The sequence below is a fragment of the Brachypodium distachyon genome, chromosome 2 (assembly GCF_000005505.3).
Source record: "Brachypodium distachyon strain Bd21 chromosome 2, Brachypodium_distachyon_v3.0, whole genome shotgun sequence".
Lineage (NCBI taxonomy): Eukaryota > Viridiplantae > Streptophyta > Magnoliopsida > Poales > Poaceae > Brachypodium > Brachypodium distachyon.
Genome location: NC_016132.3, coordinates 1,423,736 through 1,484,601, shown reverse-complemented (window position 1 = coordinate 1,484,601; position 60,866 = coordinate 1,423,736). Strand labels below are relative to the sequence as shown.

At 48.5% G+C, this 60,866-nt stretch overlaps 10 protein-coding genes, 1 long non-coding RNA gene and 1 pseudogene across 14 annotated transcripts; 4 read left to right on the top strand and 8 right to left on the bottom strand.

Moving 5' to 3' along the window:
* The first annotated feature begins 6,872 nt into the window (after positions 1-6,872).
* LOC100829780 (translation initiation factor IF-2) lies at positions 6,873-7,919 on the top strand. Its single transcript, XM_003565246.3, has one exon. The coding sequence runs from the start codon at positions 6,932-6,934 to the stop codon at positions 7,688-7,690; it is 759 nt and encodes a 252-aa protein (XP_003565294.1). The 5' UTR covers positions 6,873-6,931; the 3' UTR covers positions 7,691-7,919.
* Positions 7,920-9,373: 1,454 nt separating this feature from the next.
* LOC112268521 (receptor-like protein 9DC1) lies at positions 9,374-11,165 on the bottom strand. Its single transcript, XM_024459925.1, has one exon. The coding sequence runs from the start codon at positions 11,140-11,142 to the stop codon at positions 9,706-9,708; it is 1,437 nt and encodes a 478-aa protein (XP_024315693.1). The 5' UTR covers positions 11,143-11,165; the 3' UTR covers positions 9,374-9,705.
* On the bottom strand, positions 10,658-15,597 carry LOC100829472 (annotated as a pseudogene).
* Positions 15,598-17,214: 1,617 nt separating this feature from the next.
* On the top strand, positions 17,215-17,897 carry LOC100843350 (Bowman-Birk type wound-induced proteinase inhibitor WIP1). Its single transcript, XM_003568004.4, has one exon. It carries the CDS (start codon positions 17,324-17,326, stop codon positions 17,627-17,629), a length of 306 nt encoding a protein of 101 aa, XP_003568052.1. The 5' UTR covers positions 17,215-17,323; the 3' UTR covers positions 17,630-17,897.
* A 7-nt stretch (positions 17,898-17,904) lies between these two features.
* Positions 17,905-18,675, bottom strand: LOC112271032. Its single transcript, XR_002963814.1, has 2 exons — positions 18,638-18,675; positions 17,905-18,298 (listed from the first exon to the last, which is right to left on the bottom strand). It is a non-coding gene; the product is annotated as an uncharacterized LOC112271032 (long non-coding RNA).
* A 6,113-nt stretch (positions 18,676-24,788) lies between these two features.
* On the top strand, positions 24,789-25,946 carry LOC104583008 (basic 7S globulin). Its single transcript, XM_010234651.3, has one exon. It carries the CDS (start codon positions 24,789-24,791, stop codon positions 25,926-25,928), a length of 1,140 nt encoding a protein of 379 aa, XP_010232953.1. The 3' UTR covers positions 25,929-25,946.
* Positions 25,947-28,248: 2,302 nt separating this feature from the next.
* Positions 28,249-30,295, top strand: LOC104583007. The gene is made up of 4 exons (XM_010234650.1): positions 28,249-28,473; positions 28,529-28,888; positions 28,953-29,182; positions 30,289-30,295. The coding sequence occupies exons 1-4, from the start codon at positions 28,249-28,251 to the stop codon at positions 30,293-30,295; spliced, it is 822 nt and encodes a 273-aa protein (XP_010232952.1).
* Positions 30,296-30,519: 224 nt separating this feature from the next.
* LOC100837784 (basic 7S globulin) lies at positions 30,520-32,147 on the bottom strand. The gene has a single exon (XM_010232109.3). It carries the CDS (start codon positions 32,048-32,050, stop codon positions 30,698-30,700), a length of 1,353 nt encoding a protein of 450 aa, XP_010230411.2. The 5' UTR covers positions 32,051-32,147; the 3' UTR covers positions 30,520-30,697.
* A 1,860-nt stretch (positions 32,148-34,007) lies between these two features.
* Positions 34,008-36,841, bottom strand: LOC100840522 (probable signal peptidase complex subunit 3). The gene is made up of 6 exons (XM_003567994.4): positions 36,659-36,841; positions 36,141-36,188; positions 35,405-35,467; positions 34,938-34,991; positions 34,445-34,531; positions 34,008-34,349 (listed from the first exon to the last, which is right to left on the bottom strand). The coding sequence occupies exons 1-6, from the start codon at positions 36,782-36,784 to the stop codon at positions 34,221-34,223; spliced, it is 507 nt and encodes a 168-aa protein (XP_003568042.1). The 5' UTR covers positions 36,785-36,841; the 3' UTR covers positions 34,008-34,220.
* Positions 36,842-42,137: 5,296 nt separating this feature from the next.
* Positions 42,138-44,176, bottom strand: LOC100835711 (dehydration-responsive element-binding protein 2D). The gene is made up of 2 exons (XM_003567978.3): positions 43,909-44,176; positions 42,138-43,736 (listed from the first exon to the last, which is right to left on the bottom strand). Exon 2 carries the CDS (start codon positions 43,506-43,508, stop codon positions 42,498-42,500), a length of 1,011 nt encoding a protein of 336 aa, XP_003568026.1. The 5' UTR covers positions 43,509-43,736; positions 43,909-44,176; the 3' UTR covers positions 42,138-42,497.
* A 6,324-nt stretch (positions 44,177-50,500) lies between these two features.
* LOC100834492 lies at positions 50,501-51,597 on the bottom strand. Its single transcript, XM_003567974.3, has one exon. The coding sequence runs from the start codon at positions 51,380-51,382 to the stop codon at positions 50,795-50,797; it is 588 nt and encodes a 195-aa protein (XP_003568022.1). The 5' UTR covers positions 51,383-51,597; the 3' UTR covers positions 50,501-50,794.
* Positions 51,598-56,282: 4,685 nt separating this feature from the next.
* LOC104582484 lies at positions 56,283-57,713 on the bottom strand. Of its 4 annotated transcripts, none has more exons than XM_024458360.1 (4): positions 57,371-57,713; positions 57,190-57,292; positions 57,011-57,091; positions 56,283-56,901 (listed from the first exon to the last, which is right to left on the bottom strand). In XM_024458360.1, exons 1-4 carry the CDS (start codon positions 57,458-57,460, stop codon positions 56,672-56,674), a joined length of 504 nt encoding a protein of 167 aa, XP_024314128.1. In that variant the 5' UTR covers positions 57,461-57,713; the 3' UTR covers positions 56,283-56,671. The 4 variants fall into 4 exon arrangements, with proteins under 4 accessions (XP_024314128.1, XP_024314126.1, XP_024314127.1 ...); XM_024458358.1 differs by having other exon boundaries at positions 56,283-57,091; positions 57,371-57,490; positions 57,565-57,713; XM_024458359.1 differs by having other exon boundaries at positions 56,283-57,091; positions 57,371-57,490; positions 57,616-57,709.
* Between the last annotated feature and the right edge of the window lie 3,153 nt (positions 57,714-60,866).

Here is a 60,866-nt window from a genome sequence, read left to right as displayed (position 1 = left end):
AAGTATTTGAAAGAGTATATATATACATGCAAGATGTGCCGGCTGAGCTGTCCGGCGTGGTGCTCCCACTTGGTCTCGGTGGCGCACACACGCAACCGTTTTTGCGAACAACACCTGCATTTAACTTCTTTTTTTAGTGGAACACCTGCATTTAACTAGCAGCGTCACATCTCAACACCATCACTGAACTAACCACCTGACTCGTGGGCCCATATAACCGCCGAAGAGCTCTGGGCCCGGCATGTCAGTTTCTGACGCTGGCCTTTCCCGATCGAGAGCACGGGGTCAGGTTGACGGCACGGAAAGGCAGGGGGGGACGCAGAACAGATTACAGTAGCTAGCTGGGTTCCGTCCGCGTGGGCCCAACGGACGTCCAGGCCCCACATGTCAGGATGAGCAGAGGGCCTGCCTGTCTGTCTCGCCCTTCTTCTCCGTCACGTGAGCGAGCGCTCGCCGCCCCGCTGCCATGCGGGACCCGCGATGCAGCCGCCCAGCTGGACAGGGCCATGCAAGTCAAAAGCAGCTTTTCGTCCGATGGGACTAGTGCCTGCTGATTCCGTCCGTCCGTAGGCATTTGCTTGGGCAGAGCCTCGTTCTTGCCCTTGCCACATTGCCAGCATGACCAAGGAACGTGTACCCTTGAGGCCTTGAGTGTCAGGCGGGCAGTGGTTTCTCGAGAAAAATGAACTACGTACACGGGTCAGTCTTCTGTCAGCGGTTCTTCATTCCTTCCTTCCTTCCTTGGAAACGAGGAGTAAAATTCTGCCGTGTTCAACGAAGTGACCAAACAGGAGACCATTTTGTTACAACCTTTCATTTTTTTTCTGCCTCGTAAATTAAAATTCGAAATGAAACTTATGAATCCACGCAACGGTCTTTTTTTACTTCCCTTTTGATCAAAGATCTCAGGGCCGTCGACGAGTCATGCGCAAAGTGCACGACCGTTCAGGGCCACCAAAAACGTCGGGCCTCCAAATCTGCACTAATTAGTTATGGTATATTCGGGGAAAAAGAAGAAGAAAACGCTACTAATTCGCTAATCACGGGGATGGGCGACTCCTGGACTATTCCGTTGCCTCGATCGACTCGCACGAGCCTGCCTCCACCCAATTGCAATTGCCCTGTGTCCCTGGCGACTGACTGCCGCTCGTATCGTTCGATCGCTTGGCTGATCAGCTGATTGCATGATCGTCCGTGAGGCCGTCACAGTCCGTGCTTCTTCCCTTTCCCTAATCCCCTGCCTGCTTGCTAGTACTGCTTGCTTGTAGATTTGCTGGGCTGATCTCCCTGTTAGACGACGCCCTCCGTCAGCGACTCCTTGACGTCCATGGCGTCCGGCCATCGCCTCAGCGCCTAACCAGGTTTTCAGATCAATACTGTAACACTATCCTTGTTGATTCACTAAGCCGATTCAACAGATCTTAATTTTTAGGCCTAACCAATTGGCATGTTTAATTTTTATAACTGCAGTCAGCAGTACACTGTAGCTCGTCGAGCAATTGTCTGAGTCCGAGCGTTTTTGTTCTATTTTTGTTCATAGTTTCTGGTTCGGTCTGATCCTCACTTCTATTTTATGGAAAAACCTACATTTCATAATGTTTGAATTTATTTAGACTATTTTTGTTTGTTTATTAAAGAAGAAGTATGATTTAGTTATATGAAGTTGTTCAAATTTTAGAACAAGCTTTTCAATTTCGCTCCGGGGCCCCCAATTCCTGAAGAGGGCCCTGAATCCACACAACGGTCTTATTTTACCTACGTACACGGGTCGGTCTCCTGTGAGCGGTGGGAGTAAAATTCCGCCGTGTTCAATTTTTTTTTAGGCAATGCTGTGTTCAAAATGAACTTATGTTAACGATGAAACAGTTATATTTTACATCATTTTTTTGCCCTCATAAACTAAAATGAACTTAAATCCATAAACGGTTATCTTTTACCTTCCTTTGACCAACTGGTCTTGTGATGAATTCTGATCCACCCGATGGACCCGAGAAACTCGCACGGATCTCAAAGCGGAGACAGCCAAACGGCCCGGGACCCACCGTCAGTCCGTGTGAACCGGGTCCATTCGAACACGGTCTCGGTTTGCGATAACCGCTCGCGCGCACCATCATCTCCACGTACTCGCTTAAAAAACTTCTCGGTTGAAATTTCAAACAACCGTCTTCCCTCCTCTTCCTCCCCTATATCTCTCTCTCCCCTTCGCTTCGTCCCACGCCAAGAACTCGATCACAACTTCAAAATGGACCAACAAGACGCGCTCGCGGTTCATGATCTCTCCGCGCAGGGCGGCGATGAGGGCTCGATGGGGCCGGGGCGCGTCCTGGAGGTGGAGAGCTCCGTCCATGGCGCCACGTTGGAGAGCGTCAAGAAAGGAAACCACGTTGGCGAATCGTCGGCTCCAGCGCCGGTTACAGGTACGCGCGAGGGGCGTCTCTTCAATGGCATTCTGTTCTTGGGTTCCTCTGATCTGAGGTCTGAGCGGTGTAATTCGTCAGCGTCCGGGTCCGGCACCAAGGTCGCGATGGCGCACGCGTCGCCGCCGGACTCCTATCGCCGCGTGCCGTCACGAAGCAGGAAGCAATACAGTCCGCAGCGCTTCATCGCGACACAACCTGCAGGCAAGTCCTAGCCTTTGATCTTCGTCCAATTTCTTCTTCATCTACTACTGATTCATTCCTCTGATGATCGAGTTCTGGTTTGATTTGATTTGGCCAGCCTTGGACGATGACACGCCTTCTCGAGACAGGAAGCATCCCCGCCCCGAGCACTTCATCCCGGAGGAAGCCGAGGCTTCAGCAGCCGCCAAATCTCGCCGCAGCAACATCGTCGTCGACAGGTTCCTCTCGTCTTCCATCCTCCATGGCTCGCCCACGGAGACGAGTTCGGAGCAAGCCGGGGGCCGTGTCCGCGGGGTGGGGGCCGCGGCCAGCCGGCTCGGACCGGCATGCGTAACTCCCGGACGCGCATCGCCATCGGCGACGGCGGAGCTCAACGGGAGCGCGAGGATCTACATCGTTATCGCCATTCTTGGCGCGTCTCTGGCGCTCAGCGTGGTCTCGTGCTTGCTGTTCTACCTCGTCGGCCGGAGAAGCGGGAGCGAGCCTGGTCCTCCGCCCGGAGAGAAGTTCTGAATCCTGAACCATTCTGGTGTGCAGTTTTTTGGTGTGTTTGTTTCTGTTCTTCAGTGACAGTCAGCGATCTGAAAGGTCCAGCGGTTCAGCAATTCTCTGAAACTGCACTATCATGTTGTGGTTTTTGAACTGTGATGTCATGGTGTGTGGCTGGAATTCAGAAAATGAACTCTAGTCAGCTTGGAGTTTTTTAAGAACTGAATGTTCCGTCTGCTTAGACTTTTTTTTTGCCGAGAAAGGCAGGAGCTCTGCCATGCAATATTAGGAGAAAGAAGAAATTATATGTACAAGAGACCGATGTCTCAACACAAGGCAAAACCAAAAACGAAAAAGAAACCGCCGCCCCATCGGAACAAGCGCAGTTGACCGATAGGGCAGAGAAAACACCGAACCGACCCAACTACGCTGTCACGGGGGAGAAAGCAAGCTTATGAGAGTCGATAGTGTCACGGGCCATCATGGCAACGACAAAAGCTGGGGCGGCCACAGCCTGAAAAATACGCCTGTTGCACTCCTTCCAAATGTTTCACATGATGTAAGTAGCCATCTCATTAAATTCACGTCTTCTGTTCTTGTCAATCGCCTTCGATGTAGGAATCCAGTCTGCTTAGACTGAAGATTGCTATACTTTAGCGTGCTTGCTTACTCTCACCTTCCATCTTCCGGGTTCTGGGGCATTGCTTTGGCAGCATTGTTCCTTCTGGCTTATCTGTTGTTATGAAGTGCTTAACTTCGTTCGTTTTTAGACTGATAACTGGACAACCATCCAATTTTAGTTTTTCACTCGAACTGAAAATGATGGAACAACAGTATACTTTATAACAGTAAGGTGTCACTATAGAGAAAAATCACAAAAAGGCTTCTTCTTACTAAAAAACACATTAAAGCAATAAAAGGCTCATAAACATTTCTTGATAAACCGCTTGGGCCTCCACAGCGATCCTGGGCTCAAATTTGTTTCCAGCCGTTCGTTGACAGTGCTCTTATCGTGTGTTGGGCCCTTTCTGTTTCTATGGCGCTGTTGCCTGAGCTGCATCTTAATAGACGATTGTAATCTGCAGATTGTTTTTTGTATGCGTATCGATTGCTTGTTGCAATGGTTTATTCAATGGCGTGTTATATCACTATGGTCTTTGTTTTTCTGTGAGAATTGTATTACGGTAGACTTGGGTGTATAATTATTTTATGATATCTGTAGATCTAGAAGGGAAAATTGTACTCGCTTCATAAAAAAGGGACAAATATGAGAACTGAGTGAAACAACGAAAAACAAATCCTCACAAGAAAGACGCTGAAGTCGTTGAATTTTACTCCCTAACAAATTTCCTATTGGAGCTCAAAGATCACTGTCCATAAATTTTAGATTTTTCAGATTAGAATTCGTACTTGTATTCTTAAAGGAATGAGTGTGAAACTTGCTTTTTTTTAGCGAAAGTATGAAACTTGCTAATTTCTTGTTCTTTTTCACCCATAGAACACAAAAATTACATATATTTACATGTCAAAGTAAGTTTGCCTATGTAAGGCATCAGGTGGAAGCTGACATGCATGGAAAATAATATCACTTGTTTTTTAATAAATTATCAACCTATCTCTAGAAGCCTTTTACTTATTTGTCGATTTTCCCGGACACAGGTTAGAGATTCTGTCGTTCAGGTCCTACATTTTCTTTCGTGCTTTCCGAGTTGCTCCCTCTGTTTCAAAACATAAGACATGTTTTATTTCCTTGGGTGCCAATGTTTCAAAAATACATTCATATTATTATGATTTATATCATAAGTCAAATGTTGATGTAGTAAATCCTGATCAAAGACTCGGTAAAAATGAGGAAATACGTCTTGCTCTGTGGAGAGCTAGTACAAAATGCCAAGAGCCACGGCCATAAATCCAATAGAGCTCTCCGCACCCCTTGAAACCGAACACTGTCAGAAACTGTAACCCCTAACCAGGCACACACAGCACGGTACAACAGTGATCGCCGAGAAGGAATAGTTTCACCCCAAAATAAAGATTTTTTTGCGGCAGTGGCCCCCTAGCCAACGTTTTTGTCAATACTGGCCCCCTCTGAAAACTATTGACAAAACTAGCCTGGCGGAAAGCTCAGAAAGAGACATGTGGACTTTCCGCCAATGTCATTGGCGGAATGCACTGTAGCAGTACACGTGCAGTGTTTGTGCAGTTGTTTCGAAAAGCGCTTTTGGTCCCCTTCCGCCAATGCCATTGGAGGAAAGTTCTTTCCGCCAATGACATTGGCGGAAAGTCTTTCCGTCAGGCTACTTTTGCAATTTCGTTTTGAAGGGGACCAAATTTGTCAAAAAAGTTAGCGGGGCCGGTGCGGCAAAAAATTCCAAAATAACTATACACACGTCCAAACATTTGTTCTCATGCATGCACAGTTTCTTCCCTGAATACAAGGGCGGCCCTGTTCCAGAGGCCCCGGCCTAAAGAGCTACACTTTGACCATTGCCACCCCCTACCCATAGCCATAGCCATAGCCCACGGCTTGTCTTCACCGGCACACGATTTTTTGGTCCTTTCGTTTCTCTTAGCACCCGTTCGGTGGAACCAACGGATAACTGCAACTGTAACTTGTTAATTAGTGAGAATTGGGTATGGAATTGGTTGGAAAGTTAAGTTCGTGGAGGAACAATCTATCCATCATTTGGATGCAGTGGCACCACACTGCCCAATAATTCCCAATCCATTCGATCTGGTCCAGCGCATTGGGGCAAAATAGTACTAACGCCGTGTGTTGTGAATGAATGAATAATTGAGCGTGCCCAGAAGGAAGATGACCATTCTCGGAAATTGCTTACTACTGCACGAGTGCTCGTACGTACGAGATATGTTATTACCTTCTGATGCAAACACACGACACGCACGCTTTGGAAGAATGTGTGAAAGAAGTGTGTCATTTCCTTCAAGTTTACCTTGGCATTTTCCATACATACACTGAGCAACATTGCAATGCCCCTTATCGCCTTTTTCTTCTCTTCTGTCTCTTTCTAGAGCAGACAGCGTAGGCCTGCTTGTAGGATTGCTTTTGCTCCGATGCACAAAAAGGGAAGAGGGGAAGCTTCCTTTTTCTGCTGTGATTGCTTTGCTGCTGTCCCGGCCGGGCGAGAGAAAGAGAGAGTTTATGACGTGATTTTGGAAGGTTTTGATGGAAATGCATGCGTCCGCACGAAACGGAACCAAACCCATCCCGCCATGTCCGCGCTGGTGTTATGATCCATTCATGGAGACAGGGACTCGAGAGGCCCTCCCCCCATCATATTCTGTTCCATCGATCAAAAGTGTCTTTGTGCTTTGCTTAATTAGCTCGGGCAGTATTACTTTTCCATGTCTCTAGTCAATTAATTAAACTAGGAGTAGCTAACTAAATCCATCAATCAATAGTATCATGAATCATAAAACAATTGTCAAAAGAAGCCGTATGCAGAAACTGTAATGTAAATTTACAGCAAGTGAAGAAGTAACCAGGGATCGACTAGCCTATCCGGCAAATGCAAGTTGGTTCGCCAAGAATTTACGCTGAATCAAACGAGAAAACAGGGCAAAAATATATGCCATTGTTCACGTATATAGGGAGGTGACCGACCAAGGGACCAGGATCGATCTACACGGGTAATCAAGATCGAATCAACCTCACGAAATTAATTAAGAGGCCCGGAAGCAGGAAATTATACAGCATGGTCCCAAGTAAGCCAACCATCCTATTTATACCCCCACACTGCTCTCACTTTTTTCTTCTAAGCAGCTCTCTCATATTCTCTCTGATCATCTGACAACCCGAAATGGAGGAAGCTTCAGCTGCAGAGCTGATCACGAGCCCCAGGATCTCTTTCTCCCACGACCTGCCCACCTTCGAACCAGCAGCAACAACGACAGCCACATCCCTGACGACGATCATGTCGCCACGGCGGCGCCCGCGGCGGGGGCGAAGGGGGACGGTCCCGGCCGACGAGCCGGAGTTCGACTTCGCCAACGCGGCCGCCGCCGACGTCGCACCCGCCGACCGCCTGTTCTCCGGCGGCAGGCTGCTCCCCGTGCCGCCGCTCCCGCCCGTCGCGCGCCCGCCGTGGCCGGAGAAGACGACATCGAGGCCCCCGCCGCCGCCGCCGCCGCGGTCGAAATCCTCCCCGTTGGCGCGCAGCAGCAGCGTCAACTCCACGGCGGCGGCGGCGGCGGGGGCGTCCGGCAGGTTCACATGCCCGGCGTTCCCGCTGATGCGGAGCCGCTCCGCCGGCGCCTCGGCCGCCGGGGGTGGCCGCCCGTCGCATAGCAAGAAAGTTGCTCCGGCCGCGATGTGGGGTAACAATGGAGGCTGCGGCGGCGGCGGAGGAAGATCGGGTTACTATTATGGGTACGGTGGCGGGAGGATTAATGGTGGTGCGGCGAGCCGTGGTTCAGGGGTTAGGGTCAGCCCGGTGCTGAACGTGACCTCCATTGGCACCAGTGTCGTGAACTTGCTGAGCTTCTTGCTCTGCGATTGCGGCGAGAAGGGCACGGGCAAGAGCAGGGATCCCGGCCTCAATTGCTGGGTCACTAGGTAGTAGCGGTGGTCGTTAATTAGTGATTGTTCTTCAGTTGTCAGCCATGGTTGCCCCTGTAAAGTTGTAAGTAAGAAAGGAAATGAATTGCCATGTTAATTGTGATCGACGGATGGATTGGATGCAAAAAAAGCATGGATGTACATAGCGGGTGAAAGGGATGTGCCTGCATGTGTTTCAATTCCGTTCTGGGGGGAGGCGTTTGATGGAGGAAAGATTCATTGATCCAACATGAAAGGTGGCATGGCGAGTGGATGGGTGTGCATGGGGACTTGGGGTCCCTGGCCGTGTTCCCCGCTGGACTTGCTTGGCTTCGCAGCATGTCTGTATCTATGTTAAGTTCCGTCTCTCACGCGACGCAACAATGAGGAGGAGCAACGGTTGTACTACTGTCGTCGTGCCGTGTCAAACAGACACAAACCGTAAGCTCTTCTTGCAAAGCCTGAATGTATACGCCAAATCGCTTGCAAGCCTGCATGTATGCGCCAAATCGCGCGTGTTTGTTACCGTAAAATCTTGTAAGCAAACAACGTTGACTCCATTTCTCCGACCCCGACAGGAGAAGGAGACGGCGCTTTGTCTCACCGGCCGGGACCCCGCGTGTGGAGGGAGCCTTAACTACGGGAGGTGAGGAGGCTGGAGAAGAGAAGAGCACCGGCCACTTGGTGAGGGAATGGCATTGGCTGATTGGCATATGGCACATGCTGGCCATGCCGTGCCGGGTGGTTGTGGGCATGCGTGAGCTCTTCGTTCTCGCTTGCCCGGCTAATTAAGCCCAGAACAAGCCATTTCTGAGGGGTGTTATCTGGGCTGGAGAGCTGGGTTTTAAGCTCTTCTGCAGGCTCTGTATCAGGAACCCAGTGAATTGACAGGATATGACAACAGAGCTTTGGCCCATTGGCCATTTCGTCATGATTCGGATACTTTACCATCTCATCACAGATTCATTTGGACACTGATCGCGTATATACATATATCTAGAGCATTCCCAGCTTCCCGAGTTAAAAAATTCTGTGCAACATCACATCATGGGATCAATAGCAACATCACATCATGGGATCAATATACTCTCTCCGTCCAACAAAGTATGTCTCAAGTTTGTCAAAATTTGAATGTATTTAAACATGACTGTATAAATGCATTCAAATTTAGTTAAAGTTGAGACATACTTCGTTGGACGGAGGGTTCGGGTTTCAAATTATAACGCAGGCACACAAATGTACAAACTAGAGTAGCAGAACGCAGCCGCCGAGCCCCCGCCCAACCCTGTGCACTGAACTGACCGGGGCGAATCGATCCATGGCTTCACTCTAACTCCCCGGCAGAGGCACCTTCGCCTTGTCCGCCGCGGCCCGCGGGCTTCCTGCCCGCACCACCCCCACCCCCCACACAGCGCGCAGTGGCGCCAGCACAGAAGGAGGCAGCGCCCTCGCCTGGAACGGAAGCTCACCGCCGCCCGCCGGACGGCCCGAGCGGCGGAGAGAGTCGGAGCTCAGAGCTCAGAAGTAACAGTATAAGGACCGGGCCACGATACATGGGCCCTGTGAAGCCCACACGTAACGAGTACAACTAATTACAACAGATGCTTATGAGCAGGCTGGCAAAGCATGCTTGTACCTCATAGTACACCCATCTCCATCTAGGCCAAACAATATCCATCCTTCCATAGACTACAGATAAGATGCCTTTAGAAAAATAAATAGACTACAGATAAGATGCAGTAAGCCTTATACAAGGTAGAACTGCACATACGAGTTCCACGACCAAGAATACTTAATACAATACAAACTTCAGAAACAAGGTAGGACTGACCATACGAGTTCCACAACCAAGAATACAGTACAAACTTCAGAAGTAAAGACAATGTATGCACTATCCATATTACATGATTACATCTAAGTACATATGTACCTCAATATGACAATACCCCGTGTGTAGCACCCTGAAAGCATATGCTCGCACTCAGTCTGCCACATTCATGACCAAGTCCTCAAGGCTCTTGCAGGTTTAACAAACCATTAGCCGATCCAACCACATCTCATCAGAATGGCCGCTGCAAATCCGATGCCGAAGCCCAGCCCGACAAAGAGAAACAAGATGACATCAACATGAGAGGATTTCTCCGCATGCGCTTCACTTGGAGATGGTGAAACACCACATGGGTTGGACAACGGCGGTCCACAGAGTCCCAAATTGCCTTGGAATGAACTTTTCTCAAATGTAGAGAGTTGGTGTGATTGTGGTATCTTCCCCACCAACTGGTTGTCGGACAAGTTCAGGATGCTCAGAAAGGTGAGATTTGTCAACTCTTGTGGAATCTCTCCTGAGAGTTGGTTGCAAGACAGGTCTAATGACTCCAGAGCAGCCATGCCGCCAAGAATGGCTGGAATTTTCCCCGTGAAGGCATTGTGCGACATGTTCAGTACACGTAGCGAAACAAGTCGTCCAACTGATTCAGGAATATGACCTTCCAATCTATTATTTGAAATGTCAATCACTGTTAAAGTTGTCATGATCCTTCCAAATGGCATGTAGGATCCCTTGTATGAGATCTCAGTAGAATCTTGATAGTATCCCGTATAAGTTTCCACATTTTGAGCAAGAACAGTATCTCCTGTGCTATTGAACTTCACCATCATTAATTTTAACTGCCCAAACCATTCTGAACTCAGATTGCCGGAGAAGTTGTTTGAGGCCAGGTCAATTATTTGCAAGCTAGGAAAGTACTCCGCGGATGGCCGATACCCAACAAGATCATCAATGGAACCGTAGAACTCATTGGATCTCAAGATGAGGACATGAAGATTGGGAAGCCCACTCAACCAAGATGGGAAAATATCAAGTAGTATATTGTTTCCAATGTCAAGAACCTCCAAGTAAATGCAGTTAGAAAGTGCCCTCTGAAGTTGACCTTCAATCTTATTGCCATGTAAATCTATTGTCTGCAACGTACATTCAGTTGTGATATTGGATGGCAACGTCCCTTCAAAGTGATTCTTTCTCAAACTTAATATGCTTAGTCGAGCATTATCTATCAGACAGGATGGAATCGGCCCACTAAAGTTGTTATATGATAGATCAAGGACATCCAACCAACTCGAATTGCAAATGGAATTGGGTATATGTCCATTTATACTATTGTTGAACATCCTAAGATAGTTGGTCTTGGTAAGATATATAGTGAAGTTTGGAAGGACAGAAGAGAAATTGTTGTGTGAATAATCCAAATATTCCGCTGATAACTGTGGCATGGGAATCTGTCCCTGAAGCCTATTGGAACTAAGATCAAGAACTTCCAATCGCCTATTGAAAGGAAGAACATATGAAGTAAGTTGCATACCAATGAACAAGTTATGTGATAGATTTAAATAGAAGAGGCTATTGTTCCATCTCTCCCAGATAAACTTTGGTATACCCCCGGTGATTTTGTTGCAAGAAAGGTCCAAATAAACCATTGAGTCAAGATGTGTCAAAATACTAGGAAATTTGGTTATATTGCAACACACAAGTCTCCGTCAGTCCAGGAAGAGAGGTAGACGGAGAGTAATTGCCTTCTTGAACCATAACAGACAAGTTATTGTGTGAAAGATCCAAAGCAGTGAGCTTCCTTAACTTCCAGAACGATGAAAGATCTACTGACCCTGCAAAGTTGTTCCAGTCGATTCTTAGACTTGACAAACTTGCAAGGCGAAAGAATGACTTAGGAAACTGTCCTGTAAATCCATTATGGCTCAATCCCACTGACACCAAGCATGATGCTGCTGCATCGAACTCTTCTATAGGACCAGAAAGTTGGTTCTGATCAAGACTCAAGAAGCGTAGTGCTGGAAGAGCGAAAAGAAATGCTGGTATTTCCCCTGCAGAAAGAGTAGAAAACATCATGAGGTGTCTCTTCTCCTAGACTCGTACTGCAATTTATAAGTAAAGCATGACCAACTGACATACCAACTCCTGAACTCAATAATCTAAATGATGAGCTCCTCTCTTATCAACAGGATATATGTATTCAAATTAAAGCTAGTACAACCAAGTCCTACAATCCTCACTATCTATACACCCTATACAATGGTTATCTTAAGCTGGACGAGCCACAGTGAGTTAATTATCAGGTAAAGCCCATTTTACCTCCTGTCAAGTGTCAACTCTGAGTTCCCAAAATAACCCTCGCCTTAAAGTACAACAGTTTTGGCTGACATGCTAGTGTTTTGAGGGTGTTTAGACCATGTTGCTTTTATACATGCATTGTTGACCCAGCAGGAGCAGGAAAAATAAACACATCTCATCCTCCTTCTATAAATACGTTTGAGGCTCTTGCCCCACCCTCTAACCGGATTGGGAAACTGCAAAGTGCAAAACACCGAGCCCTACTGGCTACTGCTGACAACCGCCACCAAATGCATCACACCACCGCTAGCGTTATCGGTCAAGCCACATCATGCTTGCTGGTCCAGTCTGAAGCTCGAAAAAACCCAGAGATTACTTCTTAAAAGTTCAGATTTCACCCTCAGGTTTCACACTCCAGCCACATAACCCCGTATTGGTATAGATCGGTAACATAACTTGGTTGGAGAAGTAAAAATTAGTTATCCAATGAAAAATACATGTCATGGAGAAATGCCATTTTAAATTTGTATAACATGCATTTGATAATAAAATCCGAATGGTACAGTTGGTTATACTCTTTTTTGATGAATTAAAACACTCGACCTGTAAAGGGGTAAGCCACCCCCCAGGCATTTGCATTAAGAAGAAGACCTTCTCGCGCAGGTCGAGAAACCCTCGAACCCCTGCCCCACACCATACACAGCGCCACCGAAGCCCGTGTGAGAGCAGGCGGGCCTTAGGTCTGTGCTTAAGGCGTGGGACAGACGAGAGGATTGTTTAACCTCAGCCTGAAATTCGCTCCCACGGGAAGTCGAACTCAGGACCTGAGGAGTGCTACTAGATTTGTTCCTTAACCAGTACGCCAAGGGCTCGTTCGCTTTTTTTTGATGAATTAGAATGACAAGTATATGGAAACAGAGTGTATAGGTTTCTTTTCGCGATTCATTTTCCTGTACCTATCGAGTTTTATCATTGCCTTGTGGCTTCTCAAAAATACAATAGTGGTAACTTGGATTTTGATTTATAATCTTACCGCTCAAATATGTATATGAAACTTCCAATTGTACCAGTCGAGTCAAATTGACAACTGAACTTGGCATCCTCCCAGAAATTCTCGCGTCTTGAATAGTTAGCCATGTCAGTTCCTTGAGTTGCCCAATTGAATAAGGTATTTGCCCAGAAAACTGACGCGCTGAAATAACCATGGTTTTCAAGTTACTGAGGTTGCCGATTGCAGAGGGTATAGCCCCAGTGAACTCACAACTGGAGATTTCCAACCTTTGCAACTTTCTGAGGTAACCAATTGCATCCGGCATTGACCCACATGCCTCACAATTCACCATACGCAAGCTTCTTAAATTTGTGAGGTTGCCTATTGAAGATGTCAATGAACCATGCAATTTGCAGTCATCCATACCAGATATTTCCAAGTTTTGCAAGTCAACAAGATTGCCAATTTCAGATAGTATGGGCCTAGGGAGATTGCAATCAAACAGCTTCAAGCTTCTCAAGACCTTCAGGTTGGCAATGGAGGAAGGCACTGTCCAAGAGAACTCGCATTTGCAGAGTTCCAAGCTCGTCAGGTTCCTCATGTCTCCTATCCATGACAAAATTGATCCTAATTTTTTTTGTGAATCCATCAAAGCAACTTTCAACTGGCATAAAGACCAAAGTACACCAAACGAAGAGAGAAATTCCACTGATAGAAATTTCCCATCAAGAGTTAACTCCCTCAATAACTCGACATTGCTAGAATAACTTGCTTTAACATAGGAAAAGTTTGTTCCCTCTAGCCTCAAAGTCTCTAGAGAACCTGCACAAGAAAAGTTTGGCAAATGCCCTGAGAGATTTGGATTTGAAGACAAATCGAGGACCCTTAAGTTTCTGAGTCGAAAGAATCTCTGAGGGAACCATCCCTCAAGATTCATATCTGAAAGTTGTAGCACACTTAAATTGAGAAAATTGGCGAAGAACTCTGGAACCGGACCAGCAGGAATATCGTTGTATCCAAGGTCAATCGAAACAAGAGAAAGGAGGCTCGCAAAAGAATGATGAAGATGACCATTCAGCCCGCATCCCCTCAAGCTAAGAACCTGAAGATGAGGAACAGATTTTGCAAGAACTTTGCCCCACTCTTCACCGCTACTAGACATTATCTGTATTTCGTCAAGGTAGAGCTCTCTTAGATTGCTTAGGTTTGCTACTAGGGTCTGAAAATTGTGTACCCACACATTGTTTAAATTGCCATCTCCAGTGGTCTGACCATCATAACGACTTGAAATATCCAAGGAGACAAGGCTAATGAGTTTGCTGATGCCAATAGGTATCTGGCCAACCAAGCCTGAATTGGAGAGATTGAGGTGGGTAAGCGAAGTGAACCTGTCGAATTTCTGATGCTGGTAGACGTTGTAGCTGTAATCCCCTAAAGAGTTCCCACTAAGATCGAGGTGCTGAAGGGATTCAAGGCTGAAGAGTGAAGGGTCCAAGCCATTACTGTATAGGCCATGCCCATTGAGATCGAGTACTGTGACAAGACCAGAAGAAGCATCCCACCTGACACCGTCCCAGAGACAGCAATCGGTGCCATTTTGCCATGAAGGAAGGATGATGGCGGTGGATTCTGCGAAAAGAAATATAGCTTCAGTTGGAGGAGCGCTGCAGCCTGATCAGGATGGCACCACAGAGTGAGGTTACCATCATCGTGAGCACGGGAGGTGGCTAGTGCAGGGAGTTGTACAAGAAAGAGTAGTAGCGCCCAAAGAATGGAAGCCATTAGTCTAACACAGTTCTGAACATGCAACATGTGCTCAGGCGTCCAAATGGACGCAAGTATATACTGATAAGGTGGTATGACATTAAGCCAATAACACATCCAAAAGGTGCAGGGCAGTGACGTATTAGTGAGAGTGCATATTTACGCAAGTTTTTGTTTGGTCTTCCTTTACCCTGAAGTCATCTATACAGTTAATGCAACAGGTCTGGGAGGAAAGCTCCAGTCAAAAGACTTTACTACGTGTGAGATGGGGTGCAGGCAATTGTGACTTCTACAGATTTTTCCATAGGACAGGGACCATACGTGCCATCACACAGCCGTATATTAGCTATTTTTGTTTTGGAGGGTGGAACTTGTTTCACTGTCAGAGTGCCACTAGACTGATTTATGAGTAGCACCAAACATCCAGTGCTGAAGGACAATTGCAGCACCAGCACGTAGCGGCAAGTGAAAATATTGTTTCTTTTTTCTTTGACAGCATAAATATTGTTTCTTTTTACTAAAAGAAAATATCGTTGATTGATGATACATGTCGAAATGGAGGAAAGCTCAAGATATTGGAGTTATGTGTGCCATAAGGTATGTGGAATTGTGACTCCTGAGTCTTCATAGACTTGTCAGTATCCACGGACAATATACGCGCTGATATGCACAACCAGATCTTTTATTGTGGAGACTGATAATTTGACTAGCTTCCAAGTCAAGTAGGCACCTATAATACGTTCCAAAAAAAAGTAGGTGCCTACGGTGGGATGTGTGGTTATACATCTCAGGACGTCATCAGCTAAGAAGCCTAAGCTAAGTCGTTTTCAACTCGAAGGACGTCAGTGGCGTATTTCGCTTAACTGAAATGGTGCATAATTCCTCCTATGTTCAACTCGAATTTGAGTGGCGTCTTCTACTTGAATTTGGGTGGTACATATTTCCTCCTAGGCATTTACCATCATTGCATATTAAAAAAGAAAAATCATGAAACAAGATGTTACCTCCTTGTGCTGGTCTTCGAGGATAAGCAGCAAAGGTACTGAAGAGTAAAGAGTTACCTCTTTCCTGCAGCGGAACCTCCGACGGTCGCTAATCGCCGAAGAGTAGCATCAAGCACGGAAGAGTACCATCAAGCAGATGAATAGGGGCGAGTCGACAAGAGGACCCCTTGGAGGAGGCCGCAGCGGGGAATCGCCGCCGCGGGGATTAACCGCGAAGGGAGACGATGAGCTGCCGCTGCGCCCAGCAGCCGCTCACAAAGGAACAGCCCCATCTCCGGCGACGAATTGCATTGGTTGGACGCGCTAGGATCTTCCATCGCCGGCGTGCCCGTAGGGATTGGACGGCGAGGTGGCCGTGCCGCTCGGATAGCCGGCGGCGGCGGTGCCGGGCCGGCAGCTTGTGACGAAATTACGCGTCAAAACCGCACGAGGATGATGCTATGGGCCTTTGGTGGGCTTGGGCTGGTCTGTGGAGTATGAAGGAGAGAACTGATGGCTGCATACCGCACTGATAGGCCCGTGGAACAATTTGGCCCATCATACTCGCGGGCCGGCTGACAAGTGAAAGTACCAACGGGCCACTGCACCCGTGTCAATATTTTAGAAATTAGAACCAAACAGCATAACTGCGCGCCCACCGACGATTCGTTCAACTTAAACTCGCTAGAAACCAACGATCGATGTTCTGATCAGTGATCACCACGCAATTCATGGATCACACGTGCATCAAGTGTCAAACTGCGCAGCATTTCACCTATTAAATGATGAAATATCACATATATCTATACACTTTTTAGATATAGATACATCCATATTTAAGTAAATTTAAGTCATTTATTAATATGTGACGGAGTGAGCACATGCTTACACCATGATTCATTAGCCGCCGCCTCTAAGCGCGCGACGACCAAAAACACCAGTCCACGTACGTACGTACAGGATATATTTTACTAGTGAGGCTAATTGCATTGGAATGCCGCATACGTGTAATGCTTATCACGTCGACTAGATTAGTATATACAGAGCGGTACAGTCTTCCTCCAGCTGTTACAACCAGTACGTTTACGGGCTCGTGCATGATATCCACGTGATCGTGATGGATGCTTAATGAATCAGTCGATCGATGGAGCTTAGCTAATCGATGACGCACAGAAATTATTCTGTTAGACCGGGCAACGTGTCGCGTGTCTTGTAGCAACAGTCATCACTCTATGGCTCTATGCAGATTATCATATCAAATAGTATATCATCACAATTGATCAGCCTGATTTTTCTCTTGAGCAACCTTCTATATATGCAGATTTGCCCAGTGTACCGTGCCAAAAAGTAAAAGAACTAGTGCTGTGTGTTTTCATCCATGAAAACCACAGGATTTATGCCTGATGGTTTCCGCGTCCATTCTGAACCGGGCTGATGACAATGACTGAAAAGAGAACAAAAAACCAGTCAACGGCTCGATACCAGCCCGGCCAGCCAGTCACAAGTCAAAGACTAACCTTTTTTTTTTAGAATACAAGTCAAAGACTAACCTAACAAGCATCATCCGGCCCACACAAAATAAAAATACTCAACGCCATCTCAGGCATGGCAAATCGGCAACGGAACCCGGCCTATACTATACTATCTCCGCCGATCTCGATTCTCAAGTCTCAACCCCTACATATAGACCCAAACTCCATTGCCCTTCTGCCAGCAAAACACAACACATTCTAGCTTTCGAAGTAGAGGTACATATTATATATACACATATATACAGATTGGGGATCAGTGACCATGAAGAGCAGCACGGTGATGGTGATATGCCTGGTTCTCCAGGCCGCTCTGGCCATCGGGACCCTGGCGGATAATCATACCCCGTTCGAGGAGAGCAAGGCGATCGACATCAACCCGGGCAAGCTGGGGTGCTGCAGCAGCTGCAACTTCTCCTTCTCGGGCCTCTACACCTGCGACGATCTTGTCAAGAAATGCGACCCCGTCTGCAACAAGTGCGCCGTCGTCAAGACGTACCCTCTCAAGCAGTTCAGGTGCGTCGACACCTTCCTCGGCATCTGCGACCCGCCCTGCGGCAAGAAGAACTGATCCATGGATTGGGGTTTACTGGCTAACTGTGATTGGGGTTTGCATGACAATAAGCCGTGGTTTTAGGCATGTGTTTGCCAAATTAAAAAAATGATCGATGTGTTTGTCAGCCTGTCAGGTGTTGTAACTAAGCGTGGGATGCCTCTCTTTCCTTGAGAGGGACACGGGGTGGTTAATCTTGTGTTCTCTTGTTGTATTCTACTCCATATCTTATGAACAAGAGCTCTTCTACGGTACCCTGAATAAATATAGACCGTCCATTTCTTTCGATCTAATGGTCCGTATAATTTGGTACTTTTTCATTGATCCTATGGAGTGCGGACTAAAAAAACAAAGGAGTACCTTGATCCAAGGGTTAAAAAAAACATGTAAGAATCCAGCACTACGAGAGATCCAACAGAAAAGGTAGGCCCAAACTTTAAGGGCTGAAGTACCGACCACGTCCAGAAGAAAAGGCAGGCCCAAACTCGTGCACGGTTTTAAGGAGTCAATTGCAGGGGTTAGCTCCACTCGACCGCGAAATTGATCTCTTGCCGCACATCATCCCTGCGGTGATCAGAGGGTTCCAGTCTTCCAGATGGAGTGCAGGCTGGTGGTGCTCGACGAGGAGAAGCAGAAGCTCAGCTTCACCGGCCCCGCTCCCGGCAAAGGCTTCAATTTCACTATGGACTGTAGAGAATTCGAGGTGGACCTAACACATTACGAGAGGGCCTATTCACCTATACCAACTACTTTGGTGTAGTTGATTAGTCCCTTTTTATTTCTACTTACTTAGTGCAAGCTTTCGGGCGGCAGAGCCACTCACGTTAAAGCAAGTTTTGAATCCGGGCGGCTATGCCACTCACGTTGAAACAAGACCGTTGTGATTCCGGGCGAATCCGCTCACGTTAAATCACAACTTATATGCACCAAGTACTTAGAAATAACAAGGCCTAACCGGGAGACTTATATGAACAAAGTAGTACTATATTGCTTTAGGAATATTAGTACAAGAGAGAGCATACACACCTTACACTTGCTCACACCTTGTTCTCCATCTTCTTCACTTCCTTATTCTCTACTACACAAGGTGTGAGGCAAGGGCCTCTATTTATAGGACTACATGGCCATTGGATCTTTGACATGTGTCAAAATCTTAGCCATTGATACAAACTATCTAAAGCCTTCCACACACTTCTACATAAATATCTAGATACTAGAAGGTTTCCTATTTATCTATTTTAAACTCCTATTCTAGAGTATTCCAAAGCTTCTTCATGCATATCTAAACACTAGAAGGTTCCCTCTTTTATTTATTTTATATTCTAGAGTATTCCATAGTAATGTCTTCTTTCTTGTAATATTGAGAACACTCTAGAAGCTTGCATTGTATTCTCCAACACTCCCCCTCAATGCAAAGCTTCTTTGGTGACCATGCCAAGAGCTTCTCGAAACTTCTCGAACTTTGATTTGTTGAGACTCTTGGTGAGGATATCTGCAGTCTGGTCTTCTGTCTTTGTTGGCACCATCTCAATTTCCCCCTTAAGGACCTTTTCTCTGATGTAGTGGTAGTGCACCTCTATGTGCTTTGTCCTTGCATGGAAGACAGGATTTTCTGCTAGCCTTATGGTGGATAAGTTATCACAGAAAATCCATACCTGATCTTTTGGAGTTTGATGAAGGTCTTCCATCAATTGTTTAAGCCAGGTGCTTTCTTGTGCTGCCGCTGCCGCTGATCGATATTCTGCTTCAGTACTTGACAGTGCCACTGTAGGCTGCCTGTTATGGCTCCCGATCCAAGACTGAAGAGATATCCAGTGGTTGATCTCCGTGTATCACAATCTCCGGCATAGTCGGCGTCGCAGTAACCAATAACCTGGCATTCTTTTGTTTTCTTATATAGATGCCATAATTTAAGGTGCCTTTGACATACCTGATTATTCGCCTTATTGCATCAAGGTGAGGCTTCTTTGGTGTGCTCATGTATCGGCTTGCCACTCCAACGGCATAGGAAATATCTGGCCGACTAAGTGTCAGATAGATAAGACTCCCGACCAGTTGCCGATACATGGTTGCATCCTCCAAGTTCTTTCCTTTGTCTTCTTGAAGTCTTGCGTTAGGATCCATAGGAGTGGAAATAGGTTTGCAGTCAAGCATCCCATACCTCTTAAGAAGGTCCTTCGCATACTTTTGTTGGCCTAAGAATATCCCATTCTTAGTGTGCTCCACCTCAAGTCCAAGGAAGTGTCTTAACTCACCAAGTTCTTTCATTTGAAATCTCACGGAGAGATTTTCCCTTGTCCTTTCTATCTCCTCGGAGTAATCTCCCGTGATGATCAAGTCATCAACATAGACTAGAACTATTGCTAGTCTTCCTTCCTTGGCCATCACAAATAAACTAGAGTCTGATTGAGCAACTTTAAAGCCATTGTGTACTAGGAACTCACCGATCTTTCCGTACCATGCTCTTGGTGCTTGCTTTAGCCCGTAGAGTGCCTTCTTTAGTTTGCAGACATGCTCGGGGTATTTCTTGCTCTCAAACCCCTTTGGCTGCTCCATGTAAATCTCCTTGTCAAGTTCTCCATGCAGAAAGGCATTCTTGACATCCATCTGCCACAACTCCCAAGACTTGCTGGCAGCCAATGCAAGCAAGACTCGAACTGTTGTGATTTTTGCCACCGGACTGAATGTTTCTTCGTAATCCAGTCCATACTCCTGCGAGAAACCTCGTGCCACAAGTCGAGCTTTATACCTTTCAATTGAGCCATCTGTTCGGGTTTTCACTTTGTAGACCCATTTGCAGGATATTGGCTTCACGTCCTTTGGCTTTGGCACTAAGTCCCATGTTTGGTTTTCCTTTAGTGCCTTAATCTCTTCTTCCATCGCCTTCTGCCACTCAGGGCCTCGTGCTGCTTCTTCATAGGAAGATGGCTCAATAGGTAAAGACTCATCGGCAAGAGCAGCATTAGCGTACCTTGGATTGGGCTTCCTAGGTCTTGTTGATCTTCGAAGTTCTTGATCATGCTCCTCGGTTTGTGGCTCTTCAGGTTGGTGTATGCCAGTCTTCCACGGACTCTTGGTCTTACTTGGTGAGCTCCTTTCTCCTTCACTTGGGGTTTCTAACTTCTGATCTCTTTCTTCTTCTATAACCTCCTCCACGTCAGGTGATTCAGGAATCTCTTCTTTCTTAGGGGACCACCATGAAGAAGCTTCATCGAACACAATGTTCCTTGAGGTGTGACATTTACCTGTGGTTGGATCACAACACCTCCATCCTTTTCGAGCATCATCGTAACCAACAAAGATGCACCTCTTCGCCTTCTTTTCAAACTTGGTTCTTAGGTGATCTGGCACAAAGATATAGCATACGCAACCAAATACCTTGAGGTGGCTAATGGCTGGTTTCATCCTCCAAAGCTTCTCATGTGGTGATTTGAACCCCAACCTCACTTGTGGTAGCTTATTAATCACATGAGCTGCAGTCCTCATACACTCAGCCCAGAATCTTCCAGGAACATTTTTGGCATGCAACATACTCCGACAAGTTTCCGCAAGGTGACGATTCTTGCGCTCCGCTACTCCATTTTGTTGTGGAGTATTGGGGCAAGTTAACTGCCTTTTTATCTTATTTTTCTTGAGATAGATGGTGAACTCATTGGATAAATATTCTCTCCCATTGTCAGTGCGTAGGCACCGTATCTTATACTCGAGTTCACCTTCTATCATATCCTTAAATTCCTTAAATTTCATAAAGGTCTCAGACTTCTCCTTCATAAAGTATACCCAAACGTACCTTGAGAAGTCGTCGATGAAGGTCACCATGTATCTCATGCCTCCAAGTGATATTTGCTTGACTGGGCCAAAGACATCTGAGTGTATGAGCTCTAGAGGTACCTTTGACTGATGCTGCGACTCCTTGTATGGCAATTGGTGGGCCTTGCCATACTGACATCCAGCACAGACCATGTCTGTACGGATATCAAGATCAGGAAGCCCCTTCACTACATGCTTCTCCTGTTGGGGAACGCGGTATGCTACGCTAGCACAAAATAAAATTTTCTACCGCTTCCGCCCGGATCAATGCTGTAGATAATGGATCACGAGATTACCACTAGACGCGCAGACCCGTAGCGGAAGTAGAGTCGATGTAGCGCGTCGATGCCGAGTAGTCGAACAGCCTGCTCCTCCTCGCCGATCCCACGAACAGTTCGTCCAAGCGCCGCAGGTGCAGCGCCTCCGAGGTATCCACACGTACAGGGAGGAACTCCGTGCGGCGGACTGCTAGATCCGATCGCAAGGCTTTGGGCGTGGAGGTGCGACGGCCGAGTCTAACTCGCGTCTGAACTGGGGTTAACCCTAGACGGGTTGGTCTCCTCCACTTATATAGACGTCCCTAGTGGGCTCAACAATTGAGGCCCATTAGGAGTCCAAGCCCGATACGAGTTGGATCCGATCCAACTCGGTTCCCACCCCTTAAGCGTGTGACCCTTCAGGTTCGCGGTCAGTCGGCCACGACTACGAGCTCGGACTGCGGGCCCGAGTAACACCTTGCTCGTCCACTGGCACCGACTCAAGTCGATAGTTGGTAGCGGCGCCTAGCAGCACGTGCCAACTCCCGAGTAACCACAAGGTATATTGACGAACCATACAATGTGTCATATGCAACATTCCTTTTGCCTCGCGATATGTGTGTCGAGCTCAAGGCGAGTGCGTGTCATCCTTGTGGATAGCTCGAGTCTCTTCTCGTTCCTGTGATACAGATTCCCGAACGGGTTAACACTTAACCCAAGTCGCATGGCCATGCTTTCCGAATCTGATCACTCGAGAGGGCCCAGAGATATCTCTCCGAACAGGAGGGGCAAATCCCATCTTGATCAACCATGACTAGCAGCATGCTTCTCAGCAAACCCGAAAGCTACCTTTATAACCACCCAGTTACGGAGTAGCGTTTGGTAACCCCTAAGTAGGCCGATTCACATCCCAAGCTCATACGATGACCTCAGGTCTAGGACTGGCATATACATCGTACTTGAGACTAACAAATGACAATCATCTCGTTGTGTCTCAGTGCGGGTCTGTCCGACTCAACAATCTCATTGTCGAGTCCATGCTATCAGTCGGCAACACCTTGCCCTATGACTTGTGAAACATAGTCATCACACTGATTCACATTGCTAGTCTAGGTTATGTGTCCGCATAACCTCAATGACCAGGGACCATTAGAACAACATCATAGAATACATAGTTTCACAAACAAATCACGTATTTATTGATACATATCAGTGATGATGTTCAAGGACAAATAACTCATGAATACATAGGAAATAACATCATCACATGATTGCCTCTAGGGCATATCTCCAACATCTCCATCATCTCCTTCAACTTGTGGTAGCTGACGTGTCCAAGCCGCGCATGCCAAAGATCAGCCGTCTCATTCTTCCGAGTCTTGTCTACGTATGCTGACTCAGCAGAGAGCACAAAGAGTGAGTCTCTCTTTTTCCCTTCCATGATGGGTGTGCCGATCACTACATATTGCAAAGCTTCTTCATGCATATCTAAACACTAGAAGGTTCCCTCTTTTATTTATTTTATATTCTAGAGTATTCCATAGTAATGTCTTCTTTCTTGTAATATTGAGAACACTCTAGAAGCTTGCATTGTATTCTCCAACAGAGCCATAGAAATATAGAATTGGACAGCGACCGGCCGAGACCGCTCTAGCTAGCCCATGAGTCACGAGAGGACGTACACATCATCTCGATCGTTTTCTGGCTTCCGCATCGACCGCTTATTGATTTTGTTTTCTGGCTTGGAGGTCGATCTATAGATGGCCGGATTACCTCGTGTTGAACACAACCGATCGGTTGAGTCAAAGCGGTCTTACCTGGACTCATGTGTGCTACTCAACCGCATGTCATCTGTTGTTGCATCGAGTGGCATCATCATCCACCTCGTTGATTCACCTTTATCCCACAGTCTCACTCATGCAAGCTGCATGCATCTGACATTAAATACAGACACATTGTTCATGGCTCCCTGAACCTGATCTCAGTTACCCTAAAAATGCATGCACGCCTTGGATAAACGTCATGCAACTCGTCGAAGCCTGAGTTAATCTCAACTACCAAAAAGTAGCTCGGTGCGCATTTGACATTGATACAGACACATGCACGTCTTAGATAGACCATGCAGCTCGACAAGGCTAGACTTAATCTAAACTACCCAAAAATGGCACGTTGTGTATGTGACATTACTACATATGCATGCACTTCTTGGATAGATGCCATGCAGCTCGGTGAGGACTGGACTTAATCGCAACTACCAAAAACTGGCTCGGTATGCATTGGACATTTTAGTATAGACACATGCAAACCTTGGATAGAAGCCATGCAGCTCGGCAAGACCTGGACTTAATCTCAACTACCCTAAAATGTCTCGGTGTGTATGTGACATTAATACAGACGCATGCACTTTTTCGATAGACGCCATGCAGCTCGGCAAGTCCTGGACTTAATCTAAACTACCCAAAAATGGCTCGGTGTGTGTGACATTAATACATACGCATGGACGTCTTGGATCAATGCCATGCAGCTCGGCGAGGCCTGGACTTAATCTCAACTACCAAAAAGTGGCACGGTATGCATTTGACATTAGTACATACACATGCAAACCTTGGATACAAGCCATGCAGCTCGGCAAGACCTGGACTTAATCTCAACTATCCTAAAATGGCTCGGTGTGTTTGTGACATTAATACAGACGCATGCACGTCTTGAATAGACGCCATGCAGTTCGGCAAGTCCTGGACTTAATCTCAACTACCCAAAAATGGCTCGGTGTGCACGTGACATTAATACAAACGCAGTCTCGGATAGACGACATGCAGGCATGCAGCTCGGCAAGTTCTGGACTTAATCTCAAGTACCCAAAAATAACTCGATGTGCATATATGTGTGACATTAATACAAATGCATGGACATCTTGGATCGATGCTATGTAGCTCGGCAAGCCTTGGACTTGATCTCAACTACTCAACTACCATAAGAAAATGATCAGTGTGCATACATGCGTGCTTGCATGATGCCATGATCCATACATCTATATAAAGCGCTGGACGTTCAAACTTCAAACACCCAAGTTAAGCCGATCGACCCAACTCAAACCAACAGCCGTCAAGATGTGGCATCCCAAAACCATCCTCCTCGCTCTCGTCCTCGTCGCCGTCTCGCTCCGAGCGTGCACGGGCAGCACGACTGGCCTGAGCGGCAAGCCGCTGGTGACGGACGTGAGCTTCAACCCCACCACCCACGCCTACACCTCGCCACTCGACCACGGCCGCCCACTCCTCCTCGACGTCTCCGGCGCGGCCATCTCCATGCCGTGCACCGCGCCGACGCCGCCGCCGACCACGAAAGTGACGCTCGTGGCCTCGGAAACCGACGGCAAGAAGCTGCTGCAGCAGGTCAACTTCCCGGCCACCGCCTCCTGCGGCGCACCGCCTGTCGACGGCGCCATAGGCGTCGCGGGGCTCGGGCCCTCGCCGCTCTCCTTCTCGTCACAGGTCGCGAGCCTCCAGAAGATCCCCAACAAGTTCGCGCTCTGCCTCTCCAGGAACCCCAATTCCCCGGGCGCGGCCATCTTCGGCGGCGGCCCGCTCTTCTCTCCTGAGGTCATCACGACCAGGCTGACCCGCCGGCCCGCGGAGATCCTGGACGTTACCAAGATCATGTCCCCCGAGATCCCGCTCCGCTTGCCGCCGCACGCCGGGGCCCTGCACCAAGTCTCGGCCCGCGGCATTGCCGTGGACGGGAAGCCCCTGGCCGTAACCGGAGGGGGACAACCGATCGACATCGGGTTCTCCACGAGGAACCCCTACACGGAGCTCCGGGACGACGTGTACCGCGGCGTCCTTGACGGCATCGAGAGAGCCCTGGGCCCGAACGCGGCCGGCGCCAAGGTGCCCGCGACGGCGCCGTTCGAGCTGTGCTACGACTTGAAGCGGCTCAACGTCTACGTGCTGCCCCGGGTGGAGTTCATGCTGGAGGGCGGGCAGAGCTGGAACATAGTAGACAAGGCCGACGTCCACGACATGGAGCACAGCGGCGTCCAGGCCGTGTCGTCGTCTGGCAACAACGCCGCCTGCTTCCCGTACGTCAGGATGAAGCAGCAGCCGAGTGAAGGGATGCCGGCGGTGGTCATCGGAGGGTTCCACATGGCCCACAGGGTCGTCGTGTTCGACCAGGACAAGCAGAAGCTCAGCTTCACTCCGTCCTTCATCAGCGACCAGCCGGCGCTCGGCTGCGGGCGCAGTGCCTAATTCACACTGCCTAGTACATGCATGGTACTGCACGAGCATGCGTCGTGTGTTAGTGCCGTGGACTGCTAAATAAATAAAAATAAAATGGAGTGTTCACAGATCACTCGGGATCCTATATGCATGCAATGGAGAGACAACTTTGTTTTATGGTTTGTGCGTATGCATATGCATGACACGAAACGAGAGCAATAGACGTACGTGCTTTAGCGGTCGGCGAGCACACGGACGACGGACGTGCTAATCGCTCCGTTGAAACCCAGACAACTATGTTTTATGGTTGCGTTGCTAGCGTATGAAGCTCTTCATGGTACGAGAGCTAAGAGGTTTCGAGTTCGAGTCCCGGTTGCCGCAATTAAATTGCGACGCACTTTCGATCCAAGTTTAGCTAGACCTGCGGGAGCCACACGTGAGGGGAGTGTTGAAATATAATTGGATTGCCTAGCCCGTTTCATCAGATCGGTTTTTTGGTTGTGTTGGCTAGCACATGAAGTTCTTCATGCTTAACCTCGACATGTAGCATGCTAACTACGGAGAACTTCCTCCACTACATAAAAAATGCCACCCATTTTGTACTAAGTTAGTTGGTTTTGCTATTTCTTAGACGACTTAAAAATAATTATCTCTTAATCGATGTTATACACTTCGATTCAAACATTGAGATTCGTTAAAATTTTATATTAAGTGAACGACTTTTTACTGATAGAGGATGTAATTAATTGCAGCATTATATAGCCAAACTCAACAGCATGTCATCTGTTGTTGCATATGCATGCATCGGTCATCAACCACCATTCGATCCATCGAGTGCCATCATCATCAACCTCGATAATTCACCTTTATACCACAGTCTCACTCATCCAAGCTGCATGCACACAGACACATGCATGCACACAGACACATGCATGCATGACTTGGATCGACGACATGCAGCTGGACAGAACTTGATCTCAATTACCCGCACTCCTTGGATAAACGTCAAGCAACTCGGCAAAGGCTCGAGTTAATCTCAACTACCAAAAAAATAGATCGGTATGCATAGACGCATGCATATCCTAGGAGTTCTTTTACCGTACTCTGGAATGAATATGACCCGTCCATCCTTTCCAAACTAGTGGTTAACACGCATGCTATTCCATCACAAGTCTCCGGGAGTATTTTTTCAAAAAACTAAGGAGTATCTTGATGTTAGGGGTAGAATCGTAATCAGACTAACATTTTAGTCTAGTAATTAATTAAAAACCACTTTATAATTCACTTAATTACGAAAAAATTGGAGATCTTTCTCAATCATCGTTTTGTGTTAAGGGTCCGCTGTGTTAAACCCTAATTAATTAATCTCCAAATCATGGTGGACTGCATCCCTGCCCGGTGACCAAGACGAATGATCGATCAGGAGCAGGGGCAAGCAGGTGACCGACACGGACATTGATCAAAGAACTGGACGATGGTACGTGTCTACTGCCGGCTACGGTCGCTCGCGGCCACGCGGAGAATGAACCACGGGACGCAGGTGACCTAGCTAGGTGTGGAGGTCGGCTGGTCGGGGAACAAGACGATGCATGAACGCCGGACCAGTGCGTCGACGGCGGCGGTGGCTGATCAAGTCCATTGCAAGCCGTGTGATGCGGTCGATTTAATCTACTACCAAATCTGTCAAGTCAAAAGGACTAAGTTACCCCTCTCAATATGGACGGCCAGATTTGTTAGGTACTCTCAATTCCTTCAAAAAGTATCAGGGTACCGGAAAAACTCTATATCTTAGATAGACACCATGTAGCTTGGCAAGGTCCGGACTTAATCTCAGCTACACAAAAATGGCTCGGTGTCACGTGCATATGACATTAATACATACGCATGCACATCTTGATAGACATCATGCAACTCGGCGAGGCCTGGATTTAATCTCAACTAAAATGGCTCGGTATGCATCTGACATAAATACAGACACATACATCTCGGCAAGACTTGTACTTAATCTCAACTACCCTAAAATGACTCGGCGTGGATGTGACGTTAATACAGACACATGCACGTCTTGGTCTTGGACAGACGCCATGCAGCTCGGCGCCTTGACTTAATCTCGACTACTAAAAAATTGGCTTGGTGTGCATATGACATTAGGACACATATGCACGTCTTGGATCGATTATACGATACGCTGCTCGGCAAGGACTTAACCTCAACTTCTCAACTACCCGAAAAAATGATCCGTGTGCATGCATGCATGCATGATCCTACATCTATATAAAGCGTTGCACGTTAAAATTAACTTCAAAGCACCTAAACCCGATCGATCCAGCTCAAACCAACGGCCTCCAAGATGTGGCAACGCAAAACCACCCTGATCCTCGTGCTCGTCCTCGCCGCCGTCTCGCTCCGAGCGTGCACGGGCACGACTAGCCCGACCGGCAAGCCGCTAGTGACGGTCGTGAACATTGACCAGTCAACGAACCTCTTCACCTCGCCGCTCAACTCCGGCCGCCCACTCGTTCTCGACCTCTCCAGCGCAGCCCTCTCGACGGCGTGCAACACGCAGACGACCAAAGTGACCATCTCCGCCTTCGAGACCGACGGCAAGAAGCTGCTGGATCGAGCCTCAGGTGTCCATCCCCACCACCGCTTCCTGCGCCGCACCGCCGGGCGGCGGGGTCTCAGGCGTCGCGGGGCTCGGGCCCTCGCCGCTCTCCTTCTCGTCCCAGGTCGCGAGCCTCGAGAGGCTCCCAAACAAGTTCGCGCTCTGCCTCCCCGGGGAACGACCCTTCGACACGGGCGCGGCCATCTTCGGCGGCGGCCCGCTCTTCTCTCCGTCGGTTATCACGAACGATGAGAGCTTCGACTCTCCGCCGACGGAGGGGCAGGACATTGCCAAGCTCCTCTCCCCAGAGATCCCGCTCCGCCGCTTGCCGCACACCGGTGGCCTTGAGCGGTGCCAAGACCGCCCCGATGGCACCGTTCGAGCTGTGCTACTAACCGAGCGAGCTGGACCGGGGATCCTTCTGGCCGCCGGTGGATTTCATGCTGGAGGGCGGGCAGAACTGGACCGCCAACCCCACCAAGTTCGTGTCCCGGTGGGTCGCATGCTTCGCGTTCGTCAGGGCGAAGCAGCCGCCGAGCGCGGGGATGCCGGCGGTGGTCATCGGAGGGTACAACATGGCCGGCAGGGTCGTGGTGTTCGACCAGGACAGGCAGAATATCAGCTTCACTCCACCGATCAACCCCAAGATCTACTGCGGGAACGCCAAATTCATGCCCTGGTATATATACGTACCTACGTACATATGTGCATGGTGCTGCACGATCGATCAGCATGCATCGTGTGAGTGCCGTGGATCGAGCTGCAACAACTTTCAAAGTAAACCTGCGACTGGACTGCTAAATAAATAAAAATAAAATGGAGTGTTCACAGATCAATCTGGATCATCTCAATATCTCTTGCATGTACTAAAATGGAGCTAGAGACAACTTTGTTGTATGTCCAATATTTGTCCGCTGATCTTATTTACCGCATGCTTCGAGCCATGGAAATGATGGTTTCTTGTTTGATGTGTATCTTTTCTTTTGCCTTATTCAGCACGCCGAGTTCCTTGCGTCCAATTTGGAGCGAACAAAAAAAAATCGTCAGATGGATCACGTAGCATCTCCTGCTCCAAATTAACCTACGAGGTCAGATGATCGAGCACTTGACTGTAGTAGTTTTTTTTTTTTTTTTGAGAGAGAGAGCTTGACTGTAGTAGTTGGGCTCGTGCTTTTGGGGGTGCAAGCGGGAACGGGACTTCCGCCATGGCCCGCATAATCAGGCCCAGTTGGCAGTACGGTATGTGGGTGCCCACAAAATGTACGATTGGTCCACATCTTAGCCCACTAATATAATCCGGTGTGGGCCGTCAGTTGCCTGGAGGCATCGGGCATTACAAAAATTTCTCCATTTCGGAAGGAGAAGTTTCTCCGCGAAAGACGTTGACTCGATGAGCCCAGCCCGAGAAATTTCTGACCCTTGAGCACAACACTACAGCTATGCCTAACTGCGCGTGCCCGCCATCAGCTGGTGCATGCTACAATTCTAAAAATAAAATAAAATAAGCTGGTGCATGCTACAGCCTGCAGATCGTGTCGGTCGGTTGCATGTGGCTACGACCGGTCTCGCTAGAAACCAAATCCAGCGCGCCGTACGTGTTCAGCTCGTTCCAGTTGGACATGTGCAATATTAATTTCTCGATCGAGATGTACGAAGATGGTGGGCTTGGAGCCACGGATCATGCATGCATGCATGCCGGTGGCCGACACGGCCTGCCGTATCATCACCAAAGACCAAACACGAGTCAACTGCTGCTTAATTTGACCTTATTTCAAGTTTTGGCAGCTGGTAATGATCGGTCGCCAAAGCTGAAAACCAAGCCAAGCTGGCAACCTACGTGCAATGGCACTCTGCACGCTCGTGTTCATTTTACCGGATGATGCTCATTTTTTGAAGAAAGATCGGACGGTGTCGGCGCTGTTTAAATTACGTTTCCGGTACTACTATAATCCAGTTTTGTCAGTGACGTACAGGGCTGCAGCGAAATTAACAAAAGGAACGGGAAGGTGAAAAAGCTTGAAAGCGATCGATGATTCGCGCAAATATTACTTTACAGAAATTGAAACCAAACTTTTCACTCTAACATGCATACAATCCAGTCTGAAACTCCATTTATTTTATTTAACATATCCAGATTAACAATATCGTTCAGGGTGCTGACCGATCAGACATTCATACACACGTCTAGGCAGCCCTAGGTAGTGAAATTGAAGTTGCTGCAGGAGAAGCCCATGGCGGGCAGATACCCGGTGAAGCTGAGCGTCTGCTTCTCCTCATCGAGCACAACAAGCTTGTTCTCCATCTGGAACCCACCGACAACCACGGCCGGCGCGCCTCCAAAGGACTCCTTCTCCTCGACGAACGCGAAGCACGCCGTGCCGCTGTTGACCTGGGCCATGGAGTTGCCCCCGACCACGGTCCAGTTCACCCCGCGGTCCAGGACCAAGTCCACCTGCGGCACCAGGTAGCCCAGCCGCGACGGGGAGAGCTTGGAGGAGTCGTAGCAGAGCTCGAACGGCGCCACGGCCGCCACCTTGGCGGCCCGGCCCATGGCGCGGTCGAAGGCGTTTATCAGGGCCCGGTACACGTCGGACCGGAGCGCCGTGTAAGGGATTTTCGTGGAGAGGCCCAGAGTGAGCTCGCCCTGGACGCGTAAGCCGTCCACGGCGATGCCGGTGCCGGCGACGTAGTAGGCCGCCGGGTTCCTCGTCGCCGGGCGGCGCACGAGCGGGACTCCGGCGGAGAGGAGCGTGGTGATCGAGGGACGGTCCGCGGGGGGTGCGAGGAAGAAGGGCCCGCCGCCGAAGATGGCCGCGCCGAAGCCGGTGCCGGAGAAGCCGGTCTTGCCGTCGCTGGGGAGGCAGAGCGCGAAGCTGTTGGAGACCTTCTGGGTGCTGGCCACCTGGGCCGGGAACGAGAGCGTCGAGCGGCCCAGCCCAGCGACGGAGGCGCCCGTGGAGCTGCAGGAGGCGGCGGCCGGGAAGGAGACCGGGGACAGCGGGCGGCTGCCGTCGGTGGCGTTCGCGGAGAGCGTGACGCGTGTCGTCGTCTGGCCGCCGCTGCAGGGCGTGGTGACGGCTCCGGTGTTGAGGTCGAGGATTAGAGGGCGGCCGGCGTTGAGGGGAGCCGTGTAGCGGGAGGTGGAAGGGTTCTTAGTGATGGCTGTGAGCAGTGGCTGAGCCGCCGTGGACTCGCGGAGCGAGACGGCCAGGAGGAAGAAGAAGACGATGGCTTTGGATTGCCACATTTTAGCTAGCTTGTGTTGGTTTGGGAACTCGATGGATCGATGGCTAAGAGATGCTTTGAACGAAGGTATATACGTGTGTGTGCGTTTTATAGACGGACGGTTGCTTGCATGCATGCATGTGAATGACATCTGATGTTGCTTCAGGATTTTGGATTCCTGTTTTTCTATGTTATCTCGATCGTGTGCACAGCGCTGCTGCGCGCGGCAGTCCGGGTTGAAATTTAGACCAGAGCCGGCCACGGGGACGCCCGGCGAGACATGCGTGGCATTCCAATTAAGCTTAATCGCATGCGTGTGCATTAATCTCACATGGGGTTGGATAAGATGAAGTATAGGCTAGCTAGCTGCAGGAGGCGACGAACTGACGATGTGACTGATTAGTGATGATGTGGTTGACCAAGCAAAGAAATATTGACCGGGCAACCGGGGTTATGGAGTTGAGCAAGTAAGCAAAAGCAATATTGAACTACACATGTGCAACGGACTCCAGCACGCTTGGCCACCGCTCAGCCACGCAAACTGGCCCTGGCGGGGGGGTGGATCTCTTTTTCTTCTGGCCGATTTTGGCAGCAGAAGGATCGACCGACCCCGTCGCGCCGCGAAGTCGAATAACGCGAAACGAGCGCTTTAATTTAGCACGGAACGAGATACCTGTGCTGACTTTTCTCGATAGATAAAACAGACATCTCTGCCGACACGTACACGACTTCTTGCAGAGCTGGAAGCAGCGGCTTGGCCTATCCGGTTAACTCAGCCCATCCTCGTTAGATACTGTTATACCATTCATTCTGCAGCTCAGTTTACTGCTGATTGTCAAGTTAACTGGAGTAACTAACTTTACAGTGCGTAGAGATGCAACATGGTGACTCTCAGGGTACCCTTTGACTTTACTTAGTTCAAACATATGAACTAGTTTTTTAAAAAATTGTGTCATTTTAATTTTTTTAATTTATTTGACTGAACTAAGAAAGGTCAATGGGTATCCTGAGGGTCACAAACTTTCAGATGTTGCTCCCTTTGGTCTATTTTCCACTTTCCACCATGCTGATGGAGGACGCAAAGACATTAAAGGTATCTCCCGATGCACTGCACAAATTAGCGGCTAGCACAAATTACGCGCTGCCATGAGTCAGAAGATTGCGCCTAACACAACTTTAGACCCAAAAACAGAGCATTGATTCTACAAGTAGAGGGGACCGAACGACAAAGCAAAAACGTTTACTAGAAGCTAGCGTCGACTACTAGAGCACGCTCCTGGTGATCCTGGTTCTCTAGGCCGTCCTGCGCCGTGGGAACCTTTTGCGGCCGTGGCCGGCGGAGCTACGTTGTGCTTGTGGTGTCAGTTGACACCAATGGCTTGCTGCAATCTCTTTGTAAAATAGTAAAACATATCATCCATTTATAAGAAATGACACCAATCAAATGAAGCTGACACTTCCTCTGTGCTAGCTCCGCCGCTTGGCCAAAGAAAATGGTACACTACGTACTACGGAGTACAAGTTCCTGATTGCTCGATATTTCGCCTAGCCTCGATGTTTTGAGATGCCAGTGATTTTTTTTTAAGTATGCCGGTGATCGATGTTTGTCGATAGAGATCCAAGCAGAATCACACGCTCTTTTCTCATCACTCAGATATTATCTGAGACGCTTACGGGTCAGTTTTCTACTGAGCTAGAAAAATGGAGAACCAGACAAACCATCTCATGCTTTCCTTCCAGTATACTACTAGTACGTGGCTGTTCCTATTCCTGCCAAAGAGACCGTGAAGTCACTGTCAGAAGGATAGGCTCCATCATGCCAAACCCGTAGTAGAGTACACGTACGCCGCTGCACACGTAGTACTTGCTCCCTAGAATCAACTGGACGATAGGCAGCAGAGGCTCGAAACCGATCGATGGAGACCAGCAACCAAACACGTACGATTTGCCGCGTAACCTGTTGCACTCACCGACACTTTCCTTGGCACGTGCCTCCCTGAAAGAACTCATGAAAAAAAATGAGATGAGATGAGCAATGTCCGGTTGATCGACTGGAGCGTGCATGCACTCCACGTACGTGAGATTACAACGGCAACACTATACAAGCAACAAGTGATAGACTGATGTTGCTGTAGCTGGCTGGTGTTCTTCAGGAATCATCACATGCCTGATGGCCAAAATAGAACCATCACCTGTCTGTTCTGTGTACCAGGGGTAACAAAACGACAGCAAACTCTAGTACAGGCCCAGCTGCCGACGGAAATCATCGCACTTGGACATTGTTCAGAACTCATCGAATGATATATTCACTGGTTGGTCCATTATAAGATATCCACTATATGCATGCCAGACAAAATTAGGAATTAACAAGTGACAACGCTGTCTTTAGCGAATGCTGCTTGTTCACTAGAGACGACAAGCGCCCCAAGTCTACAACTGTGAGCCTACTACATAATTTATCAGATGGGAGCAGAGGGATCCAGCTTTTGTTTTCAGGAAGTATAGGCATCTGGCAGGTTGAACTCCGAAAGAGGCATCTTGCCTCGGATCATTACGCCGGCGTTCGGCATTATATGCCAGTGGAGAACCAGCTGAACTTTCCTCCCTCGTAAGCTGCTTCCCTGGTTGACAGGAAATGCATCTCGTAAAGATAAATAATAATACAGGACTGCATGTAATGTCAAAAAAATCGGGGCAACACACGATGGATCTTTACCTGGTCAATCAGAGGATACTTGCTCTTCACCTCCACTTGCAGTTTCGCATGGTCTTTGTCAGGTACTATACGGTCCCATAATGAAACCTGTCAAACAGAATAAAAGTAAGATCAGCACAGATTGATCACCCCTGCAGTTTTAGTTGGTCAGCTTCATGATATTTCAACCCAAGAGCTTGAGAATCCCTTGTTTGGAACAGCTCCAAACCTAAGCCACTCTTTGTGGCAAGATGCAAGGGCTAACTGTTTATCTGAAGTCTAAACATCTTTCATGGATTTAATCCTTCTGCATGTTTTCACTAAATATAAGAAGAGTTTACTACCTCTGCTCCAATTATATGGCACGATTTAAGTTTATATTTTGACTATAAACACAAGATGACAGCCCAGGTAAAAGGAGCTTTCTCATCAAAGGTAACAAAAGCTTCCTGAAAAGTACAGATACTAGCAGAAAGTATCTGATGACCAGGATCAAATATGAATACGAGCATACCTGGTTCAGGGCATTCTTTGCGTTTTCATACTCAGCGGTCAGGAAGACAAAAACCTGATAAGAAAAATTAAGTTACTAGCTGCTTATAACGCGAACTGGACCTAGCTAATATCTAACAGTGTTATCTGAAAACATATGTAGAGTAGTACTGATACGAACTGTATTATCTAATCAAATATTTTCAACATTATAAGCCAGTGGCATGCAGTGGTTTGTCAAGACCACCTAACAATAGCATTGTACTAGTGCCAGTGGCTTCATTTCTGAATTGTGCATATCAATAATAAGTACATTAACATGTTCTGCTAAAAAGTCTCTCAAGTCATTGGCTTGTCTACTAACGATCAAGGATACTCTATATTATGCATCGGAGGGAGTACTTGTGATAAACATCTATTATATCGTTTGCCACGCCCACAGAGAACATACTATTTAGCATTGCACATTCTACTGAAATGTAATATCACCTGCTTTGTGTTCCATGTGAATAGTGATTCCAAATCTGCAGATACATTGAAGGTCAATGTCACCTGTCATGTTTTTTGTTAGAAATTTGTCAATGTCTCTACATGGGAAGTAACATGGTACATGTACAAGATTCAGTAATGATAGTAACGGTATCTGTGGAACATAAAGGCAGCCTAACAAATGTGCAGATTAGTAGCTGCAAAAAAATATTACTCTGTACTGATATTTATACAAGATGACCCTGTTCAAGGTATATAGTGAAACAATGTTAACTTGAAAACATAAATATGTATATCATGTTGAAGAGCTATAGCTTAAGCCACTGGAAAGGTTTTCAACTGGCGTAGAATATATTTCTTGGCTGCAGCCTAACAGAATTTTTATCGAAGAGAAATCATGTTTACTGTTAATTTAATCTAGAAAATTTCTGTTATTGAAAGCAAACTATATTGTAGCACAGAATGGAATAAACTTTATTGCAGGTTTACAGATTCACCTACGTAACTGAAGCGTTACTCACAGTGGAATTTGATCTGCTTAAGGAGAAAAGGGAGGGATAAACAACAGAACATATCTAGTATGTTACTAAAAAGAGAATGTTGTAACAAAATGAAGATAGTGACATCTTGATCTATTTCACAAGTAAATGCTCTTAATCAGCAACTGGGAGACCTTACATATTTGATGGAAAACTATCTGAAACTTGAGTAAAAAAGGTAGAGTAAGTATGCAAACCTTGTCGTTCCCATTAATCTGTTTGTGGAACCGGTTTATCTTCGTAACCTACAAGCACGAGGGAACGAATAAGCAAGTTCCCCTGTAAAATTATTGCGTTCGTTTAGACAGTACTCTCATAAATGAACAATTTTTACCATGACCAAAAGCATATAAACTAAAGAATCGAACTTTTTACAACTAAAAGACACTAGATCGATGAGCCATCGTCGAAATGTCTAATCAATGCAAAAAATGGCACTATCCTGCAAGTAACTGCATCTCCACAGATCAACAGATTCACCCACGACCCCAGAACCGCTCAAATCCCACCAGTTCACCACACCAACAGAACCCTTAATCCCTATCGAGATTTGTCAGCTAACTGTGAAAATTCCGCATTGCTTCTAACAGTATTAGCACAGATCACATAACAGATTTACGCATCGCAAAATCATGTCAACAGGTGAAGTTTCGCGATTTCAAGGGTTTGAGTGCGGGCTGCTCAGAAAGAAGAGAGAAGAGGGACAGACGCGTACATGGGCTTGAGCTTGGACGGCAGGGACGTGGAAGGCGTCGAGAGCGGAGGCGGCGACGCAGGCGGCGAGGAGGAGGAGGGTGGCCGTCGTCGCCGCGGCCAGCAGCCTCTGCGTCCAGGAGTGCATCGCTCGAGTTCTTTTTTTCCTTCTCTTTTTGGCTGTTTTTCTTTTCTTTTTCCCCACCGGAGAGCAAAGGGTTTATTTGACCATCGAACGGTGGTGAGTCACGTATAAGTGCTCTGACGGCCGTCCGATTGGAAAACCACTGTGGTTGAAACTGCTGTCAGGCCACGTGTTTCCGGAGATATGATTGGGCCACGTGTTCTGTTCCTCACAGAAAAGAAATCAACGCCATTTCCAGGGAAGGAATAAAAGCCAGTGTCCCCTATTCTTAAGCCATGTTAGAAATTGCACAACAACATCATCAAGACATTTTTGAAATTTTGTGCAATCCCGTTGTGTTTCTTAGTCATGGTTTTGTATTTTCGTTTGGGAATATTGAAAAACTGCCTCAAGAAAATAGGCTAGAAATACTTTGCGCAACCTATAAAAACATGTATATTTTGGGGAAAAATCTTATGATTTTCATATCGAAGGTTCAAGTTCAAAACTAGGGCTGAGTGGAAAAATGGTCAGGGGCTATTTCTGCGCCAATTTTTTTTTTTGAATAACCCTGTTCCGTGCATATTTTTCATCTTTGTTGGTTCGTCCACTTCACACCCTCCCCTTCAATAAACCCTAGGCGACACTCGTGAGAGATTGTTACAAACAAGGTTTAAATTTTGACGAAATTTTGGTGGGCACCAAAATATTAGTCATTCAGTAAAAGTAACGGTCTAGCTACAATTTGAGCCGGCGTAAAATAGCTTGCGTAAACTTGCTCTGTCCTACAATCCAGTATATTGTTGTTCTTTTTGAGTGAGACCCGAGTAATTAACCTGTGTAATTTGTGCTGGACATTTATGTTTTGCTACAATTTTGATGGAATTTGAAACACCAACATCCAAAATAGTTTCTGAAATTCAGGTCATTTCTGTACCGATTTTTTTGTCGAAAACAAAATTTTGTACACAACAAAATTTTAAACCTTAGTTAAACAATATTTTGCTGCGACAATGTCATAATCTGCCGTCGAAGGGATAGCCGAAGCACACAATTTTCGGGGGTTATTACCAGTGGCTAAGAAGCAGCTGTTTAGTGAGTTTCCAAGAGCTCTGACAGTAGGTTCAGATAGCATTTTGCTCTGGAAAGTGAGAACTTCCGACAGCACTATTCCTCGATACTTCATCCCGGCGAAATACGTGCACGAGGTAACCAAAAATATCGTGGGTCAATTCTGAAGATTTACCTGGCCTGAATGGGAATATAAATCATCATCTAGTGGCACCTCCAGCACACCAGGACCGCACTAGCAAGCGGGAGCATCAGGTGCCCTCCTTTTCAGCGATCTCAACACAAAAGGTTTTCAGGCAATCGCATCTCCAAATCTGAAGATCCATCTCGCCGCCGGCCGGGTTGACATTCACGCCACGCTCAGGCAGAAAGCCGCAAGAAACACAGCATCCCCTGTCGTGCATCAGCCTAGCACGTACCAGTCCTTTTGTCCCAAAAGCAAAGCACACTGCATCCGCATCTCGGTGAGTCTGGAGTGTACTGGTGTGGAGTCTGGAGTGAAAGCAAAGCAACCACTCGGCCACCTACTCTCCGCCTGACAAACCCGGGTCAAACAAAGATCAACTCAATCACTCATCAGAGATTCACGAGAGGAAGAGGTGGCCACTGGCCAGTGAGCCAGCGAGTGAGGTGACAGACATACAGACAGACACGGCGTGCTCCGTCCATACAACCTCGGCCACGAACAAGAATCATTGATTCTCCACGAGCAATAAAAGAACGGGTAAAAAACCGCCAATAATGTCACCCACGGCCCCATTCTTCGTCCAACTTGGCTGGTTGGCTCCCAAAATTTGCGTTGTGTTTGACCGAGGGGTGAGCACAGGACCCCATATGTCATCACTCATCAGTGTCTCACACAGCACAGGCTATCTGCTCAGGGGCACCACGTGACGGCGACCTCCGCTGGACCCTGCGCAGCAGACAGGGCCTGCCGCGGCTGCTGCTGCTCTGAGGAAAACGTTGAGGAAACGGGCGGAGTTTACCATGCCGACGACTGGCAGCTAGCGCTGTCCTGTCCTGGCAGAAGAAAGAAATCGCGTTGCCCGTGGCAGCTCAGGGAGCTGTAGCTAGTCGTGTGCTAGCTCTTGTTCTTTACCTTGCATCGATCGATCGACCTGTTCTGTTCTTTTTTACACCACACGCGTTGTACGGCTTCGGACTTATCTTCTGCCAGGGTTTCGTCGTCGTCTGATTAGCACGTACGTACACTCGTGATTTCGATGCCTTTGCCTCCGTCTTCACCGTACGTAACAATCGACACCAGCACAAGTTCACCACGGCTTCCGAGTTTTGACCGCCTCTCTCTTCTTTCACATCCATCAGCTGGATAGTAGTGCTCCGTATTATATATATATGAACGGCTGTGCTCTGTCGTGCAAAGTTATGTTCGGGACTTGGACTATCCAGCGACTTGTTGTGGAGTTTTGTAATGGCATTTGACTCGGGATGATGTCGCTGGGGATGGGGACTGTCTACTGGCCCGGGAACACCACGAGCCCCGTCGTCTGCCCGTGCGTTGTCATGGATCCGAAATCCATTGCCGGCGTCAAACCTTGGATCCGAGAGATGATCCCATTCAAGGCCACAACAATAACTGTACGTTGCTCCACCATGCCAGCGCAGCTAGCACTCTTGGGAGCCCGTCCCCGTACAAGTGTACAACACGTACGTACTGTGGAATGTCACAGTTGCACGACCTGATCAAATCCTTTTGACGAGTGATCGAATCGATCCATCGGCCGTGCGACCGAGGCGATGGATCGAACTGCCGTGCCGTGGGAGTCGGGTCGCCATCAATAAACAGCCCCAGCTGGGATCAAGGGGGTGATTGATGGATCAGTCGAAGAAGATTCAACGAAGCTAGCTCTATGTCCGGGCAATAACCCTGTTTGTTCCAACACGCAACGTGCGCTACCAAAGCATCTGCCGCCGTCACTAGCTACTATACGTATTCTTGGCAGCGGCGGCAGTTGCGGCACGCACCAGCAAGTGTGCCATGCAACCATACGTCGTGTGAGCTCGAGTGGACAGTGTGGCTAGTGTTGACTAGTAGTCCGACGGCGACGGGCTCGGATCGCACGAACTAGAAGAGGCGTACGGTGAGCTGCCTGTCGAGCGCCTCTCGTTTCCATCTCCATCCCCGGCACGTGGATAATTCCCTCCACAGCCTATTCTCCTAGGAAATTCCGTTAACAGATCTCAGCCAGAAAATCTGCCAAAAAAGAAAAGAAGAACGACTTATCTTTCCACACCTATTGTAGATGCCTTTTAGAGTGGGACAACAACAACTTGTTCTGCCGATCGATCGCCCTGTCCATCAGGCCAAGAAACGGACAGGCGGCCGGCACGCTCTCCTTCTCCCGATTATACATGTTGACGTGGGTTGAGTTGACAAGTCGTCAATTGCGACTGGTGCATCGATTGACTAGTTTTACATAACACACTCCATCTACTAACATAGTGTGTGTACCAGGGAGAAACCTATATGCGTGCGCCGCACGCAAAAACGGCGAGGAACGGCTGCTGACGGCCGACACACCAGCTGGGCTACCTGCGGCGATCGAGCAAAAATCTGTTGCAAAGCACGCAAGTCAAGATCACGGCCACGAAGGCAAAGGCAAAACGAGTGCTTTACGTATGGAGGAGGAGGCCGCAGGCGGGACAACACACACCCCTGGTGGCGCGCGCCCTTTCCACGTAGCACTTGCGCCATACCGTACCAGAGCGGCCGCCGTGCCGTGCCCATGCCATATGCTGACGTCCTTCAGAGAGCCGGGCTCGCTCGCTCAGTCCGCACTCCACGCCGGCCGGTCAGTGCAAACGCAGAGGAAACCCCCGCAAACTCGAGATAATGTCGTGCTGTGCCGAAAAGCTTTGTGTGGAAAAAGAGAAGCTCAACAACAACAGAAAGAGGCGGCATGGATGGACGGGACGGCCGGCGCACAATGGCACATGCGAGACGCCCGCGTGCCGTCCACGTCTCGGCGGGCGCGGCCGGGCCGGTCCCAGAATAGATTTGCCACACACAGCATTATCACCAATCGACACGCCCCATTCTATCCCCAGAGTACCGTGAGAGATCGGATAGGGATAGCCACGCCACTGTACGTGCATCCCTTCGTGTTACATAACACGTCCCGCTCCCTTTCCGTCCCCGGCTAGCGTCCAACGCCCCGACCCGACGGCCAAAAAGCCAAAGCCGGAGAAGCTCATCACCCACGGGCCACTGAACGGGGGTTTCTAATCGGCATCGGGACGAAGAACCAGAAACCTTATCCCCGCGAAGAAGCACACGCCACCACACAAACACACACGCACCTCTTGGCTTCCTCTTTGCGCCGCGTGCGGAGCCAAAACAAAAGGCGCCCACGGAGAGAGCGACGAGACAGAGCAAACCGTACCTTGTGACTAAAAACGCCGTGGTGGGGGGACACACACAAGTAACAGCAGCAGCAAAAAATTTGTCTGTCCGTCGTCGTCCCTCTCCGGCGTTAGACAGGAGGCCAGGAAGGCACCTCGGAAGCGACAAGGGCGCGGCGAGCTATCACGCAGGCACTGTGTGGGCCGGCCGGGGGATACGGCGCCTAGTCATCAACATCACCAGCCGTCTCACAAACAAGATAGATACATCCTCCCTCCAGTACACACACACACTCACTCCACTCCACTTGTCCTGCACGACCTCGAGAGCTTTTATACAAGGTTTATACTTGTACCAGAACACATCACTGGCAATACAATAGTGGAGTAGTACCCACGCCCGTGCACGGTGCATCGCCCGTCCCGGTGCTGCCGCTCGACGATAAAACAAAAGAGCTCTAGCCGAAGAAGCCTCGTCGCCTATCGAGCGTATCGGATCTAGCTACGCTACGCATTTCTTTAACTCCCGCACGGCACGATCTCGCCATAATAGCAACGCCCAAGATTTGCAACAGGATGCATATCCATGGAGGAATAGTCAAACGTACACCATACACTCGGTACTGTAATGTCTCACAAATGCATCCCATTTCTGCATACAAACGAGGCGTAGTCAAACCAATACTATAATCTCTCGCAAATGCATCCCGTTTATGCATAAAAAGTGAGCCGTAGTCAAAGTACTAACAAAACTGAGCTTGCTGTCACCAGTTCTGGAATCTCAATATTACATTGCATTGCATTCTAGAACAACAAGACACTCACCATCACAGTAGGATAAACATACAGACGACAATAAGACACTCATCAGGACAGTAGGATATAAACATAAAGATGACAGGATTTCCTCATTAGGAAGAGGGATCATCTCAAGACCAGGAAATGCAATGCAATGTTAACGCGAACTTATTGTTTCTATTTCACGATAGCAGCAACTAGCACCAAGACTTGTCTTGAGCTACAATGTCTTAGGACAAAACATAGACCAGGATACTAACATTCAGAAAACATAACATAACCACGGCTATAACTTATGACAATGTAATTAACCCTATCAAAAATACTGCTCTCTCAACGCTAAATGTAATGTGCCTGCTCGGAGACTTGGGGAAGAACAGGAACTTCTTGGGCACGAGCAGGTTGGGTTTGCTCGGGGAAAAACCCAAGAGGATCCCCTCCTCCTTCTCCCAGTGCACACAATACACCCATCACACCAACATCAATAGCTTCAAACCTTCTTAATTCACACGCAGAAGTCGACGGTCTGCAGAAACTCGTCCATGCCCCTGCCAAAGTCGACGCCGGGCATCTCCAGGAAGTCGTCGTCGATGTCGTCCAGGTCGATGTCGAGCTCGAGGTCCTCATCCGCAAAATCTCCCAGCAGCAGGTCCTGTTCGCCATCCAAGTAAGCCGGCGCTTCGGAGACATCCAAAGCATCGAGCCCCGCACGGAAGTCCATCGGGTCAATGTCCGGCAGCTGAAGCCCACGCAAGAGGTCCTGGTAGAACTCTGGGTCATCAGGCAGCTGACCAGCCTCGGTGGACGCCATGGTGGGGATTGGAGTCGGCTCAGGCGACAGGGCCTCGGCCGCTGCTGGCTTAGTTGCTTCCAGGACAGAGGACGGCGACGGGTGGGCGAATGGCGCAGCCGAGGTGGAGGACGACGAAGAGGCCGTCGGCGTGGAGGTGGCCGAAGCAGCAGGTGAGGCCAAAGCCTCACCACGGCGGCGACGCTTCTCCTCGATGAAGCTCCGGGAGGCGGCCTGATACGCGACGGAGGCCGCCGCAGCAGTGTCGAAGGTGCCAAGCCACACCCTCTTGCCGGAGAACGGGTTGCGGATCTCAGCCGCCCATTTGCCCCACTTGCGGAGGCGTACCCCACGGTAGCTCTCAGCGTTCATGCTGCTGGCGCAGGTAGCAGCAGCCGCGGTGGCCGTCAGAGTGACCGGCTTCGCGACCGGCTTTGGAGGGGCCTTGCCAAGGTACACCTCATAGCAGCGCTTGGAAGAAGCGGCAGGGGCAGCCTCCTCATCATCATCAGTGTCCGAGTCCGTCGCGTAGGGGTCGTCGTACAGGACACGGACGCGGCGCCTGGGCGGCAGAGCAGACGGCGCCGGCTGGGGCGGCGGCGGCGGTTGCGGCTTGAAGAAGGCCGCAGAGGGTTTAACACCAAAGCCCGACAGCATCTTGGTCTTGGGCTTCTTCTTGGCCAGCGCCTTCCTGAGGCGAATCTGGTGCTGGCTCAACGGGGCCATAGCTCTCCTTTCTCCTTCTAAGACTGCCGGAAACAACTCTAGAAATCTCTCACTAAAAATTGCCAAAACTGAAGGGGGAAAATCTCTAAAAGGGGGGAACTTTTTCTCTCTTGGGTGCAAAAATTTGACGGAGCCAAGAACGAATCACTGGAAATCCGTCAGTCTCCTCGACAGAAGCCACACGGCCTTATGTGGAGGAATCCGGAATACTTGACCCCGAACCCGTCCCTGCAAACAACAACAACAACAAACGGAACAAGAATCCATCAAAACCCCATGAAAAACCCAACGGGAACCTCCCAGATCTGGGCTCCCCGAGCGAGAAATCCGGGGCAGAACATCACAGGACAACAAAAAAAGGAAACAAATTAACGGGGCAGGAGGCGAGAACTCAACGGACCTGAGCATCGACGAGGACTTGTTCCAGCCGTGGAGCCCCTGGTGCATAGATCGGGGGGTGCAGGCGAGGACGGCGGCGTGGAGTAGGACGGCGACGGCGAAGAGCACGGCTACCACCAGATCGGCGAAGGGGCAAGAAGACATATACGAGAGGGGGCGGGGTCTCGCCTCTCGGTCTTCTCCTCCTTCCCCTTGTACGGCGGCGCGCGTCGTCGTCGCCTCCGGCCTCCCTCGAAGCTCGCTAAAACCCCGACCCAAAGCGGCGAGAGGAGCAAAAGGGGTTGGGCTGGTCTCCTCCTCCGATATTTAATCCCCTTCCTCTGCACGGGGAAGTTGCCATCCCCAGCAACCCCTCACGCCGTCCACGAAAACCCGTCCCACTGACAAGGGGGACCCACAACAAACCAGGACCCACATGTCAGAGTAGCAAGGTTGCGAGCAGAAAAAAAGGGAGAATGGAACGGCTGAGATGCTGGCGCTTTACGTACCACAGATGGGAGGTTAATTCCTCTTACTGTCAGCGTGACAGCTGGGACCAGCAGATGAACCGGGTCCACTTGTCAGCTTGAAACACGTACCTCCACAGGTAAACCACTGTACTACTCGGCAGTCTGGAAAGCGCGAGCTGGCATTTGGCAGGCATGCGTACCATGGACTTGGTCCCACATGTCAGTGAGGCGGGGGAGGTTTTAGCATGGCTTTGTACGGAGCGATAGGGGGAATGGGCGACGGGGGATAAATGCTTCACCTACACGACTGCCTACCACCGTCGTACAGATCCAATGACATGCGGGCCCTCGGTACAATCTCACCAACTGAATCGAAGCTGAACAGTGGCCAGATCTAGCGATGGCGGTTTTACCCGTCGGAGGAAAGGATCGGCGGTCTTGTGGTTGAGATTTCTTGGGGTGCTCTTGACCGCGCAATTCTAAGGGCAGTTAGTTTTTTTCTGTCAAATTATTTTGAACACAAGCATGAGTATTTCAATAATCAAAGTTGCATATCTACGCAATGAGCCATCACACTACTATGAAATACCAAAACAGCGTGATGCTAACACTAGTGTGATTTGAGTTAAGACCAAAAGGAGGAGCTATTCGAGCCGCTCTCGAAACAACAAACTAGCTTAATCGCCATGCTGGACAATAGGTGGAATAAAATGGTGTACGTGTCATAAGATTGAATTGTGTGTAAATGCGATTAGATATTAATGAAAACATAGCATGAGAAGGATAAACTTCATAACTTGGTCGAGAAACGCCCAGATAGCTTGGCAGCACGGGAAAAACGACTCTATGAAAGAAAAAATTATGTGTTCTAAAAAAAACACAATTACATTGTGAATAAATGCAATCAAATGATAAAACAACCGAGCCTCCGGAGGATGAGTTGTCCAGACAGCTATGAGAACGCACGACTAGCTTGAGCAAGACTGATTAGATGGAAGAAACCACTTCATATGTCACAGAAATGACAAAATTTAACCGAGCATACAACCATAGAAGGGTGAGCTGCAGGCGACTATGGAAACATTCATAGAATTGTGGCATCCATGTAAAATTTTACAAATTTCAATTGTGAGTAAGTGAACTAAAATGGCAACGGCTGCAACCATGTAAAATGAGTGGTATAAAAGACTATAGATTTTTCGAGAATAGATAGAGAGGAAGGCGATAAAAACTAAGATGTGGTCAAAGTAACGGAACGTGAAAAATGTGAGATGTACAAACGAGTACTGAAATGCTCGTCCGCCTTGACTGACAAGCAGAGGTGAAAGGAGGGAGACATGGAAAAAATATTTTTCATATCCAGTAAATGGGCTTAAATGGCTTATTTACCAAATTCCCATTTTCACTCGATACGTTGCCATGTATCTAGTATATAGTTTTTCCTGTGACGATTTGTTGTTGCAAAATCCGAGGAACAAGACTTAGTGACTTACCATATAGGTTTTGTTGCCCACCGATTTCCAAACTCTCTTCATCGTGTCTCGCAGCGTCTATGCATTTTCTTAATAATCATAAGGATAAAAAAAAATCTGGGAAAGCAGAAGGATTATAATATGATACGATCCATGAACGCCGGTGCAGTTTCTGTTCTTTGGGCCAGATTTATCGCAAGGATACCCATTATTACGCGTCTATTTCTTCTTCTTCTTCCTTGGAACCTTACTTTCCTTCCGGAAATAAATAGAGTGTTTAGGAAACCGTAATTACAGATTGTAAACTTGAGAGTTACGAATACTTGTGATCCCCTCACAATTCTGGGGCGTAATTAGCGGAGTACTTACTCCCATTATGCTCTTACCATAATTTTCACGAGAGATATCTTCCATTGTGCTTATACATGAAGGAATTTAATCAAGATATTTTCCACCGTGCTTATACAAGATAACAAAAGGGATTTAATCATGGTATTCTTGTACAGTAGTGCACTAGGACTCGTGGTGAGATGGACCTACGCCTTGTAAACTTTGCTGCAGCTGGCACGGCGAGATGCGTGCCGGCGTGGGCTGCTTGCTGCTGATGGGCGGCAGCAAGGAGACTCCTGCCACGTAGGCGCAGGCTTACTCCGGCCGTACTCGTGCTGGTCCCACATGGAAGTCCTTGTCGGTAGGTGCGCACCGAATTGACTACTCCTGCTCGTCGCTTTCCTCTTTCTTTTCTCTCCTTTTTTGCGCCCTTCTCGAGGCGTGCGTGCGTGCCGTCCCGACGAGAGCCGGCCGGCACGTGAGAGCCGCGTGCAAGGTTTATTAAACCCCGTTGCAAGCTGGAGCACGACCAGGAGAGCATTCGGAGCACACTGTAGAGTGTGAGCACTTAGTTATACAGGAGTTTTTTTATGACAGATTTTTTTCGCGGCGAACAGAACAGGCATCAGCGTGGGGCACGCACGGGCAAAACAAAGCAAAGCAAGGCAAAGGCAGACAGCCTCCGTTTGTGCGCACACGGCGTTGGCAGGAGGCCGCATGCGCGCCACGTGATAGGGGATGCTCTTGTACGTACGTACGTACGTGCACAAAGATTTTTCAACGCTGGCACGCAAGATTTCGGGCTGGATTTCCTTATTCGTCGCTCAGCCGCTCGTATGGACAGTGTGTGAAGGATTCACATACATACGGACCGTGGAGATCTGCTGCGGAATCGGAGTGAGATGAGGATCAAACGAATTGAAGGTGTAGAAAACCTACTTACGCTGCGGTTTGTTTCAACTAACTAACCTACGCGGACCAAGCTAAAGTAGTTACCGTTAGTTGACACGGTGGTGGTAAAACGGGCCAGTAAAATCGCTGGAGGTCCTGTTTGACTTCGTAAAAGACAAATCCCGATGCTCTTCACGTGGCAGCACGTGAGCGGGACTCGCATGGGATGCCATACACGAGCTCGTGTGCCCGGGTGAAAACTCAAATTTACTCGGATATGGCAACAAGTGTAGTTTGGCATCGAGAGAAAATCACGTGGATTAAACTATATCAAGATGCTATTCAGTTTTAACTCACTTATGTCGGTCCTCTCAAAGAAATTACTAGTTTCGTTGTGAAAAATGATGTCTTGTCCACCTTGATGTAAATTTAAAGTTCTGAAGCTGAACGTGAAGTCTGCATAGTTTCATTCTTGAGGACTCGTTCTTGGCAGAAATCGATTTTTTTGGTACCAAAAGAAAACATGGGCTGATATTATGGACCAAGAATCACACAGAATCGAGGATGGACCAAACATGGGCTGACAAGAACAGAAATAACGGAACAAGGAAAAGTTAAGATCAAAACATGGGCCGGCTGGCAGCTGAAATGAACTAAAGCAAACCAAGAAGTTTTTTTTTCGAGGGGAAGAAAACCAAGAAGTTGAGAACATAAAGCTGGCCAGTTCTTAACGGGCCACGTAGTGTCACTTTCAGGATCTGTGGTCACGGGCCATCGACACGTGATAGTGCTACGTGCACAGAACCATGTGAGCCCAAATTCTGTGGCCCTACCAGTCTTTATGCCGTGGGCCTTTATCGAATTCTAGTGGCCCAATGGGGTAACCCGAGAATGCAATTAAATAAACGGTCTTATATGTTTTAGAACAGATTAGCTGTATTCCACTTCAGACTATACACACTAACACTAACATTATCAACTGCAGGTCTGCTAAAAAAAAATCCTGTACAGACTACAGTACTGCACTAAAGAAATTTAACCGCAGGATGTAGTACTAAAAGAAAGTTAACGGTTTTCAGCTGCAGACTGCACTAAAAAAATTAACTGCAGGCTGCAGTACCATTTGAGCCTTTAATGAAAGGCACCGACCTGTTTGTCAGCAATTCAGCAAACGATATGCTGGGAATTTATCGCAGCCGGCCGGACACAGTGTCTGCAATTACCACTCCTTCCCTGAAGCGGCATCGGGGGCACGCAACGCATGCCGTTCGTTATTATCACGGAGCAGTTAGATATTTCTGCATATCGTTTCATTGCACCGCGTAGTACAGTACGTGTCAAAGGACAGACGGCACGGATAAAAGCTGATGCTCGGAAATCCAGCACCTAAAACGAGAGGAACCCAATTAGGAAGCAGATCAAGGCTCGGCTGAGGTACTGTGAGACAGACAGAGGACCTGAAGGAAAGGAAAGGTGGTGCGGCAGGAGTGTTGGATCGGCGGTTCAATTCGGATCCAACCACCGCTCCATGTGCCTCCATCGGCAGCACGCAGCTCTCACTGCCACGCACGCACGCGTGGACCGGCCAGCTTAGTTAAAAGGCGTAACTAACGAACCACCAGCAGCAGTTCTCGAGGTCTCTGACCCACGAAAACGAACGCAGATGCAGATTCAGATCTTCCTTCAGTTAACCAACCTGCACCTAGCCATGCGTCCGTCCATAGTACATTATTGCCGTCTTTCCCCCTCCACGGTTACTTGCGTTTGCAAACTCCGGCACACGGCCGGCCGGTCGGTCGCACGGGACGCACGCCACGTGACTGACCGATCGCCCATCCATCTGTGATCGATCTAACCACCATCTCCAACTGACCATGTCGGCTGCCGGCATGACCAGTATCGCCACTTTACTGCCTCGTCGTCAGTTGTCACTGGGCAGAACTCGTGCCCTTCTTCAGCTGCTCTGAGACCAAACCGACGGAGCCAGAGCACGGCAAAACTCGCCTCTCATGCGAGAGCGACCGGACGAAGCAAATAATTAGCGCATCATGCACACTTGCTACATTGTAAACGAACACTAGCAGCCTGGGAGCATCTGAATATCATTGGGGTGCATTTTCCAGAGAGTTTCGGTTGGTTGAGCAGCGGCCGTGAACAACGTCCATTGATGAGTTTCGGTCCGGTGGGTGCCGACTGCCGACGGGTGGGGCTCGCACGCACACGGCTAGTAGTACAATTGTACAAATGGATCGGATCGGCAGCACATGCGCAAGTTGTGGGGAGAAAGAACCAAACCATCTCCCCCTCCGGGGCCTCCACCGCTTCCTTTATTCAGACTAGCTCTTCCCTTTTTCTTTTCTCTCTCCTTTTTTCTCACAGATGAGATCATCATTCCGACTGGCAGCGAAAGTTGGCCGGCACCCAGGCGTAATTTCGGTTACTACATATTCCGAAGCCAGCGCTAGCTAGGTCTGTTCCGTTTCCACGAGGGGGCAAAAAAAAGAGACTCTTTATGCGTGTCGTGTGGCTATTCTGAACTCGGCTTTTGTACTTACCCGGAAGCGGTCGCGCCCTCCAAGGCAAACAATACGCTCGCTCCTAGCAGTTCCCGTCTCGACCGCCCAAATCCCCTGCTCCAGAGATAAACGTATGTAGAGAATTTAAGGATTTTGCAACATGTAGTAAGAGAGGAGTACTTTATAGAAAAGAAAAACATGTAAGAGAGAGGTCGAGATATTTTTAAAATTCATTCATCTGAGCACCATATATACCCCTCGTACAACTTGCAAATACCGTCGAATTATTGTACGAAAAGACATGGACCTGTCGTGGGCGGGAGAGGGAGGGGACAAGCAATCACGTCATGTGCAAGGTTTCCAAATGCAAAGAATAAGAAGGGGGAAATATAATATCCGTGGTTTCACGCTGTCGTCTGTCGTGTTAACTTATGAGATTTTTTTTTTCAATTACCCATTGACAAGTTCGGCCGTCCAGCAGCTTCCCTGAGGAAAACAACGTGAAATTATTGTACTCCTAGGTTTACCTGCTCTGGCAAACGCTTTCACAGATCACTTTAACGTTCCCACAAGAGTTTCGTGACTGATATTGAGTTTTTTCTTCTTGCGTCTTCGGAAGACGGCAACTTTAGTTTACAGGTCAACCATGCCGGCCAGAATTATCCACTCTCCTTCCTTGGGTTTTTTCCAAGTATAAACGCTGGACAATTGCCTGCCTTTCTTTTTTAAAAGTGATATTATGAGAGGAGCACTAGAAGGTTCCGATTTCCTGTTCATTTGGGTGGACGGTTGAATCACACATGTTTTATTTTCTTTCTTTTCTTTTTTCCATTTCGATGTCATGTCGTTAGGTCAACGTCCAACGTGCATCCACCGTATCGTTTTAAACATTTCCCATCCACGCTAAATCTGGAATCTAATTTTGACCAGTAGTATTAGCACAACCTTTTAGCGCCATATCATTTTACAGCTTCCAATAATTTATCTTGGTTGCTCAGCATATCTTAAAACTGAAAATACGGAGCAACTCCTGAGAATTTTTTTCTCTGGTTTTTTTGAAGGATGCAGGCCTTTTTTTTTCTCGCTCTTCATGACATGATCCAAGTAACCTTTTTCCAGGTTTCTTCCACATTTTTTTTTGCCTTCTAGAAACTTTACATCCAAGGTTAAAAAAAGGGTAACGCTAAGGTTAGCCAGAGGTAAAAACGAACAAACAGCTAACACAGAGATCAGACGGCGGGCATGGTGTTCTCATAACGCAGGATCTCGAGATCCGACGGCCCAAAGTTGGCCTCGGCGAACTCGAACCCAAAGAGCCCGGCGTCGAAGCCGTCGTCGCCCCACTCGGCGGCGGCCGCGGCGGCCGCCGCAGCGGCCTCCGGCGAGGACGTGACGCCGGCTCCTCCGTCGATGTCGTCCTCGAAGCCCCAGATCTGCTCCCCGAACCCGGCGAGATCGCCGGCGCCGGCGTCGGAGGAGGAGTCGGAGCCGCCGCCGGCCGCGGGCGGCAGGCCGAGCTCGTCGTCGGAGGCCTCTAGCAGGAACCCGAGCTCCGGCTGCGGCGCCGTGGCCAGCGCCTCCAGGTCCGGGAACTCGCCCGCGGATATCTCGATCTCCTCCTCCAGGCTCCGCATGACGGACGCCAGGTCCGCCCCGGGCGCCGCCGCGTCCGCGTCGTCCTCCAGCATGTCCAGCAGGTCCTCCGGCCGGATCCTCTTGGCCTCCGCGGCCTCCACAGACGCCGCCCGCTCGCCGTCGGCTTCCCTCGCCCTCTTGTTGCTCAACGAAGAAGAAGAAGAGGAGGAGGAGCTCGCCATGGCGAACCTAAATTTAATCTCCTTTATTTTTCCCTGGCGCTATTCCTCCCTTGGTGGTGGGTGCTATACGGCTCTATACGCAGAGAGCACCGAGAGATGACGCGAGAGAGAAACGCAACGCGAAGCTCAGCTCGTGGGATTGTGGGAAAGAAAGAGTAGGCAAGAAAAAGCAAGGGGGTGATGAGTTGGGCAGCGACGCCGAGCTTGGGGCCGGGGTTATATAGCGTTGGCCGAGGTGGGTAACGGTGCGAGACGCGCATTCTCCCGGGGGGTTTCCCGCAAAAGTAACAAAGAAGAAACAAACAGCGGGCGCGGGATCGGTTCGGTTGGGTCAGGGCTGCGGCGCGGCGCGGATCTGGCACGACGCTCCATGTGGGTGTGCGTGCCGCTCACTTTAATTTTTTTGCTATATTCTAAATCGCCCGATTCTGTATTCGGGGGAGAGCGTGGGGAGCGTCGTGCCATCTGGAAGACTGGCCGGTAAGCGAGCGTGGCGATGTGCGTCGCGTCTGGCAAGCGCGCGTGTGGTGTGGGGCATGGGGCGATTTGTCGTTGGGTTCGGGTGGATCAGGCCGCGTGTTTGAACGGCCACGGGCTAAACTTGACTTGCTGATATTTCTAGAGGGCGCCAGCCACCGGATTTGCGAGGAAAAGAAGGCTAATCTATCTGTTATCTGGATGAATGGATGGGTGGGTTTTGGTTAGTGGTGGTGGTGGTGGCCTTTTGAACGTGCCTGGTTTTAGATTTAGGACGGGAGGGGAGTCTTTTTGGGATCTGGCTCTATTTTATCGTGGGGTTCGGGAATTGCCCAATAAGTCAGTGCTTGACTCTCCGTTTTTTAGTAGAATAAATAATAGCAGAATACAGCTAATTTATTCGTGTTCGGGATTGAATTGCCCAATAAGTGAGTGTTTGACTCTCCGTTCTTTAGTTTTATTTACTCCGTATTATTCTTTTATCTCTTATTCTACTAAAAAATAGTAGCATGGTGCAGAGTCAAGATCTACCCATGTCTTAGTACATGTGCTCGGGATTTCGAATATGTTTAGTTTGGCCAGTGATTTAGCTACGTCCATGTCTTAATGGAAGCTTGCTCCATCTAAAGAAAAAGGCACAGCCCCTTTGTGAGGAAGGGATGCGATTATTGGACGCGTGTTTGTTTTGGTATTCGACTCGACGATGGAGCTAGGGAGAAAAATTGAGAGTAGCCTCGGTGATACTGCTAAATTGGATGAGTAACAAAGACCATTCATGGTGAAATTTTAACTCCATATAGCCTTTACAATGGATCAGCCACTGATCCATGTATCGCATTGGAAAAAAGAGCATAAGTGGAAGAACAAAAGGGAATGGTGTTATAATCATGAACAAGATGGTAATCAGCCAGACCCTTCGAATTTAGACACTGTCGTTTGATTAAGATGACAAAGACAAACGTCGCAAAAGAAAGAAGGCAATGTGATGATAGTGAGATGCTAAAGTCGGAGCGACAATGAAAATAGAAGAAATCATATCGGTGGGAACTAAAAAGAGGTAAGGCGGGGCCATACGGTCGCGTGAAAAGTACAACTCTTAATAAATTCTTACTTTTTTGCAGCTAATAAACTCTGATTCTATGATTTTCATCGTGATCAATAAAAGCCTAACCGATAAGTTTTTCTAGGTAACAAAGCGTCGACGTACAATACACATCAACCAAATACCTAAAAAGCGAAAGAACAGTACGCTTTTGTGCTCGCCACAGCATCAATTGCGTATAAAGTACAACTCTTAATAAACTCTGATTTTTATTGCAAGTAATAAACTCTGATAATGATTTTCATTGTGATCAATAAAAGCCCACCCGATAAGTTTTTATAGGTAACAAAGCTTCAGCGTACAATACGCATCGACCCAATGCCTAAAAAGCGAAAGAACAGTTCGCTTTGTGCTCACCACGGCATCAGCTGCGTATAACACCTAACTAAAAACGCATATCTTGTTTTTCCTTGTTCCGTCAACCATCATCCAATAAATTTTCTCCATAGCCGATTCGACACCCCGTACGTAGTACGATGGGCCACAGCTGCTTGGGAAGAACTTGGATGTTGGATGGGAGAGAGAGAGCCAAACCCAACAACCTCTTATTCGGTAGAGCCACGCTCCCAAGAAAAGCACCAAGCATGTGACTCCAACCGTTGCAAGCATCCGCGGAAAACCGAACAACCCCAGGGCCCTGGACGCAAACATTAAAGGGCCACCACGAACGAATAGACCTGCGTACCACGCCTTCTTTTTCGAAACAGATTTATTCCGGGGATTCACAAGATAGAGGGGTCGCTTTTGATGAGGGGCATAAGCGTAAAAGCAAAGGAGCGTGGAGTTCCGGGCTCTGGGGCCATCCGTCACGGGCATGTTGCCTTTTTCCGCGATTTCCATTTATTTCCCCGAAATAAATTCGATTCTAAAGTCCGCTATCCGCTGCGCTTCACGCCCGGGCCTGCAAGCGTTTGGAGTCCGCGAGCCGAGCTCAGCCGAGCCGATAGTGATCTTTCTCCAATACAGGCTGGTAAGCTCGGCTAGCTGTGGGCCGGTGGCTGGGTTAGCCAGCCGGCTCTCGTGTCTCCTTGTGAATTCACAATTAGCCGTTTGATGTTGTTTTTACCGTTTAATCTTTGCGGTTGGACATTTCAACGGCAGGCTTGGTGATTCACACTTAGCCATGCCAGCTCCGCGATTACAACAGCAGACACATATATTAGTACTCTTTCAGACACCACGTAAGGCTGCAAACTTTCTGACCTGGTTTAGAACAAGGCATTTCTACTAGGTGCCGGAATTGTGCGTCCATGTTCGTTTTAAAAAAGAGCACTCCTACTTTATCTGGTCGCGTAAAGGCATCGAGACTAATCTTCTGGACATTGTTTTGCACGTCAATGCGTGTTCGGGCCTTTGCAAGGACGTCGTCAGCGGACTGGCAACCAAACATGCATGGACTCGGTATAGCATTGCGGATTCCAAGTCGCTTTGTGCCGCCACCACGTCAAGACACAGTTTCATCTTTATTTATTTTTCTTCCTCGGCGGCTTTCTTTCCCTTTGTCCGGAGAAAGTAGGAGGAGAAGCAGACAGCTTTTGCTAGTGACTTGTTTGTGGAGACATCCAACCAAATGCAAGTAATTAAACTTGGATTAATTAGGGTCTAACCCCAGCTGTGCGGCACCAAGTACGGTCAGAGGTTAGTACTGATCGAATCGACCGCAACCCGGGATCCCTTGACTGACCTGAGAAAAATGCTTGATTTTCTTTTCCGTCGAGACTTTTTGAGAAACTAGAGGTTCATTGTATTGACTTATCAAGCACGTCCTAGAGCCTTAACCAGTCTATCGAGATTTATGCCTTTTGATGACCAAACCGAGTCGTTCTTTGAAGAGTGCGCTTTAACCATTTTGTTCTAGAAAAAACTAGTCCAAATTCCGGTTTGGCTTCCTTTCCCCGTAGGTAAGCAGCCACGGTTTATCGATCGCGGTGGCTTGTTTGCTATGCCAGGTCAACCACACGTATGACGTATCACCTGTGCACACCGCAACCGATCGCTTTCCCGTGTGGCGCGGTGCAAATCCATTTACGTTGATAGATACAGATACTGCGTAAGTCAAGTCTAGGACCCAGAATATACATATGGAATCTTCACACCATGGAAGAAACGAATCAAAGCAACCGGATTGATCGAACGCGGGCACGCAAGCCTAGCTAGGGATCCAAACGCGATCCTGCAAAAGTCCAGGGAAAAGAGATCGCTGTCGACCGTTTGTTCCCGCCCGGATGCGGCGCGTTTCGGGCAACTTGGACGTGACGTGTTCCCCTGTAGCAGCTCTCCGGATCGATCCGCAGGGCAAAAGGAACCAACGAGCCGGGTCTCACGGCGAGCCACGAGCCGATCTGGGCCTTCTCTTTTGTCACCACGTGTCGGCCCACCCATTCTCGTCTCGCGCCGCGGCATCCTGTGAACGGATGGATGGATCACGCGCGCCAAAACCAGGGACGCGAGGTAGTAGTGGCGGCAGATGTACCACGCCACGCAGAGGCCGGGGAGCCCCACCTGCATGCATGCATGCATGCTCCTGCCATGTGGCCCCCGAACGGGCCCACACGTGCCGCCTGCTGTCCGAGTGGCCATTCCGGAGCTTGGCGACGAGGCGCCTGGGGGTTTCGGCCCGGCAACGGGGGCCTGGCCAGGTTCATCCGTCGTCCTGCCTCTGCCTCTCCACGCACGGTCGCTGCCCGTACAGTTGTTAATCTATTCTGCAACATGGCCTTGTCGGGCCGTCCATATGCTACGACAGCTTGCACGAGCCCATGACGCGACGACGACGTGGCGTGGCTTTAATTAGTACCGCTAATTATGCTGAGAGGTTGAGGAGGAGGAGTGAACCACAACAAGACTAGATTAATGGGCAGCAGTTTAATACTACTACTGGTGGTGGTAATGGCGATTCGTGGTACTACTCGTAGTCGGTGGAGTAGCCAAACAAGGGAGGAATCAGGCGAGGTCCACGTGAACCGGACGCAGGGAAGGAGGGAGGCACCTTTCGCGGGCGCATTAAACAAGGAAACGGGCAGCGGGTCGTACGCCACGCTACGGGTGAGGGGGGTATTCTCGTCATTTCGAGGTGGTGGCCCTCGTAGTAGAGGACGAGGTGCACGTGGGATCGCCACACACCCCTGTTGACTCGAAACCACTGAAACTGGGCCCTGCTCACACGTGTTCCCCACATGTCAGTGTGCGGTGTGACTACGGAGAGCCGTTGCTTATCGTTTGGTTCGCGGGTGGAGGAGGATAGAAGGCGTCGTCGTGCACGTCCACGTCATTCCCCGTGGATGGGAGCCCGGATCACAAGATGATGTGCGACGTGAGATCTTCTCTCGTTTTCTGTTTTCTTTATTTATTTCGTTGGTTTTATTTATTTATTTATGCGCGACTTGGAGCCAAGGCATCGACGTCGCAGCCGTCTCCGTCGACAAGTTCTCGAGTCCCCCGGTACACTGCTCCCCATGTTTTCCTCCTTTTTCCCTGCATCTGAATTTAAAAAATAGATCTTTCTTTTCCTAAGCCTCCTGCTTTTGTACTACTTAGTTGAGTCGAGGCTTCTTGTTGCGTCTGCGTGTTCCCCGCTGTCGTCGCTCGTCGGCAGTTTCTTGGTTCCAAGCTTGTCTTATCACCGAAATGCTCGCTCTCTTTTAAAAAAGAAGCAGTGTTGCTTTCTATTTTCTGCACTCACAAACACCCGGCCCTGTCCAACACGCTGCTTACTCTGTTCCTTCTCCGGACGGCACCTCTCCGTGTTCCTTCCACGATGTTGAGTGGTTCAAGAGTAAATTTACTCCTCGCCGGTACGGCACACGGGCACAGCTCCTCCCACTTGGCCATCTGGAATCCAATGCGCACGGCCATTCGATGCCAACGCAAGCACGGCGCACACGCGCTCTCGTCCGAAAGCCGGACCAGGCTGCGAAGCGAGAACGACTCGTCACCGGCTCTGCAATTTGCAGCCCAAAGAAAGAATGGAATGAAAAGGAAGAAGCGCATCTTCTCTTTGCCAGGAACGAGGAGCATAATTATTTGGGAGCAAGACTGTCTAGCAGTACTCATCCTAGTAGACACGGTCCATATATATTCGCCCATCGGCGTCATCTCCAGAGATTCCATCTCGCGCGGCACGCAGGCAGCTGCAAAGCAAAGCAAATCAAAGCGTGTTCTGTTCTTATTTTAGAGATCGAGATGAATGATTCATAGGAGTAGCGCGAATAGAAACGGGAATGCATGCCATGGGTGCAGTTGTGGTGCCAAAGGCACAGGTAGGACATGCGGCTCGTATGACTCCATCGCCTCGGCTGATCAAGTGCTGCAATCGTCGTGTGGATGGAGTGCTGTACGGAGACAGACAAAAGATTCAGAGATACGAACATCGAAATTAACCAGAGAGTAGCGCTTATTAAAACACCGACCGCTGTCTGTCTCGATCTTCCGTCTGGAAGCAAGTTCTCGATGCAGCAGCAGCGGTAGTAGTTGCACGGAGTGATCGGAAGCTTTGTCATTCATGGCGAATGGCGTCGTTTGCTTTCAAACTGGAACAGATATCCATCAAGAGAAGAGCAGCAGCATCAGATAATGTTCGGTCGAGACCTTGTCAGATACGCACCGCTGGCATTAACTAGCCGCGCCTGATGATGATGAAGACGGCAGAAATTACACGGATCAGAAGTGCTGTGCGTGGTTCATTTGGGAAGATATCCCGCCGGACGCCGGTGGCCTTGTCATTTGTACCTGGGTGCTTAAAGCTACGTCTGAATGGACTAAAAAATTTATTCCTTATTTCCAATTATAAGTTCATTTGTGTGCACGGGCAAAAACATAGACGGTGGGTCAGTCTGGCATGACTTGGCACTCCTTTCCTTTCTCTATATACGATATTGCAGGTTCATATATGATTATTATTTTTCAAACTGAGGAGTGTGTTTTTAATAGGCAAGTCAAATGGCCACGCAATTATATTGGTGTTCAATTTCCTATTATCCACGCCATTGTTCCGTGTTTATCCAGCATGGCTGCAAACCTGACGGTTGCTTTCAGTGACATGGCAATCATAGTAGTACCAGTTTGCAATTTCATAATGCTAAATTTTCTTTCCGTTCGACCGCTGGCCTATAGTTTGACGAAATTATCTACAAACCTGGTCAATAGATTGACGCGGATACATAACATTCTTATTTTCTTTTTCCCAAGGACCTTGTAGTTTGTAACCACCTCGTCAATGTCACTATTTCTTTTCCATTTCAAAGCCACACGCATGTGTTTAAATTTAAACCTATCATCTTTTTAAAGAAGTCGGATACAGAGTCCCAGTCGCACGAGGCGCTGGTAATTTGGTTCTACGACATCTGCTATTCAGAAAAAATAACCTACTAGTAAAATGAAACAGAGGGAGTATCTATTCTTACGTTCTTGAAAAATATATTTCTTCTTTGACTCGTTTTTATCTCTTGCCGAGGCCGGAGGACACCGCCTCCTTCATGTGAAAAATCAGGAAATCAGATGAGTCGTTGCTCCAGCAAAATCTAGCCTATGCATGGTCCTTCAAAATGCCTGCACACATACACATGTGCAGAAAAGCACGTCTTATTCACGGTCTATTCAAGCGATGATGCCCAAAGCATTGAAACAAAAAATGCAAAAATAATGCACCCATCTCTTTCGTGAATAAAAGTCGCAGTGCTCCTTCCAACTTTCCAAGTCACCACGTTCCGCTCGATCGATCCATCCATCGGTCGCGTGCGTGCGCCTGAACGAGCAGCCATCAAGTCGTACTCGTACGCGTCCACATACTACTCCATCACTGCAGCTGTGCAAGGAAATGAAAACAAGTCGTGGCATCGGTTTTATCAGGAGAACGTAAATCCCACGTCGACAGCTTCATCTCCTCGATCTATAGTTACCACAAACGTCACCTCGCGTTCCAGAGAGAAAAGACTCATCGATTGATTACAAGCTGTGAATACATATATGCTGCTAGGGGTCAGAATCGAGAGGGTCATTTTTCAGGCTTTAATTAATTTCAGCATCTTTTGTGTAGCTAGACATGATATTCCTCGTCTTCCTTTTCCCCCGTCTTTGATACGATCGCTCACACGCGAAAATTAGGCCCGGGAATTCGCCCCCTCCGTTTGTCTGAAGCCGGAGATGCGCATCTGCTCCGGTAATGTCTGCCGCGTTTTCCTGCTCCAATAATTCAAGCCACTGACGTGGACTGCAGGCTCCGAGCTTTCGCTAGTGCTCTAGATATATCAGGCAAAGGATAGCAAGGTACGTGTTGGCACTCGTGGAAGAAAGACAAAGCTCGGGTAGCTGCTAGCTCTATCTATCTATCTATCAGGCAGGCAAGTGGAGATTTTTCCGACCGGAAACTGATCGGCCGGCGTGGATTGATGCGGTAAAAGCGCATGCAATCATGCTGCGTGCGCGTCTGGGGATAACTCGAATAAGAGGAAAAAAGTGTTTTACTAGTGCTGTGGAAAAGTGTATCCGGTGACGAAACGGGAGCACTGAAACACAAGGAGAAGTAGTAAAAGGCAGACAGATTAATTAAAGAGAAGGTCTCAGAGGATAGATAATTTAAAGTCAGGTATTGTTTGAGTGGATTAGTCATGATGTATGTATATTGGCCAAGCTGATGTCTGATCTTGAACGAAAAAGTTTGCGGATAAAGTCTGTGTATATATGCAATTATTCAGTGATCAGCACTGACAGCAAAAGAAGAACTTTCTAGGGCCTGAACAATCTTAGCTTATCTCTTTACTTCGACAGGAATAAAGTCTTGTACATATGCTTCAAAAGGAAGCCTCCGGTTTTCCGAATAGGACGGATACCTGCACAACCTACTAGTTCTATTTTTTGTTCGTACTGATTGCTCTAGAGATCGATGCCATGTTTATGCTAATCAAACAACGCACAAGGGGAATTTGATCAGCATCATAGTTTATCAATAAAAAATTTCTGACTTCGAATCTTACCAAGGGAACCAAAGGCGCATATATGTCTATTCATTTGAGCCTCATCAAGCCAAGAACGGCTCTAAACATTCGAGATCAAGTGTTGAGATCTTTGTTACGATAAAGAAGATGGATCCTGTTCTTTTGTCTGGACCCCTGCTTTTGGTGTCCCAACAATCATGTCAAAACCGAAAAGAAGAAGAAAAAAAAGCAGTTGGCCCCAACAAACTGTCAATCGACAAAAGTTGGCCGCGGCGATTCGATCTATACCTAAGAAATTCTAGACTACTATGCTACTGCTAGTAGCAGCTATAGCTAAGCTTAGTGCTGGCGTGCCGTATGTACTCGAGCATGCAGCTTACGTGCAAGCCTGAGGCAAATCCGACCAGAGATTATGGGCGACTAGTAACTCACATAGGAGTGTAACACGACATGATTTCGGACCAGCCCACCCATCCGGCCTCTTCATCATCACGGACAGGCTGACACTTGATCGAAAACCCCTTGTTGTTGGTGTTGTTGTCGTCATTGATGCATTATGGGACCATTCCCTCCTTCCTTGATTTCTGCCGTCAAAAGCTAACAGATTGGCCGCCATGGTTGATTCATCAGTGCTAGCAGTACAAGTTGGCCACTCCAGTTGCCACCTGTAGCCGCCTTTGTTATCTCGTCCAGTCTTTAAATAAGATGAATAAAAATTCTCCAGTTCCCTTTCCCGTGAAACTAAATTACTAGTGCGTTGCTATGTTTCGTGAAATCTGAAAAAGTGAAAAGCTAGCCAGACAGACAACCCGGTTAGTGCCTACCGATTAATGCCTCCAACAAGTATCTAAACTAGGTAGAAACGCTAGCAGCTCTGGTTCCAGAAGCCTTGGCTACTTTGTGTCTCCCCACCGTGGCATCTCCTTTCTTTCTCCATCCACTCCCGAAGTTGCAACTTTTTCTGAACTTTTAT

Coding starts and splice junctions, on each gene's coding strand:
- LOC100829780 (XM_003565246.3), top strand. CDS start 6,932: ATGGAGGAAGCTTCAGCTGCAGAGCTGATCACGAGCCCCAGGATCTCT.
- LOC112268521 (XM_024459925.1), bottom strand. CDS start 11,142: ATGGTTTATTTGGACCTTTCTTGCAACAAAATCACCGGGGGTATACCA.
- LOC100843350 (XM_003568004.4), top strand. CDS start 17,324: ATGAAGAGCAGCACGGTGATGGTGATATGCCTGGTTCTCCAGGCCGCT.
- LOC104583008 (XM_010234651.3), top strand. CDS start 24,789: ATGTGGCATCCCAAAACCATCCTCCTCGCTCTCGTCCTCGTCGCCGTC.
- LOC104583007 (XM_010234650.1), top strand. CDS start 28,249: ATGTGGCAACGCAAAACCACCCTGATCCTCGTGCTCGTCCTCGCCGCC. Junction 28,474..28,528: donor GCAACACGCAGACGACCAAA/GTGACCATCTCC, acceptor ATCGAGCCTCAG/GTGTCCATCCCCACCACCGC. Junction 28,889..28,952: donor CCGATGGCACCGTTCGAGCT/GTGCTACTAACC, acceptor TTCATGCTGGAG/GGCGGGCAGAACTGGACCGC.
- LOC100837784 (XM_010232109.3), bottom strand. CDS start 32,050: ATGCACACGCATGCGATTAAGCTTAATTGGAATGCCACGCATGTCTCG.
- LOC100840522 (XM_003567994.4), bottom strand. CDS start 36,784: ATGCACTCCTGGACGCAGAGGCTGCTGGCCGCGGCGACGACGGCCACC. Junction 36,189..36,658: donor CCGTCCAAGCTCAAGCCCAT/GTACGCGTCTGT, acceptor TCGTGCTTGTAG/GTTACGAAGATAAACCGGTT. Junction 35,468..36,140: donor AGATTAATGGGAACGACAAG/GTTTGCATACTT, acceptor AAAACATGACAG/GTGACATTGACCTTCAATGT.
- LOC100835711 (XM_003567978.3), bottom strand. CDS start 43,508: ATGGCCCCGTTGAGCCAGCACCAGATTCGCCTCAGGAAGGCGCTGGCC.
- LOC100834492 (XM_003567974.3), bottom strand. CDS start 51,382: ATGGCGAGCTCCTCCTCCTCTTCTTCTTCTTCGTTGAGCAACAAGAGG.
- LOC104582484 (XM_010232108.2), bottom strand. CDS start 57,460: ATGACAAAGCTTCCGATCACTCCGTGCAACTACTACCGCTGCTGCTGC. Junction 57,293..57,370: donor GAAGATCGAGACAGACAGCG/GTCGGTGTTTTA, acceptor GTCTCCGTACAG/CACTCCATCCACACGACGAT. Junction 57,092..57,189: donor GCACCACAACTGCACCCATG/GCATGCATTCCC, acceptor TTTGCTTTGCAG/CTGCCTGCGTGCCGCGCGAG.